The sequence below is a fragment of the Phoenix dactylifera genome, chromosome 8 (genome assembly GCF_009389715.1).
Source record: "Phoenix dactylifera cultivar Barhee BC4 chromosome 8, palm_55x_up_171113_PBpolish2nd_filt_p, whole genome shotgun sequence".
Lineage (NCBI taxonomy): Eukaryota > Viridiplantae > Streptophyta > Magnoliopsida > Arecales > Arecaceae > Phoenix > Phoenix dactylifera.
Genome location: NC_052399.1, coordinates 11,767,509 through 11,839,597, shown reverse-complemented (window position 1 = coordinate 11,839,597; position 72,089 = coordinate 11,767,509). Strand labels below are relative to the sequence as shown.

General features: G+C 41.0%; 1 protein-coding gene and 1 long non-coding RNA gene across 2 annotated transcripts; both read left to right on the top strand.

The window, feature by feature from the left end:
- The first annotated feature begins 23,936 nt into the window (after positions 1-23,936).
- On the top strand, positions 23,937-27,743 carry LOC103718028 (pentatricopeptide repeat-containing protein At3g62890-like). Its single transcript, XM_008806661.4, has one exon. It carries the CDS (start codon positions 24,079-24,081, stop codon positions 26,311-26,313), a length of 2,235 nt encoding a protein of 744 aa, XP_008804883.2. The 5' UTR covers positions 23,937-24,078; the 3' UTR covers positions 26,314-27,743.
- Positions 27,744-34,039: 6,296 nt separating this feature from the next.
- On the top strand, positions 34,040-56,337 carry LOC103718027. The gene is made up of 2 exons (XR_003387685.2): positions 34,040-34,346; positions 54,535-56,337. It is a non-coding gene; the product is annotated as an uncharacterized LOC103718027 (long non-coding RNA).
- Positions 56,338-72,089: the final 15,752 nt, after the last annotated feature.

Sequence of the window (72,089 nt, the reverse complement as noted above, 5' to 3'; positions counted from 1 at the left end):
CGATCCAATGGTATAGGAGAGGGTGAGATCAGAATAGTAGTGGTAGTAACAAAGTTAGGGTGGGAAACATGGGAGGTTGCTTGGGACAAGGGAGGAGAGAAAGAGGGAACGGAAGGCTTCTAGATTATTTAATAATTTCAAATATTACTTAACTCTTCTGAATGGAAATAATAGTATATATTCAAGAGCACTACTAGCTAAATCCTTGTATAGGACAAATTAATGGGATAGCTTAGGTGGAGTCATGAGCTGGATGTCTAATTTTATAAAAAAATAAGTCTTTGATCTTCTTCAACACACACATACACTTACTTGTAAATGATTTTGTTCTCCTACAGTCTCTTCTCCAACTTGTCATCCAAGCACATTGCATCACAAATCTTCTCTTCCCCCAATCTAGTAGCTTCTTCACCCTCACCCTCCAATCTCATGCTAGCTTGTGGATATCTTTGTTGATGACATCCACCCCTTCATCTCAACCATAGGCCTTCTCCTCAAATAGGCCATCAGAGTGATATTGTCATCTTTGGAGATGTTTTGTCCCATCCATGCCGCACCATAGTAGAAGAGACCATGGAAGAGTTTGTTTTTATACATATTTTGAAATCTTCAATAGTTTAAAACATGTTAGATAGAGGATGGCTACAAGGGTAAAAATTGTTTGGTGATGAAAAACAGAGGATTGTTGATTTTTTTCCTTATCTTTTGCCTAAGTTTTAAGAGAAATTTTGATTAAAAATTTTTGTTTTCCTTTACAATGTTTTTGGAAGGATTTCTTTTCTTGAGAGACATTTTTGAATGGAAAATTCTTATTTCCTCTCACAATAGTTTTGACATTTTTAATGGCATTGAAAACTTTTTGTTTTTCTTATCAAACTGGAGAGAAAAAGGAAGAAGAGAAACATATGGAGTTTGTATTATTTATGATTTCTTATTATGATGCAAAATTAAGGAGAAAGAGACTTGTTGCACGGAGAAAAGGGAGAAAGGGACTTGTGGCAAATTGCAGAAGCATTCATGGTTCAACCCAGTAATAATCAATATTTTTAAAACAGGACCATAATGGTCGGTTCATCCAGTTTAGCCGGGAGCAAGTTGCTTGTCTAATCAAGTTTAAAGGATATTTTAAGAGTGGTCAAAACCTGGTCAAATCTAAAAAAATAGATAAAATTGGTCACGGTCTGGTCCCGTTTGACCTTTTTTTTCATTAAATTTTTTTAAAATTTTTGAAATTAGTTTGGTCGGGTTAGGAAGGACCTTTTTTTTCTTGAGCTAAAATCCTAAGTGGTTATGGTTGGAGGGTGCCAGGGTGGTATCTCTCCAAAACTCTCCTCCTTCCTTTAGCATGAGAGAGTGAAGCCTTAGGAAAACAAATACAGGAAGCCGTAACTCTCTCTCGCTCTCTCCATAATTGTTTCTATTCTTAATTTCCATTATTTCATCCCTCTAACCGTAACCACAATCCCGATCTCTCTATTCTCCTCAGAGACCACCACCACTATCATGAGCTCTTTCCTCTCGAACAAGTCTACCAAGGTCTTCGTCGCCAGCCACCATGGGCTCGTTGGCTTTATCGGCCACAGTGGATTTGTTGGCTCTACTATCCATTAAAAGTTGGTTTCTCCGGGCTTCACCAACCTCCTGCTTCGCACCCATGCAGAGCTGGACCTCACCAACTAGTCCACCATTGAGCCCTTCATTGTCGAGTAGCTTCGATGTGTGATTCTTGTTGCTACTAAGGTCAGCGGCATCTACGCCATCTCCACCTTTCCTGCCAACTTCGTCACTGCCAACTTCCAAAACCAGATCAACATCATCAATATTGTCCTCTAATGTAACTCTATCCGCAAGCTCCTCTTCTTGGTCTTCTCTTGCATTTCCCCCAAGCTCGCCCCTCAACCCATTTCTAAGTCCACCCTCCTCTCCTTCCCCTCGAGTCCATTAATGGAATCCTAACCACCCTCTAATTGTAGGTCCTCCCTTCTTCTCCTCCTCCCCTTTACCTATTTTTTTTAGAATTTTTTGAAAAATAAAAATATATTATGATGTCTTGTTAATGTCATGGTCAAACCTGCTAGTCGGACTATTTGACCTGAAAACCAAATAGCTTACTGGTTCGCTGTTCGGTATAGTTTTAAAAATATTGATAATAATAAAAAGGTGGACAAATCTTCTATCATTTCTAAAGATTTTACATTGATCGATAATGGGGTTAGCTCCAACATAACTTTAGAAAGGGGGCTAACTCAAGAGAGGCGATCACAGTTGTCGGCTCTATTGATCAGAGAGGAAGATGAAGGGTGACTCTTTGTTTTCTATGGAAATTAGCTAAGGGAGGTCTATCGACTGCTTCCCTACTTGTAACTCGAATCCCTTCAATCTAACCTGCATGTGCTTGATGTAATTTTGAGATAGAAATGGTAGACCACATATTCTTCTTATGTCAGAGATCCGGACCGGTGCAGGAGCTGCTGATAACACTCTCATCAATCACTTCGACTCAATCCAGCATGCAGTTGATTTTCTTTTGTCCAAGCAGCAATCCAGGGATGCGACAAATGCTTAAACCTTCTTGATTTATATCATGTGGACACTTTGTAAAGGGAGGAATGAAGGGGTTTTTCAACACAAGACCCGAACCCTGTAAATGTCCTTCGGCAAGCTTGTTATATGACCCATGAGTACCTTCAATCCTGCCAGTTTACCTTCAGATAAGATTCTGGCACTTGGGGCTACCCTTGGCATACCATTGAAGCGTTTTCTCATCCAATATTAGTTTGATATCAGCCCCCACAGCCAAGATTCATTAGAATCAATTTTGATGGATTTGTTCGTTCAAATGCTGCTACAACCAATTTTGTACTATGCAACTATCAAGAAAGAATAATAGTTGCTGCAGGTATTCCATTTCCACTTAGGCGGCATCAATTGTGGAACAAGTGTATACTTGGTTGGCTTCAGAACGACGATTAACTATATCCAGGACAACAATATTATCATGGAAGGGGTGTCAGTGATTGTTATCTCATGGTTAAATAATCCGGACAGCTCCTTGTACCCTCTTTTGATTATGTTTTGAATGCTGTCTGCACTCATGTGTCTCGTGAAGCTAACCAAGCAGTATATTAATTATCTTGCCAATTTGGCCATGTCACTTCACCAACAGGTCACATGGAGTGAAGCCTTTCCCTACTTTGCTGGCTCAAATTCTTGATGCTGATGCACTGTAAAAATCAGACCAGAGTTTCAGAATGTAAAGTTTCAGGAGGAGAAGAGTTTCAGTGAGAGGGAAGAATAGTTTCAGGAAAAAAAGCAGAGTTTCAGTGAAAGAAGTATTGTTATTTATTCCTTCCAACAGTAAAGGATATATATAGGTTACATATGATACATGATTCAAATAAGATGAGGAAAACTAAATTTGTTACTCAATTTGTTAGGTAACTGAGTGTTGGGGGAATACAGTTTTCCCCCAGCAATATAGTAACCCCACCTCCAAAAGGCCGCATAGCCACCGAGCTTGGACGACTGAGGTCGGCGTCCGACCTCTGAACGTCCGACCTCAGAACGTCCGACCTCGAAACGTCCGACCTGGAGAATTCCCGACCCCAAAGGTTTGTCCTTGTCGACCACCTACTACGGCCGAACCCCTCCAAAGTCCGGCCGAGGGCCATATCCTGCCACTGCCCCAGCATTTATTGCGCATGACCTCTGCAAACCCCCAGTTTACTCAACAATTAATGCGACTCTCCGGCCTACTCAACTATTAATGCACACCTCCGGCTTACTCAATAATTAATACGCATGGCTCCTATTATCTACGGACCTACGGCTCTCCATGGCAAATCAGCTCAGCGGAGTCCAATCAACTGTGATAAGCCTCTGATCTCGGCCTCACCTCCGACACCAATGCAATGATTCACCCGATCGTTTGTCAGTCCAAGCAACATGCCGAGCCGTACGACGGCCTCGCCCCGTCACATCACAGGTAAACCGATCCCCCTATAAAAGGGAACCCTTGCTTCTCAAAAGGGGGGAGGGACAGAAAAACTCAAAAAATACTGTTCTCCTCTTTCTCCTTTGAACACAGATAGCCCCCTTCTGACTTAAGCATCGGAGGGCCGGCGCCGGAAAACCCGGCCACCGGCTTTTCTGCAGGCACCCCGACGGAGGACGCCGCCCGCCGACGGACCGCCACTCTCCTGTGTCCACCGCCGCTCCCCCTCCTCGACCGACGATCGCCCCCGGGTCCAATTTCCAGCAACAGTTGGCGCTAGAGGAAGGGCCCGAGTCGCGATCATGAAGTTGAGAAGTAAGGGAGCCTCCAATATCTCCCGGCGTCCCCCACAGAGTCCTAGACACTCCGTCCAGAATTCGCCTACTCCGGCTGACCCGGATCTCCGGGTCCAGCCGGAGCAATTCAATGCTCTCGTGCAGCAAGTTCAGGCCCTGGCCGCTGCCGTTCAAGGCCTGCGGCGCGAGGAGGCCTTACCAACGCTTCCCCCGCAGGCCCAGGTCTTGCCGGAGTTTCCTCCCAATGGCCCGATTCTCCCAGGCCAGAATCTTCACGGCTCCTCCAGGGCCAACAATGTAGGGCGGGCCTCCCCCCAGGGAGAGCTGCCGGGGGAAGGTCTCAACAGAAGACCCCAACCCTCTGAAGCCGAATCAGCCCCTGACCACCGTGAGCCGGAGCAAACCACGGTGGCAATTCCACGGGTTGGGGAGCTCGACAGGAAAGTCGAACACTTGGAGCGCCAGATCGAAGCGCTCCACAACAAGAAGGCAAGACAAGAGGGGGATTTTGAATTCACCACCAAGTCCCCCTTCTCCCGCCAGATCGAGGATGAGCCGGTCCCCGCGAGGTTTAAGATGCCTCAAGTGGAGCCCTACAGCGGAATTACCAACCCCCTCGACCACTTGGAGAGTTACCGAGCTCTCATGGCCCTACAAGGATCCTCAGAGGCTGTACTTTGTAAGGCCTTCCCGGCGACTCTCTGAGGGACGGCTCGGCTTTGGTTCTCTGGGCTAAAGCCGAACACGGTATCTTCCTTCGAGCAACTCGGCAGGCAGTTTGCCACTAATTTTGCTGCCAGCCGACGCCAACGGCGGACGTCGGATTCCCTCCTGGATGTCAAGCAGAAGGAGGGGAAATCCCTCAAGGAGTATCTAGACCAGTTTTGTCACGACCCCCGCCCCGTTCCCGGCGGGCCGCCGCGACGGTCCTAGGGTGCGGGTAGGCATAAGGCCACCAGCCACCACGTAGAACCCTACTACCTATCAATCATCAATAAATTCTGAAAATTTTGGCATGATGCATGCACAAAATGATCACCTTTCCTATGGTGACCTGTCAGGATTATCTCATTACATACAACAACACTACATGTCAGAGCAGCAATCACATAATCTGTCACATAACGAACCTGGACAATATATATCAATACATCATCACAGGTATATAACTCAATTGTATAAAAATCTGGTTCTCATTCCATCCATGGTCAAACCCATATCCACAACAGGATCTATGACTGTAACTATACACTAAATACAACAGAAGGTTTATAATACACCAAAAGGGAATAAACCTCTATCTACATTATACTATACTACACTATGGAGCGGCACAGCTAGCAGGCAATCTCTAACCCTGCTCTTCTCTATACAATACCTGCCCTGCAATCAAAAACACCAAACTGGGGAGTGAGTATATAAATACTCAGTGAGTGGAGTAGAGAGTACTATGCACATGAGACCAGATATAATCATGGCTCGAGGTGAAATCTCAAGATCAATAACAAGATGAATATGATCTCAACATAGAGAATATGGAGTAAGTCATCAATATCACCACAATCAATATCAACTCATCTGAAGCATATATGGAATAATCAAGTCAACATATATGCTACTCATGAATATGCTCAACAGGTCATAGTACTGAATCATATAAATCAGGTGTCAATAGGCTGAATCATCAACAAGACAGCTATCGGGAGGTGGGTTTTACGCCCCAGGCGAACCAGCAACAACTCCCTACTGCCATATGCATACATCGAATATGACACCACACCAATATGTAAATCACCACTAGACAGCTGTCGGGAGGTGGGTTTTACGCCCCAGGCGAATCAGCAACAACTCTCTACTGTCACATGCATATGCAGGATAAGACACCATACTAATAATGTAAATGCTAGACAGCTGTCGGGAGGTGGGTTTTACGTCCCAGGCGAACCAGCAACAACTCCCCACTGTCACATTCATATGCAGAATAAGACACCACACTAATCATGTAAATACCGGCCAGTATCCAGAACAGAAATCTATCTCACATCTACATACTAAACGGCACCTCGCGGGAATTCTACATCCGCGGAAAGCCATACTGCACCTCGCGGGGTCTTACTATGCCCGGCGGCAAGCAGAATATAAGTCGTAGGACCGGCCGATCCTACGCCTAGGGCCGTGTCCCCCCTAGGAAGGGACTGGGCTCCGCCCATCCAGAAGGCTACTATGTGCACAAAGGCCGATGTTCAACCCCATCGACTATAGGTGTCCTGTAGATACTGCCAAGCCATGCATAAATGCCATAATGCACCCTCCCAATACTCTACTAAAAAGGAGCATAATCAAGACTACCACTCACTCGATCATGACCCAATCATAAACTAACATCAGGGTTAGGAGTGAGGGTCAAGAAAGTGCAACACAACTCAATATACCACTAAAAAGGCTCTACAAATCTTTGAAATAGAGGAAATGAAATCAATTTACAAAAGAAATCATTTCACAATTCGGAATCAATTTGATTACTCATCAACCCCTCGTAATTCCTCTCAATGTTCCCTCAAATGCATGTACAGAATAATCAAGCATGGAGAATCAAGATTATAGAGGAATCTACTACAACAATTAATCAATAAGCTCAGATGGAATCAAGTCACACTTGGCAACATTCATGAAAATGAATAAGGAATGTGCTCATGGTGCAAAGTACAAACTCCCACTCACCTGTCAATCTGGCACAGCCCTGATACGCCTCCAAAAATCTACAGCTGGCAGTGGGAAACTTCTTCCTCTTGTTCCCTAGCTTCTTGCCCAACTGATACATGCATTTACAATATATTTAGTTTTGTATCAAGGGCTATAATCTACGTGCCAATTATAATATAGGGAACTTTAATTGATTCAACTCCCCTGTTCCCTAAATCTTTTCTTTTCTTTCTTCTTTTTCTTTTTAATTAATTAACTCACCATTTATGTGTATTAGGGACTCCCTTGCATGAGTACAAGGTCCCCTTAGCTTAATCTAGGCTTAATACCCTATTATGGCATGAAATCCCCTATTTTCCCACTCGGATGAACAGTAACCCGGACCGACAGCCGGTTACTTCATCCTAGGTTTGATCCACTTTCCAAACTCCAAATTTGATGAAATTTTTACCTAACATTCTACACTCATAGGGGTTCCAAAGAGGTAACATGCATTGCTATCGGAGGTCGTTTGGCCCCCTAAATAATTCGCCGAAGTTGGGACTTCGACACAGTTTTTCCGTAGTGCCGGAAAAATTTGTCAAAATCCGATTCTTCCTCTTTTAACCGCCTCTACAACCCATATCCGACCCCTCTAGACTATATCCACCCTTTGTATAGCCTAATGTCATCAAAAGACTAGATAGGGACGGATATTTACCTTTTTCTTTTTGGAAATCGAGGTCCTTGCGTAGAGGGAAAGGAGATCTACGTTTTTCCCTTCAGCTGGCAGCGCAACCGGGATCTCCTTCCTTTTCTTTTTCTTCTTCTTCTTCCTCTTCCTTTCTTCCTTTCCTTTCCTCTCCTTCTTTTTCTTCCTCTCTGTTGCCGTCTGAGAACCCCCTCCCTCTTTCTTTCTCTGCTTCATTCCGTGAGCCAGCTCAAACCCTCCAATTAAGTCACATCAAAACACTATTTACCCTTTGTTTAATATTATTAAATTTCCATTTTGCCCCTAACACTTCAACATATCTACTGTTATGCCATTAACTTTTGATTCCTTTCCAATTTTACCCATACCACTTCAACGCATCTACAACTATGCCATTATCTTTTGATTCCTTCCAATTTTACCCCTTATATCAATTTTAAAGGACTCTTCTATCCCTTTTGATAAAAAATTTTTTTTTTTTTTTGGGGTTATTACATCCTCCCTCCTTATATAAAATTCGTCCTCGAATTTAAAAGAGTAAATTACCTGATTACTCAAAGGGGTGAGTGTATCGCTCTTCATATTCTGCTCGGTGTGGTATTGGGAATCAAATAAATTGGAAATGTTTTACCTTCTATCTCTACCACATAGGTAGGATATACATACTTCGCTTCTATACTATCCTCTACAGATGTACTAATAGCTAAGGGAATATGCATTAATATCTTATCCTTAGCTAACATTTTAGCAAAATAAGGGGACACAAATGAATGGGTAGCTCCAGAATTAAATAACACTCTAGCTTTAATCTTATCAATGAGGAGCATACCTGTCACAGCTACATTTAATGCCTGTGCCTCTTGTGGATTTACCGTGAACACCCTTCCTTGCCCTCTACCTACTGGAGCTGATGGCTGAGATGGTCCAACACTCTGCTGTGATGCTGGTGTCTGACCTCTGCCTCTGCCTACAGGCCTCCTACTACTAGGCCTGTCCATCTGCACAGAAGGGTAGGATGCCAAAGGCACAAACTGCTGGGTGGCACCCTGCAGGCATTCTCTGGCAAAATGACCCGGCTGTCCACATCTGTAGCACACTCCCTGACCCATTCTGCATCTGCCAGGGTGCTGCTTCCCACATATGCCACACACTGGCCATGATTGGAACCCAGATTCAGTTCTGGCTATAGTGACTGGAGGACGAGGTACTGATGGTAGAAAAGTATCTTGTGATTGACCTCTTTCCCTCCATTTCCTCTTACGTGGGGTAGGTGGAGCTGAGCGTACAGACTGCTCCGTCGGGCCCTCCGAGAGATCTACTCCCTCAGATCTATCTTTACTGCTTTGCTCCTTCCCCACACTCATTTTTCTCTGTTCTCTTTCAGCTCTTTCTTCTTTGTTTCTGGTCTCCCACTGTTTTGCTTTATCAATCAGCCTAGACAAGGTGGGGACCTCTACTGCCAGTACTGCATTATAAAGCGGGGAAATCAGACCTCGTCTGAACCTTTCTATCCTGGCAACTTCAGTGGGGATGATGTAAGGAGCATACTTCCCCAATCTAGTGAACTCACGAGCGTACTCAGATACGCTCATTCCGGGCATCTGCTTCAGCCTCTCAAACTGAAGAGCCCGATTCTGCCTCTCAGCCGGAGACAAAAACTCATCCATCACTGCTTGCCTGAACTCTTCCCAGGTTGGAGGATTCCTACTGTACAATTTGTCCTCCACGTGCCTCTGGTACCAGCCCCAGGCATCTTCTTTCATTGTGAGCCCTACAAGTTCTATTGCCCTTGCATCAGAACAGGGCAGTCTCCGTATCATCTTTTCAGTCTCCTCCAGGAATCTCTGAGGATCTTCACCTTCTTCCCCCTTAAACTTCGGGGTTCTGAGCCTCAGAAACTCCTGTACAGTAATCCCCTCATCATCTAGAGCCCGCCTGGCCAAACTTCTTGGCACAGGTACAAGAGGTGGGATAGATACTACTGACGGGGCAGGAGGTTTCCCCCGAGCAATCTGCTCCCTCAGAGCCTGATTCTCCGCCAGTAACTGTTCCATCAATGCATCTCTATTTCCTACCTCCCCTTGATCATCAACTCTCCGCCTGTCTGCGGTTGGTCACCAACTTGACCTTTACGACTTGCGGAGACCGGGTCGCTGCAGGAGGAGATTTTTCTCTTTGGGGCTCGATATGTGTGGAACCCGCATCCAATGCTATATCTGGCTCCATCCTCCTTCCAGGACGAGCAGATCCTCTCCTTGGAGGTATTCTTTATATGTCTCTAAAAGAGTTAAAAAGAAAGGACGGTCGTTACACACTGAGTCATAATATATTTTACTGAATTGTAAATGACTCATAAATTAATATACAGAAAAATCCTATGCTCCATAGTATAATCCTATACTTAATCCTGACTCACCTTATTGCTATGACAGAACTCTTCTTAACCTTTGCTCTGATACCAAGCTTTGTCACGACCCCCGCCCCGTTTCCGGCGGGCCGCCGCGACGGTCCTAGGGTGCGGGTAGGCATAAGGCCACCAGCCACCACGTAGAACCCTACTACCTATCAATCATCAATAAATTCTGAAAATTTTGGCATGATGCATGCACAAAATGATCACCTTTCCTATGGTGACCTGTTAGGATTATCTCATTACATACAACAACACTACATGTCAGAGCAGCAATCACATAATCTGTCACATAACGAACCTGGACAATATATATCAATACATCATCACAGGTATATAACTCAATTGTATAAAAATCTGGTTCTCATTCCATCCATGGTCAAACCCATATCCACAACAGGATCTATGACTGTAACTATACACTAAATACAACAGAAGGTTTATAATACACCAAAAGGGAATAAACCTCTATCTACATTATACTATACTACACTATGGAGCGGCACAGCTAGCAGGCAATCTCTAACCCTGCTCTTCTCTATACAATACCTGCCCTGCAATCAAAAACACCAAACTGGGGAGTGAGTATATAAATACTCAGTGAGTGGAGTAGAGAGTACTATGCACATGAGACCAGATATAATCATGGCTCGAGGTGAAATCTCAAGATCAATAACAAGATGAATATGATCTCAACATAGAGAATATGGAGTAAGTCATCAAAATCACCACAATCAATATCAACTCATCTGAAGCATATATGGAATAATCAAGTCAACATATATGCTACTCCAGGAATCTCTGAGGATCTTCACCTTCTTCCCCCTTAAACTTCGGGGTTCTGAGCCTCAGAAACTCCTGTACAGTAATCCCCTCATCATCTAGAGCCCTCCTGGCCAAACTTCTTGGCACAGGTACAAGAGGTGGGATAGATACTACTGACGGGGCAGGAGGTTTCCCCCGAGCAATCTGCTCCCTCAGAGCCTGATTCTCCGCCAGTAACTGTTCCATCAATGCATCTCTATTTCCTACCTCCCCTTGATCATCAACTCTCCGCCTGTCTGCGGTTGGTCACCAACTTGACCTTTACGACTTGCGGAGACCGGGTCGCTGCAGGAGGAGATTTTTCTCTTTGGGGCTCGATATGTGTGGAACCCGCATCCAATGCTATATCTGGCTCCATCCTCCTTCCAGGACGAGCAGATCCTCTCCTTGGAGGTATTCTTTATATGTCTCTAAAAGAGTTAAAAAGAAAGGACGGTCGTTACACACTGAGTCATAATATATTTTACTGAATTGTAAATGACTCATAAATTAATATACAGAAAAATCCTATGCTCCATAGTATAATCCTATACTTAATCCTGACTCACCTTATTGCTATGACAGAACTCTTCTTAACCTTTGCTCTGATACCAAGCTTTGTCACGACCCCCGCCCCGTTCCCGGCGGGCCGCCGCGACGGTCCTAGGGTGCGGGTAGGCATAAGGCCACCAGCCACCACGTAGAACCCTACTACCTATCAATCATCAATAAATTCTGAAAATTTTGGCATGATGCATGCACAAAATGATCACCTTTCCTATGGTGACCTGTTAGGATTATCTCATTACATACAACAACACTACATGTCAGAGCAGCAATCACATAATCTGTCACATAACGAACCTGGACAATATATATCAATACATCATCACAGGCATATAACTCAATTGTATAAAAATCTGGTTCTCATTCCATCCATGGTCAAACCCATATCCACAACAGGATCTATGACTGTAACTATACACTAAATACAACAGAAGGTTTATAATACACCAAAAGGGAATAAACCTCTATCTACATTATACTATACTACACTATGGAGCGGCACAGCTAGCAGGCAATCTCTAACCCTGCTCTTCTCTATACAATACCTGCCCTGCAATCAAAAACACCAAACTGGGGAGTGAGTATATAAATACTCAGTGAGTGGAGTAGAGAGTACTATGCACATGAGACCAGATATAATCATGGCTCGAGGTGAAATCTCAAGATCAATAACAAGATGAATATGATCTCAACATAGAGAATATGGAGTAAGTCATCAAAATCACCACAATCAATATCAACTCATCTGAAGCATATATGGAATAATCAAGTCAACATATATGCTACTCATGAATATGCTCAACAGGTCATAGTACTGAATCATATAAATTAGGTGTCAATAGGCTGAATCATCAACAAGACAGCTATCGGGAGGTGGGTTTTACGCCCCAGGCGAACCAGCAACAACTCCCTACTGCCATATGCATACATCGAATATGACACCACACCAATATGTAAATCACCACTAGACAGCTGTCGGGAGGTGGGTTTTACGCCCCAGGCGAACCAGCAACAACTCCCTACTGTCACATGCATATGCAGGATAAGACACCATACTAATAATGTAAATGCTAGACAGCTGTCGGGAGGTGGGTTTTACGCCCCAGGCGAACCAGCAACAACTCCCCACTGTCACATTCATATGCAGAATAAGACACCACACTAATCATGTAAATACCGGCCAGTATCCAGAACAGAAATCCATCTCACATCTACATACTAAACGGCACCTCGCGGGAATTCTACATCTGCGGAAAGCCATACTGCACCTCGCGGGGTCTTACTATGCCCGGCGGCAAGCAGAATATAAGTCGTAGGACCGGCCGATCCTACGCCTAGGGCCGTGTCCCCCCTAGGAAGGGACTGGGCTCCGCCCACCCAGAAGGCTACTATGTGCACAAAGGCCGATGTTCAACCCCATCGACTATAGGTGTCATGTAGATACTGCCAAACCATGCATAAATGCCATAATGCACCCTCCCAATACTCTACTAAAAAGGAGCATAATCAAGACTACCACTCACTCGATCATGACCCAATCATAAACTAACATCAGGGTTAGGAGTGAGGGTCAAGAAAGTGCAACACAACTCAATATACCACTAAAAAGGCTCTACAAATCTTTGAAATAGAGGAAATAAAATCAATTTACAAAAGAAATCATTTCACAATTCGGAATCAATTTGATTACTCATCAACCCCTCATAATTCCTCTCAATGTTCCCTCAAATGCATGTACAGAATAATCAAGCATGGAGAATCAAGATTATAGAGAAATCTACTACAACAATTAATCAATAAGCTCAGATGGAATCAAGTCACACTTGGCAACATTCATGAAAATGAATAAGGAATGTGCTCATGGTGCAAAGTACAAACTCCCACTCACCTGTCAATCTGGCACAGCCCTGATACGCCTCCAAAAATCTACAGCTGGCAGTGGGAAACTTCTTCCTCTTGTTCCCTAGCTTCTTGCCCAACTGATACATGCATTTACAATATATTTAGTTTTGTATCAAGGGCTATAATCTACGTGCCAATTATAATATAGGGAACTTTAATTGATTCAACTCCCCTGTTTCCTAAATCTTTTCTTTTCTTTTTTCTTTTTCTTTTTAATTAATTAACTCACCATTTATGTGTATTAGGGACTCTCTTGCATGAGTACAAGGTCTCCTTAGCTTAATCTAGGCTTAATACCCTATTATGGCATGAAATCCCCTATTTTCCCACTCGGATAAACAGTAACCCGGACCGACAGCCGGTTACTTCATCCTAGGTTTGATCCACTTTCCAAAGTCCAAATTTGATGAAATTTTTACCTAACATTCTACACTCATAGGGGGTTCCAAAGAGGTAATATGCATTGCTATCGGAGGTCGTTTGACCCCCTAAATAATTCGCCGAAGTTGGGACTTCGTCACAGTTTTTCCGTAGTGCCGGAAAAATTTGTCAAAATCCGATTCTTCCTCTTTTAACCGCCTCTACAACCCATATCCGACCCCTCTAGACTATATCCACCCTTTGTATAGCCTAATGTCATCAAAAGACTAGATAGGGACGGATATTTACCTTTTTCTTTTTGGAAATCGAGGTCCTTGCGTAGAGGGGAAGGAGATCTACGTTTTTCCCTTCAGCTGGCAGCGCAACCGGGATCTCCTTCCTTTTCTTTTTCTTCTTCTTCTTCCTCTTCCTTTCTTCCTTTCCTTTCCTCTCCTTCTTTTTCTTCCTCTCTGTTGCCGTCTGAGAACCCCCTCCCTCTTTCTTTCTCTGCTTCATTCCGTGAGCCAGCTCAAACCCTCCAATTAAGTCACATCAAAACACTATTTACCCTTTGTTTAATATTATTAAATTTCCATTTTGCCCCTAACACTTCAACATATCTACTGTTATGCCATTAACTTTTGATTCCTTTCCAATTTTACCCATACCACTTCAACGCATCTACAACTATGCCATTATCTTTTGATTCCTTCCAATTTTACTCCTTATATCAATTTTAAAGGACTCTTCTATCCCTTTTGATAAAAAAAAAATTTTTTTTTTTTTGGGGGTTATTACAAGTTTACCGCCGCCACGTGGAAAGTTCGCGAGCTGGACCAGTCAATAGCCATGTCGGCTCTAAAGACTGGGGTTCGCTCTTATCGATTCCTCTTCTCTATCGAGAAGAGCTTCCCCGCCGACTTCACCGAGATGCTGGCCCGAGCTCGGAAGTATGCAAAGGCCGAGGAGGCAATCGCCTCCAGGCGGGGTGCGGTCGAGCCCGCCTCAAGGAAGCAGAAGAAACGCCGCGAGGAGCGCGGCCGACAAAGAAGCCGATCCCCCCGAGAGAAGAACCTCCTCTGACTGAGGAGCCCGCCTCGGCAGCGGGGACAACCGCAACGGAGGACCCCACCTCGACCAAGGTCCCCACCACGGCCTCGGACGTACCCAGGGAGGTACGAGAATTACACACCTGTCAATGCTCCCTGGGCCGAGATTTTGATGGAAATCGAAGGTCGGGATTTTTTCCGACCTCCGCCTCCTATGCGGGATACAGGAGTTCCCCGCAATCCCAGGAAGTACTGCCGCTTCCACCGAGATCGCGGGCACGACACGGAGGATTGCTTTTAGCTCCAAGACGAGATAGAGGCGCTTATCCGCCGTGGAGTACTCAATCGGTTCGTAAGGAACCGACGTGAGGAAAGGAGGCCAGCGGAAAATGCCACACCGCCCGAAAATCCGGACGACAACAGGCCTATCGCCGGCACCATCAATGTAATTGGAGGAGCCTCGGCAGGAAGGTCAGCCCAAGGAGTCTCCCCGAAGCGCCCGCGTACTGCTGAAGTCATTTCGTTCTCGGACGAGGACTTGGAAGGGGTTGAAACCCCCCACGATGACGCTGTGGTCATCTCCATGATTGTAAATAAGTTTGATGTAAAACGTGTCCTAGTTGACAATGGAAGTTCAGCCAATATTTTGTACTACCACGCCTACCAAAAAATGGGGTTGCCAAAAGGACATCTCCGGAAAATTGGTACCCCACTAGTCGGGTTCACCAGAGACTCGGTCCCAGTCGAGGGTGAGGTCAGCTTCCTTGTCACGGTCGGCCTCGCTCCCCAGGAAAGCACTGTGAGGACGGACTTCCTTGTGGTCCGTCTATCCTCAGCCTACAACGCCATCCTTGGGCGACCGGGGCTAAATGCCCTCCGAGCCGTGGTCTCAACCCGCCACCTACTCATGCGATTCCCCACCGGCCAAGGAGTAGGCGAGGTCCGCGGGGATCAGCTGGTCGCCAAGCAGTGCTACATGGCGGCTCACAGAGTGAAGCAACCAACCGAGGCGCCGACTCAGGCAACGGGCCCCTCGCTACCCATAGAAACTCGGACGCAAGGGACGACCTCTGGAAGAAGCAAGTAGTAGAGCCCGGTGAGCTCCTCGTTCAAGTTCCTCTACGAAAAAATTTTCTCGAGCTAACTGTGCAGGTCGGCTCCGGCCTTGGCGTCCGCGAGAGGGATCACCTCATCAGCTTCCTGCGGGATAATGCTGATGTCTTCGCCTGGTCACCCGCCGACGTACCAGGAATTGACCCTGAGGTCATGGTCCATCGACTACTTCACCAAATGGGTTGAAGCTGAACCTGTAGCCCGGATCACCGAGCAAAAGATGCGGGACTTCGTGTGGAAGTCCATAATCTGCAGATTCGGACTCCCCCGAATCCTTATATCTGACAATGGACAACAATTCGACAACGTCCACTTCAGAGAATTTTGCTCCGAGCTCGGCATCGATCACCGCTTCACCTCGGTCGCCCATCCCCAGACAAACGGAGAAACGGAGGTAACTAACCGTACCATTTTGCAGGGACTCAAGGCTAGGCTTGATCGATCCAAAGGACAGTGGGTCGAGGACTTGTACAACGTCCTCTGGGCATACCGGACTACGTTCCGATTGCCCACAGGAGAGACCCCCTTCAACCTATCATATGGCACTTGTCATCCCGCTGGAAATCGGCCTCCCTTCTTTAAGGGTGGAGCACTACGACCCCGACTCCAACTCTTCCCGACTCAGGGATAATCTGGATCTCGTTGAAGAGACACGAGAGGTCGCCCGGGTCCGTATGGCAAGATACCAACAGAAAACGGCCCAATACTACAACTCCAGAGCTAAGCCCAAGCTCTTCAAAGTAGGGGACCTCGTCCTCAGGAGAGCCGAGGCTTCTCAGCCAACTGAGCAGGGAAAGCTCGCCCCAAATTGGGAAGGGCCATATCAAATCGCCCGAGTACAACGACCCGGAGCATACAAGTTGAAATCCCTCGAAGGGACTCCAATTCCGCGAAGCTGGAACTCCGAGAATCTACGAATGTACTACCAATGAAACTCCTAGGGGTTCAAGACAATCAGGAACACGGACTCAGTCTCCTTTTTACAAATGATTCGTCCATTCCAATAATTATGATTATTTCTTCTAACGTCGGGTCGTTTGTGATCCTCAGATTCTCCGATTAAGATCGGGATGCCTCGAGGCCCGACCATAGAGTCCCAAACTCCTACGACCTCGGGAAGTATCGCAGGACGATAAAGTATCGACTTGACGCAAGATTCCCCTCTAAGGTCGGGATGCCCCGAGGGTCGACCGTAGAGTCCCAAACTCCCTCGACTTCGGGAAGCGTCGCAGGTCGATAGAGCGTTCCCAGACCCATCGACCTGACGTACGATTCCTCGACTAAGGTCGGGATGCCCCGAGGGTCGACCGTAGAGTCCCAAACTCCCTCGACCTCGGGAAGCGTCGCAGGTCGATAGAGCGTTCCCAGACCCATCGACCTGACGTACGGTTCCTCGACTAAGGTCTGGATGCCCCGAGGGTCGACCGTAGAGTCCCAAACTCCCTCGACCTCGGGAAGCGTCGCAGGTCGATAGAGCGTTCCCAGACCCATCGACCTGACGTACGATTCCTCGACTAAGGTCGGGATGCCCCGAGGGTCGACCGTAGAGTCCCAAACTCCCTCGACCTCGGGAAGCATCGCAGGTCGATAGAGCGTTTCCAGACCCATCGACCTGACGTACGGTTCCTCGACTAAGGTCGGAATGCCCCGAGGGTCGACCGTAGAGTCCCAAACTCCCTCGACCTCGAGAAGCGTCGCAGGTCGATAGAGCGTTCCCAGACCCATCGACCTGAAGTACGATTCCTCGACCAAGGTCGGGATGCCCCAAGGGTCGACCGTAGAGTCCCAAACTCCCTCGACCTCGGGAAGAATCGCAGATTAATGGAGCATTCCCAAACCCCTTCAACCTCGACGGGCGCCATCAGGCCCATGAAAAGCCCAAGTTCTCCAAAAGTCAAAGAATTACTCCGAAAGTCGGCAAGAAAATAAGGCCGCCCACTCCGCTACGAGGAGCGCAATTTTGGAAATACAAAAGGTACACCCTACTTGATGTTTGCCTTGTTATATTTATCTACATATTGCCAGCCACATCCCGATTAAAATCGGGACCTTATTCTGGCCAAGGTCGCATTGCTCCTGCGAGTCGGTTTAGTCTACTGACCTCATGCATGCTCCGTCTACCGATAACCTCCTCGACAACTTATGTGAACCCACAGGCACCAGGGCCCAATTCGGCCCTCATACGCAGAAACCCCAATGTCGACCTATGAAGATGACCTCGACCGCGGGCATACTGATCGAGCTCGAGAAGGTCGAGGTATCCTCTACAGATTCCGGTCCCGCTCGCTGAAGCCTCGGCGGGGTCCGAGGGCGATAGCTAACCTTTTTATTGACCTACGGTCCGAGAGCCGAGCCCGAAAGCTCGGCTAGGCCCCCTGATAGCGACCTATGCGAGTCTGACAAGGCCCCTCTCGGGGTCCGGGGCCCGAGCTTGGTGCCTCAAGAATCCGAAAACCAAACCCGGCAACCTTTGCGAGCTCTAAATCCGGGCTCCAAAACTTGTCGGACGCTCAAATCCGAGCTCCAAGACTTGGTGAAATTTGTTGGAAAACAAGTTAAGGGAAAGAAAAGCAAAATACAGCTGAGAAACGTGTATTCATTGATGAGCCGCCCAAAGGCTAGGATACAAAGTCGAGGATCGGTAAAATAATAAGTTGAAGTACCGGCCTCGCTCACAACTGAAGAAAGTAAAAGAAAAGAATAGGCACAGAATCGCGAAAGGAAATCTTTTCATTAATAAAGCGCCGGAAGGCTAAGTACAAAATTAGAGGTCGGCCGATCAACAATTTTGAAGGCCGACCTCATTTACAGTAAAGGGAAGAAAAAAGTCTACGTCCTAAGAGGCGGCAGCAGCGTCGGCGTCGCCCTCGGGGTCATCTATGGCGATGACCTGGGGGCCTTCGGCGGACACGGGCTTGGGGTCTGCGGCGGGGACCTCGGCGGGCACCTCAGGAGCGTCCTCGGTAATTCTGCGAGGGGGAGCCTCCGTCACCGCCAGCGCGGCTGTGTCCGCCTCAACCTCGGTAGACTCCTCCTCGGGAGCGAGGGCATCAGGAACGTCGTCGTCGGAGTCCCAGCCCAACCTCATCCTCGGACGAATCGTGGAGAGATCGAGCTGGGGGCAGAACCGAGCCATCTGCCTCCGGAAGTTCTCGAAGCCGCGGAGGAACCCATCCACGGTTTCCTCCTCTAGCATGTCGCGGAATTCGTCCGAGTCCTTGAAGAAGTCCACGGCATGCTCGGCTCGCTCGAGCGCCCTCCTCTCTCGGGCCTCAAGCTGCTCGACCTTCAGGCGCAAGACCCCGCCCTCGTATTTGAGGCCTGCAACCTCGGACTGAGCCTCCGCCAGACGCGCCTCTAAAGCGCGCAGGGCCGACTTGGCGAGAGAATGAGCGGCCCTTTCCTCCTCGAGCTCTTCGACGACAGCCAGCCGCCCAGCCTCCGTCGCTTCCCTCCGCGCTTCGGCCTCGGCCAGCGCGGCCTCTAGCTCGGCGACCCTCTTCTTGGCCGGCTCCAACTGCCGGCTGAGTCGCCGAGTCTCCTCCTGACACCCTTGGGCAATAAACACCAGGGCGTCGACTTCATGAATATGCTGCAAGAGGAAAAAGAGGAAGCGATTATAAGTAAAAAACAGGCAATATGTATATACGCTAGTAGCCAAAGGAAAATTGAGATAATGGCTCACCCGAACAGTATTGCGGTAAGTACTGTCGACGATCTCTTCCAGCGACGAGCTTCGGAACTCGCTCGGTCCGCTGGAAGCATGGCATGCCGAAACACCGCGCGCGCGACGTCGGCATCGTGGAAGGCCGAGCTCCCCTCGAGGAGCGGGGACCCTGGCTCGGCTGTCTCCCCCCTTTGGCCCCTTGAGGAGCTCGGCTCATCCGAGCTGGGGACCTCGGGGCCCCTGCTCGGCTCGGGCCCCGAACGCTGCAGTCGGATCACTGTCGGCCCTCCCCGTTGGGCGACAGGAGCCAGACAAGATGGTGCCGCCGAGCCCGCATCGCCGGCAGCTGATGCTCGCCCTCGAACGGTTCCAGAGACCCCCGCCTCTGGGCCTCCCGTCGCGGCCGAGGTAGAAGTGGCGGCCGACCTGGACTTCTTCCGAGGCTGGGGAATACCCCCCCCGGCCTCGGCCTCCCGCCTCTTCAGTCGAGAGAAGAGGGACGTGCTGCTGGTCGGCATATGGGGGATGTCTGAAACCAAAAATTTTCTTAAGTGTCAGACCAATGTTAGTAAAAAGAGAAAACAGATAAAAACAAAGCGATGCGACTACTCTTACCCTCGGGGCGCGCCGAACTAAAGCCCACGCTCGCCAAGGCCTCCTCCCGTAGGAGCTCGATTAGGTTGAACCCCTTCCCGAGGGCCCGTAGGGAGTCCAAGACCCTCAGCTCCCTCCCCGAGGGCTCGGAGAGCCTGTTGAGAGCTTTCAACCGAGGGTGCCCCCACCTCGGGTTGAACCCCCACGGCGCCTCGGACGCAAGAAAGAAAAATTTTATCTTTCAATCATGAATAGAGGAAGGGGCACCCTGAAAGAGTGGCATACCACCCCGAAAGGCGAAGTATAGCCACCCCGCATCCGCCGGATTTTTCTTTAATAAAAAACAACGGCGGAAAATACTCACCGAGATCGGGATCCCGTGTGCAAGACACAAGGACAAGAACCCGATTATAGTCCTCCACGAGTTCGGAGCAAGCTGTGCTGGAACGAGTTGATACTCTACCAGCAAGTTATTCACGAACTCGTGAACAGGGAACCGCAGACCGGCCCAGAGCGTTTCGCGATGGATCGCGATCCGACCTTGGGGCAGCCGCGTCACCCTATCCTCCGGCCCCGCGGTTTCGAGACGAAACCTGGGCTGGAAGAAGAACCGGGAGCGGATTAATTCCAACTCCTCCCCCGACAAACTCGACCCTACTTCCTCTGGACCGAGACCCATTTTTACAGAGAAATGAAATAAACTAAAGGTAAAGGGAGTAAAGAGGAGGAGGAAGGGGAACCCTATCTAATTAAGGCTGCAAATGGGTCGGGTCGACCCGTGACCCGACCCGACCCGACCCGCGTAGACCCGACCCGACCCGAATTTTAGGACCCGCGGGTCCGGGTCGGGTCCTAAAATTGGACCCGAATCATTTTCCGGGTCGGGTCTGGGTTTACCAAACGGACCCGACCCGACCCGAATGGACCCGGAGAGACAGAGGAAAAGCAAAATGATTTAAAACATACTACATTAATACAATTTTAAAAAAATATTTGATATAAAGTTCGCAGGTGGCACACATACTGAAATGATGATAGGAAGCAACCTTTAACTGAAAAGATTAGTCCAACCTTGCAACTGCAATAATTACGTATGAGCAACAGACATCATTCATAGGGAAAATTTTGTCAATTCTCTAACTCATTATGGAACATGACAACTGGTCATGTGTTTTCATCAATATGTCAAGAAATTAAGCAAGAATAAAATCACATATAGATGGGAAGCATATGGATAAAGGGAATTAATTGAAGTAATTCTTTTTCTGCAAGAAAACTGCTAGAGTTAAATTTGTATGCGTACAACTTTACAATAAGTATCCAGGAACGATATAATCCTGGTATGCGATACATTTGTGGTAGCGCAGAGCACATGGATGAGTATAATTTGATCAAACTGGGGTGACCCAGACTGAAAATTAAATTGTCAGAAAGAAGAGAAGAAACACTGAAACAGTAGGAGAAAAGCAAACCAAAACTTGAACTGGTTACTTCCTCTTTCTTATGATTTACACTTTCTGTATAATCCTAATCTCTACACTCTAGGTGGATCCCCAAGATAGAACGCTGAAGTGTCCCCACGCTTAATTATGGTATGACCAAATTAGATTTGTCCAAATTTTTTCCCAAAAGCACAAAAAAAATTGGACCCGATCGGACCCGAACCCGACCCGAATCAGACCCGGACCCGACCCGAACCCGACTCGGACCCGACCCGACCCAACCCGATCTTCAACCGGGTCGGGTCCGGGTCCAAAATTGGGACCCGAACAAAAAACCGGGTCGGATCGGGGTCACCTAGGACCCGACCCGACCCGACCCATTTGCACCCCTATATCTAATATAGGGTGGAAACCTACGGAAAAGTCGCCGGAAATCGCTCCGGGCACCGCCTGCAAGATTTGGTCGAAAGGTAGGATGAAGGAGGAAACGGCAAAATGAAAGGCAACCAAATGGAACTCTGAGGGCATATTCATGGGGTTTATATAGACCCCCCTGACGGCCCAGATCGGCGGGTTCGGTTCCCACCCCCCGTCTGGATTGCGCCACGTGTCGCCCTCGGAAGCCGAAGCACCGCATTCACTCCAGATCAATAAGTCGGGTACAAAATTGAAGCGCCGTCCCATCGGATCTCACGGCCTCATCATGGGTCCGCAAAACCGGACCACCTTGAAAGACGAGCGGACGTCACCCCCGCTCCCTCCATTTAATAAGCCTCAGGGACACGTGGAGCGCCGATGTAGCCTCAGCCTCCCCAGATCACTATCCTGCCAATACGAGATCAGAAACATCCGACCTCGGATCACGCCGCGTGTCCGTTTTGAGGCGCGAAGCGGCGTACCTATTTAAAAGGGAGGCCTCGACCACGGGATCGAGGCGCCGCCCCATTGGGCCCAGGGACCCTCATCATGAGTTCGCCGCACAAAGCGATCTCGGAGATCCAAAGGGTGCTGTCCCCGTTGTAGCTGCTTCGGGATGTGCAAGGACGCAGACCCCGGTATAAGTTCGCCATGTAGAGCGACCTCGAAGAGCCAAAAGGCGTAGACTCCGTTTTAAAAGTTTCGAGGTACATAAGGGTGCAAACATGCCCCCCTTCGGCCTCAATAGCCATAATGACAACCTCTACTTCCCACGTCCGAGCTGGCAAGCCGCTCGAACTCGGAAGTCGGGGGTAGTGTTGGGGGAATACAGTTTTCCCCCAGCAATATAGTAACCCCACCTCCAAAAGGCCGCATAGCCACCGAGCTTGGACGACTGAGGTCGGCGTCCGACCTCTGAACGTCCGACCTCAGAACGTCCGACCTCGAAACGTCCGACCTGGAGAATTTCCGACCCCAAAGGTCTGTCCTTGTCGACCACTTACTACGGCCGAACCCCTCCAAAGTCCGGCCGAGGGCCATATCCTGCCACTGCCCCAGCATTTATTGCGCATGACCTCTGCAAACCCCCAGTTTACTCAACAATTAATGCGACTCTCCGGCCTACTCAACTATTAATGCGCACCTCCGGCTTACTCAACAATTAATACGCATGGCTCCTATTATCTACGGACCTACGGCTCTCCATGGCAAATCAGCTCAGCGGAGTCCAATCAACTGTGATAAGCCTCTGATCTCGGCCTCACCTCCGACACCAATGCAATGATTCACCCGATCATTTGTCAGCCTAAGCAACATGCCGAGCCGTACGACGGCCTCGCCCCGTCACATCACAGGTAAACCGATCCCCCTATAAAAGGGAACCCTTGCTTCTCAAAAGGGGGGAGGGACAGAAAAACTCAAAAAATACCGTTCTCCTCTTTCTCCTTTGAACACAGATAGCCCCCTTCTGACTTAAGCATCGGAGGGCCGGCGCCGGAAAACCCGGCCACCGGCTTTTCTGCAGGCACCCCGACGGAGGACGCCGCCCGCCGACGGACCGCCACTCTCCTGTGTCCACCGCCGCTCCCCCTCCTCGACCGACGATCGCCTCCGGGTCCAATTTCCAGCAACACTGAGTTTGTTTCGGTTTGAATTTGAGATTGTTGGCGCGCCAATGTGGTTGATGAACCTGTAGCTTCAATACACCCCCGCAAACTCAACAGGAGGGGCTGAACGTTGAGTTTGGAATTGTGGCGATTTATTTAACATTTGCTTGTATTGCAAAATAATATGGGTAATACATTTCGAAGCCGCATTCTAATATATAAAAGAATACAGGTAAGTTAATTTTTTTATCTTAGTGTTATCTAAGTAATATTTATAAAGAAAAATATGGACTTTTGAGTAGGTTTCGTGGCTCCTAAATTCTAAATGCTCTGGGCGCGCTAGAGAAGGCAAGGCCACGCCCGGCGACCATTCAAAAAAAACCAAAAATAACCAACCTGAGCCATTCGTAAAAACAACCAGAGAAAGGAAGAAGAGAAAAGAAACATTCCCTGCTCCCTTGAATGCTTTTAACGCAATCCCTTCCCAAGCTTCTCCTCCAATGGCCAACTCCTTCATCCCTGAAGCAATCCACCCAACTCCACGCCCAAATGGTCGTCTCCGGAGCCATCTACAATCCTTTGTCACTATCCCATCTCCTCAAATCCATCACAAACTGCTCCGAGGCCGGCTGTCTCTCCTACGCTCTCAACTTGTTCGCTCGAATCCCCAGTCCATCCACCTTTATGTGGAACACCATCATCCGAGCCTGCTCTCGGAACCATTTCCCGAGGGAGTCCATCCATTTTTTCCGACGAATGCGGCACCAGGGAGTGCCTCCTGATTCCTATACTTTCCAATTCTTTTTCAAGTCCTGCGGCCTCTCGTCGTCGTTTCTTGAAGGGCGGATGGCGCATGGAGTGTTCATCAGACTGTTTCCTGAATCCGATTCACTTGTCGCGAATTCTTTGATTCATATGTATCTGGAATTCGGGTGGGTTGATGATGCAGGACGAGCCTTCGGTGGGATTGACAGGAAGGATGTCGTCTCTTGGACCACATTCATTGGTGGGCTTGTGAAATCTAGATCCTTGGATGAGGCCCGGAGGCTGTTCGATCAAATGCCTGAGAGGAACGTGGTTTCGTGGACCAGCATGATAGCAGGGCATTCTCAGGCAGGACGGGCTGAGGAAGCTGTCCAGTTTTTCAAGAGGATGGTGTCGGATAGTATCGTGCCTGATGCTGTCGCAATGATTTCAGTGCTATCGGCTTGTGCACAGCTGCGGGATTTGGAATTGGGCAGATGGGTTCATCAGTTTGTTGAGAAGGAGAGCATTGCTTTTAATAGCAATCTCATCGTTGCTCTGATTGATATGTACTCAAAATGTGGAGATATTTGCTCGGCTTGTCAGGTTTTCAATTCAATAGGTAGGAAGGTTCTACAAGCATGGAATGCCATTATTGATGGGTATTGCAAGATGGGCGAAGTGGACATAGCTCGATCCCTTTTTGATCAGATGGATGCCTGTGATATCATCTCACTTAATTCGATGATCACCGGGTACATCCAGAACAGTAGGCTTAAGGATGCATTGCTCTTGTTTGGAAAGCTACGAACATCTGGCTTGCGACCCGATAAATATACGGTGGTGGGCTTGCTAACAGCTTGTGCAAGCTTAGGTGCACTAGGCCAAGGAAAGCTCTTGCATGCTTATATTGAAGTGGGCTCAGTTGAGTGGGATGTTTACCTTGGGACTGCATTATTGGATATGTATGCGAAATGTGGGAAGTTGGAACAAGCGATGCTAGTCTTTCAGAGGATGGATGAAAGGGATTTGCAGACTTGGACCGCAATCATTTCAGGCCTCGCAATGAATGGAATGGGGGAGCTTGCACTCGAGCATTTCTCTTTGATGAAGAAAGAGGGGATTAGACCCAACGCAGTTGCCTACGTTGGTGTTTTGACCGCATGTAGTCATTCAGGTCTTATGGCAGAGGGTCGTAAGTATTTTGAAGAGATGAAGGCTTTGTACAACATAGAGCCAGAGATTGAGCACTATGGTTGCATGGTAGATTTGCTCGGTCGTGCTGATCATTTGAAAGAGGCAGTAGAGCTTATCCAAAGCATGCCAGTGGAGCCAAATGCTGTTATATGGGGCTCCATCTTAAGTGCCTGCAGAGTATATAAGGACTTAGATTTAGCTGAAAAGGCAGCGAAGCATCTTCTTGAGTTAGAGCCTCATGAGGATGCTGTGTACGTTCAATTATACAACATATATGTGGATTCAAAAAGGTGGGCAGATGCTTCCAAGATCAGGAGCTTAATGGAAACGAAGGGGGTTAGAAAGACGGCAGGTTATAGCTCAATCACAGTTGGTGGGCAGGTGCACAGGTTCATTGCTGGTGATCAATCTCACCCAGAAATAATGGAAATCCTAGTGATGATGAGTGAGATGGCCAAGAAACTGAAGCTTGCAGGCTATATGCCTATCACATCACAAATAGCTGTAGATGTGGATGAGGAGGAAAAGGAATTGGCATTATTTGCTCACAGCGAGAAGATGGCAATTGCTTTTGGCTTACTGAGATTAGGAGTTAATATGCCAATTCATGTCATCAAGAACCTGCGGATCTGTGAGGATTGCCACTTGGCAATCAAGTTGATCTCCAAGATCTGGAGTCGGGATATTGTGGTTAGAGACCGCAGTCGTTTCCACCATTTTCGAGACGGGCAGTGTTCTTGCAGTGACTTTTGGTGAAGATATCTACTAAATGATGAATCATTGGCTTCATACCTGTCAATTTGTATGAAGCCTTCTCCTCCTTCCGAACGTATGCTATACTGGCCCCACTGACTTGATCATTTCCAAACCAAATAGAATGAGATCCGGAAACAACAAAAGTGTTGTGATAAAAGCCTTGTGGCATCAGATTAGGATACAAAATTCTCACAAAGTCTATGCTAAATCAGATGTCCAGAATTCTTCAGAGAGCAAATGGGCCGAAGCAGTCAGACTTCTGAGAGTATGATAGAAACCAGAATACAATTTTAGTGGAATAAAGGATAATTGCATTGTATCGGAAGTCTTTACAAGGCATCAGCTAACAATATTAACTAGGATTTCATCAGAACACTTTGCTTCAGTGATTGTTCATTTGTTTTGGAGCTTGTGTTGTACTCGCAAATGAGACACCTTCACCTTCACTCAAATCAGCAGATTTGGTGTCTGACGAGATGATCTGCTCAGGCCATTCATTCCTCTTTGGTGAAGACATCCAAGAACCTCTAGGATTCGACAACCTACGCGTGCTGGAGATTCTTCTCACAAATTGCTAGTGAGCCTTGTTCCTTTACCAAGTGTGTGGTGAGATGCATAATGCCCAAAGAATTAGTGACGATCTTATACATTATATATGAAGAGAACTCTGGTAAGTCCATGGTTAATCTTTGATGTCGTCACACAAGAGAAAGAAACAGAAGTCGCTTATTATTCTTATAAGAGTCAGCAATCAGAAAAGAAAATAGTGACACTGAATACAGAATGAATCTCTTCTAAACATGATACATCATGTGATCTTTTCTTCTCAAAAACTTTTGGAAGGCTCGAATTTGAATTTTAATCCAGAAGAAGAATTTGAATGGTCCCTTGGTCAGCTCATACAGCTTGTTCGCACAGCTTCATGGATCAAAAGACAACCAAGGACTATTGGTTGTCATGGGACGGCTGCTGTGGTGCAGTCGAGATGCTTGCATCCTTCAAAACAAGCAATCTACCACTGAACAACTACTGCAGAAAAGCACAGCGCTGGCATTGCAGTTTATTGGTTCCAAGCCTCCCAAGTGCAGTCAGGAGATCCAGACACGATTATATCTTGGATTAATGGCTTGTCTTCAAACTTCCTTAAGCATAACCTTTCATTCAAAGATACTTGGCACATGAAGAGAGCTGCGACTACTTTCATGGGGGATGTAGTTCATTTACTGAGCAGCACATGCTTCCTCCTGTTCTCTCTTTGGGTGTTCCCATCAAAAAAAAAAAAAAAAAACCTTCTGTTGTCTCTTATTTGATTGCTGCTGTTGCTTGTTCCTTATCCTCTTTCTGTTTGTCACTCGGAAACTTCCATTGTGCCATTCTACATTTACAGTATTTATTGGAATGAGCAAATAAGATAATATATCAGCAAGCTACATCATGCATTATATGGCTTGTTTCCAATAATATGAAGGAGAAAATTGAAATTATGGATTTTTCTGAATGGGCTGAGTGTTGTAGACAGAGTAGCACGGAGCTAGCATCCGTAGTTTCATTGAACCTTCCTCGATGATCAGAGTGCTGTAAGCCCACCTGGATTGATCTGGAGTCATAAACTTTGCAGAGTAGCTATGGATGCTGTTACTTAGTCGCACTTGAGTTGGATGAACCTGGTTTTAGAACAATCCATGGATATGAATATGTTGACATGACCAACTTTAACCAAGTTGTCTAAAGCTTGCTTGGGAACTTTTCTAGGTTGCTCATCCAGATCCCTGTTTGGCATTTCTCTTAAAAAATTGATTTGCATTTCAGATGAATGCTACTGTAGAACAATCTCAATATCCATCTAAAACGCAATCATCTCTTATGTTTACCACCAAATTCACCAGCAAATGCAGCGCTATATGATTACCACCAAATGCACAAGCAAATGGAGTAGCTTATTAGTGCAGTATTTTACACATCCAAATTAAGCCAGAAAAATATAGACTGAGCCTTGTTTTCTAAATTTGAAGAACTTTCTACGGATAAAGATCTGTGTTAGCCAAATTGTGCCCCACAAACTCAGCATTCCGGTATGTCATGGTTCCTTTGTAGTTTGTCTGTGAGTGCTTCACCATAACAGGTCTAGGCTCTTCTATTTTCAACTAGGAAAGGATTTCTTGTGTGCATTGCTACTAATTCTTGTTGTCTGTTTGAAGCAGATGTGCCTGTACCTTGTTTGAAAAATAGTTCTCGAGCCTTTGTGGGCAAAAAGAAAGATAAAAACCAAATTAGAATTCTGTTGTGAATGAAGTACAACATCGTGCAACGATTGACAAGTTTCAATAATGAAAATGAAGGATTTTGACATAATCTGTGCACCTTGTTGCGCATTTATATTAGATAGTTTCAGGGGAGTTGTAGGTCCAAGAATTTGCAAGCTCTCTCTTAACATCAGCAACAAACATCTTGAAAGTAACATAATACTGTTCTGACTCTAGTCTCTTTGACATAGTCCTCAAATCTGCAAGACAAGATGTACATCAAAATCAGATCTATTAATTAAATAAAAAACTCTAACGAAGCTCTACCTACACCGTTTTCTACTGATTTTTCTAGTTTTGATGTTAGAAGGAAATGAATGTGGAAACTTCATGGTATACAAACACTCAAACAATAAACCACATGCTAGCAAATAATAATTGGTCTACCACCATGAAGGGTGTAAACCACTATTTAACACTCAAGTTATTCTTGAATCTTACTACATATAAAAGTCTATGGTCTAACAAATGTCAAAATTCCATCCATATCCTTTTCTTGCTGTTCTTTGGCCTATATATATGACTGTTGTTTACTAAAGTTTTGCAAAAAGTTCCAATTTACCTCTTTTACTCCTCTTTGAGAGTCACACGATCCTTTTTCTTATTTTATTCCTTTCTTTCTCTCTTCTTTTCTTTTCTTCTCCCTTATCTCTATTTTTATTTAACTCCTCCCTTTCCCCAAGGCTTCAACAACATTATCCATTAAAATAGACCTTATTGAAATAGCTATTGCATGTCCGATAAAAATGGTCGTTGTTTGTCCCAACTATGCAATTTAAAACTACTTATCATTAAACTAATGATCACAATAGCATTATATTACAATATTATATTATTATGCTATACTATACAATAATATATTAGACTATATTTATAAAAATATTATATTATGTTATAATCTTATATCACATTATACAAAATTATAATAATATTATACAATATAATAATATGTAATATTACATTATATTGTACTATACTATAAACCACTATGCAAATATCTTTTATTGTCATTTTGTTACCAAACAGATATTAAAATTCTACAGCACTTTAAAAATATAGTTACCAAATAGCATAGATTTTCATAAAAACTCTACTAGCAAAAGCTTTACTTCCTACAAGCTCTACTTTCAAAAACTTTACTACCAACGGCAATCCCAAATAGGCCTAAGTCCACATACCAATAAACCAATACAAATACTATTCCGTTTCGTTAGCACAACATATACTCGAATCCCAAATAGGGCCTAAGTTTATGCTACTTCCACTAGGGGTGTGCGTTTCTAAGAATAAGTTAACACCCATTAGGGGCAAGTAACTATATATTTATGCTGTATATGCATTTGTATATCTGTATGTATAAATCTGTGCATGTGTATGTATGGCAAGTGTTCTTTAACCTTTTGTTTGGTATGTTTGCAAAATCGATGATGCTCATCCATATTGCCTGAATTAATTAGTGAAAGAAAAGAATACAAACAACAATGGAACAAGAATTAGATTTTTCTAAAAAGGGTAAAAACCTAAAGATAAAATAGTAATAGGGCATGAATGCCATATTCAAATTCTTAATAAATCATGTATAGAGACACAATTCTTATTGATCTCCACCAAATAAAAGACACAGGCTTATGGAAATGAATAAACAGAACTTCAGGTGATCAGCCATTCTTAAACTCAAGTAAAGCAAGCAATATATTAGTTATTACTCTACAAAGTTATCCCTGAAAAAATTTCTATCTGTTTACCTATCCATCACAAGATGGACAATGTATTCCTTAGGCATGTTAGGAAGTTGTCTTGCAAATATTTTCTGCAATCCTATCAACCTGAAGTAAGGAATGAAAGGGAAAACCAGATAATAACTTCTAGATCTACATGTAGATTGTAAGAACTTAATGCCATTAAAGTTAACATTGGGATAAAAATAATGTGTTACATACTATGCAGGTAATTATCCAGAAGGAAAATAGAAGATGAAAGCAAACACATACCAGATCATGTGTTCTTCGATCCTGTCATTTGCATAACACAAGAATTTGAGTCTTCCAGCATCTTCCTATAAAGAAAACTGGATGGTTGGCTCTATATAAAATTAAATGGGAATAATAAGTAATAAAACAAGTTTGATAACTCCAATTTTACCAAATGTCTCCAAGTTGACATGCATATAATTTGGGTTATCACTTATGGGTGATTTGTTATAATCACTCATGAACTGTTTGGACATCAGAGTTAATTAATGGATTTGTGCAACATTAAACATGTAACATCTCAGTTATAAATATAATTGAAAGATGAGACACAGTAGATCCAAGAAAAGCATACAAAAATTTGGGGATCTATTGCACCTGTTTTGTAGTGTTGGCAATGGATGAGGCTGGTCAGGTTAGAGAAGGGCCAAACTAGGATCATGTCAAATATCTCTCAACCCATACCAAACTCATCTTTGATTAGGTTGAGAAAAGTAAAACCATGACCGAACCATGTATTTTATATGGACAACCATAACTTAACTATGTATTTTTTATGAATCTGCACACAAACACTAACATAAGTTAAACTTCTCTTGTCAGCATTAAAACATAAATATGAAATAATTAAAACAAGAGGGAATCTAGGGTTGGGCATTGAAATAAAAAGAGAGGAGAGGAAAATAAAGTGGAGAGTAAAATATGATAGATCCTGAAGCATTGTCTGTTCCATGTTCCAATATTTTGGTTCTCTCTCAACCCTTAACCAGGTAACAATCTGGTACAGCAAAGGCCCACCAAAAGGGCTACTATGGCCGTAATTTTGAGCTTTGAGTCGTATTTTGGTTCATATTTCGTTATGTTATTTTCATATTGCAACAGAATCATATCCTTTTTCCAGGTTTTTAAGACTTGCATTGAGATGTAATGGACTCTGAAATAACTAAGAATTGGGGTCCAGAAGGAAGCTTAGCTTTCTTTCAGGAGTCCAGACTCGAAGGGGGCGTTTGGTGACCCAAATGGAATAACTATGGCGATCTAAGATCACTGGTGATCCTCATCCTGAGGTAATCTAATCCCAATGATCTAAGGTCGCTACGTTTGATATGCTATGTTTCAGTGATTAAAGATCCCCGGTATTCACAAGTAACCTATTTAGTATGCCATGGGAATCCAAGATCACAAATCATGTACTACAAAGAATACCCTTGATATATTCCACAACTCATATTTATAGCGTCCTGATTTTTATTGCAAAATTTGGCCTAAGTCCGAGCATGTGTTTGGTGTTCTGGTCTTAAGACATGACAAAGAACACATGCATAACTAAGCTCAACTACAACAAGAAATTGATCCTATCAGACATAACCTAAGTATAATCAAATTGTTGTTGAGCAATTGATCATATGAAGATGGCAATAAAATCCAATAAACAAACCATGCCAAGCTGCTTGATAGCTATGTTTACTAGCACATGGATTATGATATTAAATTAACATTTATCAAATACCACCTTAGAAGCATATAAGAAATACCATTTATGCCAGGAGGATTTTATGTATTCTCAATTCTCATAAATTAAGAATGTATGAAAATATGTTGATTCTTGTTCAGAGTTGTCACAAGAAATTGGTTTGTATTTGGTCCTGTCACAAAATTGTGTAAAATTAGATACCGTAACAAAGAACACAAACCAAGGATGCTGATTCCTGTTCAGAGTTGTTTGACAACCTCATTTAATAAATCCTATCATATATGTTATCTTTGGATAATATAATGTAATCTAATGAGATGAGAAGCTGGGGGCATCCCAAATAAAACTACACATGGAATATGACTTTACTGGATCAAGGATTCAAAATGTCTCTGAATCTCTGGTCCCATCCAAAGTTTTTCCCAAAAAATAGAAAACAATTAGACTACAAGCCTAATTTCTTTCATTAAGTGAATGAAAGGTGAAACATTTCTAGCAATACAAACAGAAACTGGTCATGGCAAAAGCTTAAAAGCCATTGAAGGTAAATTCTGACATAAACTTGGTTTAACCAGTGGGCCAAAGCCTCCTACTGCTAATTGGAAACATAAGCATGATATCTAGGATTTCTACTGTGGCTTTGGGCATTTAGGGTTTCAATTGCCAACCTTTTTGACACAATTAGAAAAAGGAAACTTTATAAGCCCGAAAAGGCAACAAGACATATGCCTCAGTAGTAGTTCAGAACACAAAATTAAGCCCAAAACTATTAGATGGCACCTGTTGGTCACGATCAAAGTCATGTTTTAAGCAGATGATCAAATCCAAGTAAATTTTTTACAGACCCTGTTTCTTGAAGTTAAAGATACCAAAACTATTAAGTATGCAGCAGAAGCACAAATTTGGTACGCTTAAAATTCAAAACAGTTTACATTCAGATTCAAATAAATATCATTCAGAATCACATAAGGTCCCATCTCTTGATGAAACCGCTAATATAAAGAACCATCAGGTCTACTCCATAGTCTGATAAAATGGCCGTCTTTGCAGCTTGTGATGGATATCATTTTACATAATTAGATGCAGGGAATCATAAGGAGGAGCTGTGAGCACATAATTACATCCATAAATCATTAAATAGCAGGCCTCGCCAGGTATCCATACATGGACAGAGAAGGAATCAGCCGAAGAGATTGAATCAAAAACCTTCCTTCAAATGGCATAAATTCTATCGACCACAGATTCAGAAAGAATAATTGTCATGCAGAATCCTAGATAGTTGAATTAAGCTTTCAATAATTTTATTACTGACATAAAGGAACAATTGGCACACCATAACAAATAACATTCTCTAATTGCAGAATTTGACAGTGAAAATATCATTAAAACATCAGGAAAAGCTCGATCATGCCGAAACTTGCCAAAGCTCGATCAAATTTCAAGTTGACTTGCTCAATTTTCACTTGCATATGTAGCCTACAAATGCCACATGATAAAGAAAGGGAGGCAACTTGTGAACACGGAGGCGCAAGGGAAGACAAGGTGGTGCGAGTGCTAGAGCCTAGAGTTAAATAAATAGAGCCTAGAGTTAAATAATCTCGATTTAGTGATGCTGCATGGCTCTTCTAATATGTATACAAATGATTCTCTTGCTATGTAGTAAGAGAAGATTGGTGAAACTCATGGATTTGCTACTGTAACACAGTGGATTGGTTGTTGATGAAATTGCGGTTGTGAGCTCGCAGAACCTTTTGGGTGTTTATATTCACTCCAATGCATCTTTCATCTCTATTTGCTTTCTCTTCTGCTGAAAAATAACAATCATGGACGACTCAAAAGCTGACGTGCCAACAGGAGGGTTTTCTCGCTATATAGATATCAGATAAATCATTGCCATTTATATTTAAAAATAATATTTTTTAAAAATCCATAAAAATATGAAGGTGGTGAGCGAGTGGTTTCAGCTTGGGTCACCACAACTCGATTCCACCCCGAAAATTATTGGATGTCATCCTGCACGTGTCCTCCACTTCGCTCGGACGCGAAAGAACCCCTCAAACCCTCTTATGCCGCACGCTTCCACGCCGCCCGGCAAACCCCTCTCCCGCCAAAGATCCCCCGCCTCTGCCGTCCCTCACCACTCCTGGAACTCAAACTTCCACCTTGAAACCAGGCGGAGAGACCCGAGACCACTGCCTTCGATATCCAGAAGCGGCAGAGGCCTGTGCTCCATTTTTCAGATTTTTGGCTGATTTTTCTTGCATTCATTGGAGACTTTTGGAGCGGGTATGAGTTTCTCTCTCTCGTTATTATTTTAATAAGTAATGGAGATAGAGAAGCCAAGAACTAGGCCTTTCGTGAGGAAGTTCTGCATTAAAATTTCTAATCTATTTCACTTCAATATATACTTTTTTGTGAAGTAGGTCTATTTATGTTGGAAGAGTTGATTCAAACCCACGTTGGATATGTTGAACTCCTCTATTTGCTTTCAATGCTTGTTTCTGGTGACACGTATCATTTCCGGTTTTTCTTTGACACCAAAACTTTCATTTTTCAACTATACCAATCATATCATAGCTGAATATCAGATTTTGCTTGGAAATTCATTTTGAGCATCGGTTGTAAATGGTGATTTTCAATCAAAATTTGAAAATTGATGGCAAAAATTTGGCCAAGAAGATGTTGGATCCCGTTTAATTAAGACTTGATCTCGTCTAATTAGAGCCCATATTTGACAAGTGTCCCTTGTTAATTATGATGATCTTAAGGGCATTAAAGTAGTTTCGCAGTAATGAAGGGTTACCTTGATGGGGGGTGACTCTTCATGGGTGTAACCACCCGCAGTGTTTGGTCCCTGGAGAAAGCTATAAACAGCCTGTTAGACCCCTTCTCTAAATCATGCATTAAGAGCTCTCTCTCCAAAAAATCCTTTTGCTAATCTCTGTTTAGATCAGAGTTATTTGATGTTGATCGCGGTTAAGGATCAAGCTGCTTCACAGATCTTAAAGTTTGAAATGGATTTAGGAGTCAAGGTATGATCTCATTTATTAAAGTTTAATTATTCCATCAATGGTATCGAGTAGATTCTAAAATAAATCATACCCTTATAGTCTGGAAGACACAACAATTTGACAACACATGTTATTTAAACATGTGAAGTATTTTTGGCTGGCCGATGTGGGACTAAACTCCTAACTTGAGATGATGTCTCCTTGCCCATGTTACTTAAAGAAGTGAAATTGTTCTCATTTGGGCGATGTGGGACTAAAACCTTCACATCTTTTCCCCTCCTTCCACCCTTGTTTGAGAAAAGGAGGAAGGGAGAGCCGCTGCCATGGCCGCCACTCGGTCACGGCCCTCCCCGTCCTAATTGGTGGCTAACAGGGCCATCATCCTATGACCCACCGTGGCCGCCATTGTCACGCCCCGAGCCCGGAGCGCAGCAAACGCCGCACGCCCGCACGGCGAACCGCACAGGCGTGCAAGGCACCGGAACACATTAAAACAATCACAGATGTTTAAAGATGACATAATTATTTAAGTTGGTCAAAAGCAGTCTTACAAAATTTCAAAATAGCATATGCCAACATAATTCAAATATCCAAGCTAATCTAACTAAAATGCCAATAACTGAAGGAATCATCGAAAAATCTAATGCACTCCCCCAATCCCATACGATCAAGTCTCCGGATCTGAAAAACAGAGAAAACAGAATAATGAGCTACACTAGCCCAGTAAGCAACAAAATATCCCAGAGTGGGGTCAAAGTATATCATATCAAAATACAAAATAATGACTCGGAATAAATCACAAATAACATTATTTTTCTCTTTTCAAAACTTATTATCATTTTTACAAAAAAAACTCTGATACCAGAATCTCAACATAATAGGCTACGGCCACGTAACCCAGCGGCATGGGTTGCATAAAGTACCAAAAACCACTATTGGTAATCACCGATGGCAACGGTGTCCAAAAACCACTATTCTAATCATCGGTGGCACGGTGTTGAAACCGGTTCCTCACAGATTACAAGTCGACAGGTCCAACGTATAATTTCCATTGGCGGGGCCAGAACAGAACAGAACATGTCATAGCCATGCTGAGAATGCATATATACAAAAATAGATTTCATAAATTATCCAATTATATTTTACGGATTTCAGAGCATATAACATAATTTTCAAATAAAATTTAACATGCCTGACCCATTTTACTGAATACAAAATATATGTCAAAATTTAATCAATTATCAAATACTTTGGAAATCACACTTGAAGTATTAAGTTACTTACCTCTTCTTGCTTAACTTCTACTTCAGGTAGGCGGATCAGGTTCACCTATTTAAATTTAATTAATTTCTTTGTTAATTTCAGAGCTAAGCAAAAATTAAAAATAATACTATTGGACACGGCCTAACAGGGCCCAGAGTTGGCCCATAATGGGCATGACCCGGTAGGGCCCGCAACGGATACGGCCCAATGGGCCTATGTAGACCTGGTCCAATAGGGCCCCCAAAGTTGGTCTTTAATGAATTATTTATGCAATAAAATTCATTGCAGAGACTAATACTTAATTATAGAATATTGTTCTACAATAAAACTTGAGTAAAAGGACCAAATAAATATATTTGAGGACCTTTATGTAATAATCTTTCTTATAAGGATCAAACAGAAATTGCAGAAAGCTCTTTTGTGAAATAATATACTGTTAAGGGCTTAACTGTAAAATTTTATTTATTGGCCAAATGGGTTCGGGTTTCGGGTTCCAGGTTTGGGTTTCAGGTTCCGGGTTTGGGTTTTGGGTCTGAAATGGGTTTCGGATTTCGGATTTCGGGTTTCGAATTTTTGGATTTTTGGGCTTTCGGGCGTTCGGGTTTTCGGATTTTCGATTGGGCCCAAGTTAGGCCTACGGTGAACAGGGCCCAAAACACTGTTCACGGCCCATCATGGCAACAAGGGGTCTTTTCCTCCCAACTGAATCAAGATAGGGAGGAAGGAGAAGGGGGAAGGGAGATCCGGCGGGGTGGTCGACTTAGGTGGTCGGGGCCGTTGCTCGGTCAACGGCCAGCCGGCTACAGTGGCAGCTGGCGGCCGTTGTGGTGGCCGGGGTCGAGAACAACTAAGCATGGTCTCGGTTTATGGGGCTGAAATAGGGGAAGAATGCAAGGATATATGGCAACGGAACGAAAAGCCAAAGAAGGGGCTTACCGGCGGTTGACGGAGGCGGTGGATCTCGGCCGCAGGTGGCTCAGTCCGGCGGTCAAGCGGCGGCAACGGGGGTGGGGCTTTCCGACGGCCAAAATAGATCGAAAAACAGGGGACTCGGGTGGTGATGGTGGTTGGCCGAGGCGGCACGCCGACCACTTGGGAAGCAAGAGCAGAGGGAGGAGAAGAAGGGAGGAGAGGAAGAGGAGGAGACGGAGGAGAGGGAGGAGGGCTCGGGTGATCTTCGGAGGAGGAACGGGGGTTTTATTGCCCCATTTCAATAGCTCTCCGCCGCGATTTTTGCGGTGGTGGGGCGAAATCAGAGGCCACTCGTGCGGCCGCGGGGTGGACGCGGGACGACCGCGGTGCAGCTGCGGGATGCCCACGACGTCTCTGCGCTCGGAGAAGACGGAGGGGATCGTGTTTGCGATCCCCTGCTCTGGCCCCTTCCAAAAGGGGTGTATCTCACATTCTCTCCCCCTTATAAAAATTTCGTCCTCGAAATTTAAGAGATCTAGGCCTTTCATATGCTCAGCCCATTGAGTAATATAAATCCAAGATCTTATTCTTCTCGATCAAAATTAGTGTGATAGATAACTTTGAATCAATTATCAAAAATTTCATATAAACTCGCAAGATTAGCACTAGGTAAGTGACTAATTGAAATCTCAGATTGAAATTATCATCTTGATGCATGTTCACTCGAGATCGGATTAGGATCGATTCACAATAGGATTGATTAAAATTAGTTGTGTTTGGGATAGAACTTGAAATGAAATAGATCTCATACACTTATCATGGTAGTGTGCTGATCCCTCAAAGGATAATGACCAACCTTAGAGTCAAATCATTAAATGGCTAGAAATGTAATTCACAAAATAAACATATACTGATGATCATTAGATAGCAACGGTCTATCACAAAAATGATTTGCATCAAATCACAAGAGCAGGTCTGAGAAGGCAAAGTATTGATACCATAATTCAATATGCTACAAAGCTTTTAACTTAAACTTATAAATCATAAGATGGGTGCAAATAATGCATGGTTTATTCAGATACTTAACAAATTAGACCATATTTGGTCAACAATCAACTAACCTGAGTCATGATACGCTCAAATTATTATTATTATTATTTTCTTCTTAGCATACCCAAAAATAGCAAAGTCTATCCAAGAGATAATAACATAATCATATCATGATTGACCGCTGAGAATCAATAGTAATCACCTTCCCTTATTAACAAAATCTTTCATTATTGAACAACATAGTTTTCATCATAACATGTTACCAAAACACAGTCACTATTTTTATCTAATTCAAAATAACTCAGTCCACCATGCTTTCGTTGTGCAACTCTGATCAATATTTTCCAAAATTTCTTAATGATCCCAGATCATCAACATTTTTTTTAATAATATCCAAGCAAAATTTTATCCTTGCTTCCTAAGTACACTATGTCATGATTAACCCCTGAGATAGTTGCCGTATTTGTACCATCATATGATCAAGTAATCATATTCTAGATCCAAATTTGAACTAAGCCAATTCTAGTTTCCCTTGACAATTCCATTATACAAGTTCATATTCATTCTAAGCTTCGATAATTAAAAGATTCTAGATTAGCTTACTCAGGAGCCTAGTCAATCATCCCGAATCTTTTCTTTTAGGCTAAACTTATTTGGGCCTCTTATGAAATCCCACTTGCATTTCTCATATGGTGAGACAAAATCCATAATCAACTCATGGCCTTGATTTATAAATATTTAATTCACAAGAATCTAATATTCTAGTTTAAAGATTTACAAAAAAATTCCATCAAGATATAAGCTCTATGATTTTACATTGAAATCAATTCCTCAAATAAGTAAAATATTTTTATTTGCAATACTGCAAATATTTCGAGATCTTGTAAATCTACTAGACTTAGAGAATCTACTAATAACACAATGATATCCATATTGATCAAAATAAAAAATACTATACTTTCCAATGACTTTTTTTTTTTTAAAACAAGGAAAAGCATCAAGAACTTTTCCAAATCAAACAAATCCTATTTTCGACCAACCCAAAAACATTTTAATCTACCAATATTCTCAAGATTTACCAATTGACTTTCCATCAAAATATCAATCTTAATTGTTTCAAGTCTTAAGTAGAGCCAAATAAGAATTCTTAAGTCTCATCCCAAACATATTTTTCTTATATATAATAGTTTCATATATGATCCATATATAGATTTTAACCTCAAAAAAATATTTTAATAAATATAATAAAATCTTTCCAAATTTAAATATTAACAACTTTTTATGAACGAACCTTAACTTCTCACCAAAATAGTTGACTTCAAGCTAGAAGTAACATCACAGTACCTGATATAAAGTTGAACTTCCAAATTCACTTTTTAGTAAATAAGCTAATAATTTACAATGCACAATAATATTCCATGGTTAATAATCCTTCACTTAATTTTATCAAAATCTTATTTAATCATAACTTGAAATACAAATTACTCCATCAAGAAAACTATCTCAAAATAGTTTATTCACACTTTAGCTACTAGCATAGTTAGCTAACATTCTGCTTTTAATAAGCATGTCAAATAAAATTCAAATAAAATAACACAAATTTACCAATATCAAAGCAAACAAAATTTGTGTCTCATTGCCTAATTCCTACTTATTTCTCAACCTTTCTGATGAATCTTAGGAATCCTAAAACCTAAGCTCCATACAACTATTTCAAACAGAATCCCTAATAATCTTAAACCTAAGCTCTGATACCACCAAATCTGTCACGCCCCGAGCCCGGAGCGCGGCAGACGCCGCACGCCCGCACGGCAAACCGCACAAGCGTGCAAGGCACCGGAACACATTAAAGCAATCATAGATATTTAAAGATGACATAATTATTTAAGTTGGTCAAAAGCAGTCTTACAAAATTTCAAAATAGCATATGCCAACATATTTCAAATATCCAAGCTAATCTAACTAAAATGCCAATAACTGAAGGAATCATCGAAAAATCTAACGCACTTTTCTAATTCCGTACGATCAAGTCTCTGGATCTGAAAAACAGAAAAAACAGAGTAATGAGCTACACTAGCCCAGTAAGCAACAAAATACCCCAGAGTGGGGTCAAAGTATATCAGATCAAAATACAAAATAATGACTGCGAATAAATTACAAATAACATCATTTTTCTCTTTTCAAAACTTATTATCATTTTTACAAAAAAACTCTGATACCAGAATCTCAACATAATAGGCTACGGTCACGTAACCCAGTGGCATGGGTTGCACAAAGTGCCAAAAATCACTATTGTTAGTCACCGGTGGCAACGGTGTCCAAAAATCACTATTCTAATCACCGGTCCAAACCAGTTCCTCACAGATTACAAGTCGACAGGTCCAATGTATAATTTTCATTGGCGGGGCCAGAACAGAACAGAACAGGTCATAGCCATGCTGAGAATGCATATATACAAAAATAGATTTCATAAATTGTCCAATCATATTTTACGGATTTCAGAGCATATAACATAATTTTCAAATAAAATTTAACATGCCTGACCCATTTTACTGAATACAAAATATATGTCAAAATTTAATCAAAATAATACTATTGGACACGGCCCAACAAGGTCCAGAGTTGGCCTATAATGGGCATGACCCGGTAGGGCCCACAACGGATACGGCCCAATGGGCCTATGTAGACGTGGTCCAATAGGGCCCCTAAAGTTGGTCTTTAATAAATTATTTATGCAATAAAATTCATTACAGGGATTAATACTTAATTATAGAATACTGTTCTACAATAAAACTTGAATAAAAGGACCAAATAAATATATTTGAGGACCTTTATGTAATAATCTTTCTTATAAGGTCAAACATAAATTGCAGAAAGCTCTTTTGTGAAATAATATGTTGTTAAGGGCTTAACTGCAAAATTCCATTTATTAGCCAAACGGGTTCGGGGTTCGAGCTCCGGGTTCCGGATTTCGGGTTCCGGGTTTTGGGTTTCGGGTTCGGGTTTCGGGTCTGAACTGGGTTTCGGGTTTTGGGTTTCGGATTTCGGATTTCGGATTTCGGATTTTTGGGTTTTCGGGCTTTCGGATTTTCGGATTTTTGACTGGGCTCAAGTTGGGCCCGCGGTGAACAGTGTCGGATTACTCTCGCATGCGTTGCGACGATCGCAGCGGAAAGACATGCGCGAGGTTGTTCATCTCATGAACGTTCTAGGGAACGTAGATTTCAAAATTTTTTTAGAGTTCTCTAACTCAAATTTATGAAATCTAAAGGAAAGATTAAAATTAAAAGACTAGATTAATTTCCGATCTACTACAATTCCTAATTGTATAGAATTTATAAAGATCTAATCTTTACCTTTGAGCGGGTAGAACTTCACCGCTATCTGATGATCGTAGGATTTCTAGTTCTCTTGAAGCCGCACAAGCGTCCGGCCTCTACAGGTATCCACACGAGGTACAGATCGCTCCAAGATCTCACCGGGGTGCTAACTCCCTTGCAGAGATCATCTTTGATGGCTGAATTTCTCTCCTTCAATCAACTCCTTGATTACTTTGAGAAGAAGAAGGAAGACGACGAACGTCGAAAGGGAGGAAGAAGAAGACGGCGGCTCTTTTTCTTTTTCTCTTGCTCACGCCAAAGGGAAGGAGGGAGAGGGTGGCAGTTGAATGAAGGCTCCAATGCATACTATGTCCCACGCCAGGCTTCCTTTTATAGGCATCTAATGCCCATTCAAATCAGGAATAATTTCAACAATCAATCACTCCTTGATTCATCCCCTTAAAATTAGCCACACCCTACTTAATTCTATCACAACCCTTACTTAAAAGTGATTGGAGAGAATCCAAGGGATGTGCTCATGCCATGTGGCAATCCGCATGAACCAAGAGGAGGAGATCCACCCCTCCACATGGCGTGGAGACCATGAAAGGAAAGGAGGGGCGGACGCCCCTCCTTTCTTGGTGCGTGTGAGGAGGGGCGGACGCCCCTCCCTCTTTCCTTCTTTGCTCCACACGCATGGAGGGAGGGTTCCCTCTCTTCCTTCCATGCATGGGTCTCCTAATTAAATTAAGATTTACATGGTCCCACATGACCAATTGAATTCTAATCCAATTAGAACCTAATATGTTCTCCAAATTGATTTATATGAATCCTAATCTAATGAGGACATGAATTGGACTTCATGAATCAAGTTCCTTATCTAATAAAGAGTTCTAATTAATTAGGCCTTCCCATCCTTATCCAATAAGGTTAAGCTTAATTTAATTAGGTCCAATTAAATCAATTAAATTGCAATCCAATTACGATTCCTTCTTCTTTAACTCACTAACTCTTAGCGGGTTAAATCAAATTGACAATCAATTTTAATTTCAATTCTAAATCGCTATCCAACCGTCGGAACGATCAAAACCTCTAATGTGTGTGACCCCATAGGTTCTATTCTGACTGGTAGTGAGATATATTATGATCTCTATCATAATATCATCGAAACTCTTTTCAATGGATTGAAACAATTTCAACTCTACTCTTAGGGTTCACTGATCACCAAGTGAATGCCTTCGAGTCTCACAATCCACTAGTGACACCTAGCAACATATGGTGACAACCCAGCAGAACGAAAGGGATGAACCTCTAGGTGCAGTTAGCGTATGATACAGTACCTCTATCATGGATCCCGACATGACGGAGGTTATGGATAACTCGTCAAACCCCATCGTTTGTCTTATATCAGATTTATTTGACTCAAGTTTGAGATTGAAAAACTCTTTTTTCAAAACTGTCCTGGCCAAGATCTTTCGAACTTAGTCTCATAAATCACATAGGATCACTCCTAGTCTATCAAGGTCGATAGATCCCATTTAGATGCAATCCTAATCCAACAGTAAAACTACTGTAGCCAATCTGCACCACAAGGATCCTTAGGGTCCATGTTTATGTGCTCGTCAAACTACAGCAACCTCACCGTGATTAGCTGAGGCATCGCAGGTCTAAGTACTAGTCATACAACTGCAACATCAAGTAAGTCACTGACGAGTGGATAGACATCCAAGTGACTTCTTGCTTTGATCACGCTCAGTACCTTTGTTCTTTAACAAACACTTGCACAATCACCCCAGTGTCCCTATACTATGGACTGAAGACTCGTCCATCAAAGAAAGTGATTTGTGCACTAATCTTATTGGATCGATCACCATCCTTCGTGATGATCCATCGATCAGGAGCTATTCAAAAATTAACTATTAATTACACATGCCTTAAATTCTCAACTCTTGAGAATATGTATTATTATTTTATTAATCCGTAGGACGATTCATGGACACATAATAACATGAATAAAGAAAATGCCTGATTTTATTAATTAATAAAAGATCAAATATAAATTTCATGCCTCCAGAATAATTACAATGCATCTGCCAAATTGGCTTCTAGGGCATACTTCTAACAAACAGGGCCTAAAACACTGTTCACGGCCCATCATGGCCACAAGGGGTCTTTTCCTCCCAACCGACTCAAGATAGGGAGGAAGGAGAAGGGGGAAGGGAGATCCTGCAGGGTGGCCGGCCTAGGCTGTCGGGGTCGTTGCTCGGTCGACGGCCAGCCGGTTGCAGTGGGGGTTGGCGGCCGTTGCGGTGGCCGGGGTCGAGAACAACCGAGCATGGTCTCGGTTTATGGGGCTGAACAGGGGAAGAATGCAAGGATATATGGCAACAGAATGAAGAGCCAAAGAAGGGGCTTACCGGCGGTCGACGGAGGCAGTGGATCTCGGCCGCGGGTGGCTCAGTCTGGCAGTCAAGTGGTAGCAACGACGGTGGGGCTTTCTGACGGCCAAAATAGATCGAAAAATAGGGGACTCGGGTGGTGATGGTGGTTGGCCGAGGCGGCACGCCGACCACTTGGGAAGCAAGAGCAGAGGGAGGAGAAGAAGGGAGGAGAGGAAGAGGAGGAGACGGAGGAGAGGGAGGAGGGCTCGGGTGATCTCCGGAGGAGGAACGGGGGTTTTATTGCCCTATTTCAACGGCTCTCCGCCGTGATTTTTGCGGTGGTGGGGCGAAATCAGAGGCCGCTCATGCGGCCGCGGGGTGGACACGGGACGATCGCGGTGCAGCCGCGGGATGCCCACGGCATCTCTGCGCCCGGAGAAGATGGAGGGGATCGCGTTTGCGATCCCCTGCTCTGGCCCCTTCCAAAAGGGGCGTTATCTCACAGCCAAGGCCACCGCGGGTGGAGGAAAGAACAAAAAACAAAAAAAAGGAAGGGGAAGGAGGACACGGCCGCCATGGCCATGGCGGCCGACATCCCTGCGGCCCGCCGCTCAACGGCCTCGGCGCCAGCTATGCCTCCCACGTTGCCCGCAGCGGCGCGTGCGGCCGCGACCGCGACCGCGGCCTGTGGCCAACACACCGGCGGCCTCTGTGGCCGCCCCCCCGGCCTGCGGCCGGCGGCGGCGGTTGCGCCCGCTGCCGTTTAGGGAAGAGGGGTCACTGGTTGCCTTTTCTCCTCCTTTCGGTTGGGGAAGAAGATGAAGCATTAACGGGCTTCGGGTTTTCGGGTTGAAACCCAAAACCCCAAATCCAAAACCCAAATCCGTTGGCCAATAAATGGAAAAAAATTCAAATAAGCCCCGGAGAAGTATATTATTTCCCAAAAAGGGTCTTCCATAATTTATATGTGGTCCCTATAAGAAAGTATTATTACAAAATGTCCTAAAATATATTTATTTGGTCCCTTTGTTAAAGTTTTATTACATAACAGTAATTTGATAATTATGTATTACTCCATGTAATGAATTTATTGCATAAATAATCAATTTAGATGCTTTCTTATGATGAAACATGATTGTTTAAATTATTCATATTTTTTATGATAAAATGGTGATATATGCATGAGACGAGCCAAAGCATCTTATGTAGGAAAAGACATAAAAATGATTAAATTTTTTGCATATTTGTGGTGACGAGCCAAAGCATCCCATAAATCTTAGAATGCTTTAATTTAATCAATAAAGAGTCTTTTATCACCATCTCATAAAATTGAATACTTGCATCATATATAATGAACCGGCCCCAAAGGAAAGTCATTATACAAGATTAATGATGGGATGAAATAATGTTATTAGTATGATATTTATGATCAAATCTTGTTGCCCAAAGGCCTTGAATTCTTCATTAATATTGAACGATATCTAGTGAAATTATCCATTGAATAACGGTGTCTAAGAAAAGCTTGTCAAAAGGGCTATGTGCCTAAAAAAGGCTGGTACTTAAATGAGCCTAGTGCTCCACCACTGATCTGGAACTGATCTGGCTGTTATTCTTTGGATTTTTCAACTGGACATCTAGAATTCATTAATTATCATACTTAATGCATTAGTTTTATCATAAAGGGTAAATCATGTAAAGTTAATTTTGATTTACTCACTAAATTGCTAATATGGGTTAGTAATTTAGATAAGATTTTAGCATAATTATAGGACGCATATTAATAGTAAGCATATGTTTTGCAGTTTTTTTTTCGAAAGTTTTTTCTAAATCCACATCATGCATCCCAATACTTAATGGTTAAATTTTTTGAAATTAAAAAAAAGACTGACATTCACTTTAGGGTGCATGGATATTGATTTGGCACTTTGTGAGGACATGCCACCTGTCCCTACAGAGAAAACTATGTTGGAGCAGAAAAAGTTGTATGAGAGGTGGGAGTGGTTAAACCGCTTAAGTCTTTTACCCATACAAAATCATATTTCCAGAAAGATAACGGGCTCAATTTCTGATCGTAAAACTGCAAAAGAATTCTTAACAGCAGTAGAGGAGCAATTTATGAGTTCAAAGAAAGCCCTTGCCAGCATCTTAATTTCAAGGTTTGTTTTCTTAAAGTATACTGATAATGGTGGTATACGTGAGCATATTATGGAATTATGTGACATCGCTGCCCAATTAAAATTATTAGAAGTAGATATGCCAGAGACTTTTCTTGAACATTTTGTTCTTAATTCTCTGCCTATGGAATATGCACCATTTAAGATCTCATACAACACACATACAGAAAAATAGACTATGAATCAACTTCTAACCATGTGTGTTGATGAGCAGCAGAGAATAAAGCAAGAGAGGCAAGAGAGTGTTTATCTCACCTCTTATAAGAAAAAAGGACATAAGGAGATCGGTGGTACCAGTCATTATATTCCTTGTCAAGAAGAAGAAAATGAAAGTGTCAGACAAAATGACTAACAAAAAGCAAATAAAGTGCTTCTTTTGTAGGAAATAGGGACATTTGAAAAAGACTGCACCAAGTACAAGAAATGGCTCGAGAAGAAAGGTACTTTTCTTTTCTTAGTGTGTTATTAATCAAATTTTGTTGATGTACCTCATAACACATGGTGGATTGACTCTGGTGCTACTATCCATATATGTAAAACTTTGCAGGGATTGCTGAACAAAAGAATTCTAATGGAAAGTGAACAGAGCATCATTATGGAGAATAAGATGCGTTCACATGTGGAAACTGTTGAAACGTTCAAATTGACCCTAAAGACTGGCCACAACTTGTACCTTGAAAATACCTTTTATATACCTAAATTTTCTAGAAAACTGATATCCGTTTCTAAGCTTGTTTCTTTTGGACATACTGTTTCATTTGGACCGTCATTTGTAAATCTTTCCTTGAATAATATTATTGTTGGTAATTGCTTGTTAGAGGATGATTTATTCAAATTAGACCTTGATACATCTTTTGAATTATCCCTTTTATCCTTACAAAATAAAGAACATTATGAATTAAAGCGTAGCATGATAAACAAAAATTTTTCTATGTTATGGCACCGAAGATTAGGTCATATCTCCATAAAACGAATCAAGAGATTAATAAATGATGGAATTTTACCAATTTTTGACTATGATGACTATAAAACTTGTTTAGACTGCATCAAGGGAAAGCAGACTAACAAGTTTAAGAAAGGTGCTAAGAAGCATAAGTTCATTGAATCTTATACATACAGATATATGTAGGCCCTTTTCGACCCTATGTTTTACAGGTCATAAATATTTTATCACCTTTATTGATGATTACTCACGCTATGGGTATCTCTACTTATTGTATGACAAGGCTGAGGCATTAAATGCCTTTAAGCTTTTCAAAATAGAGGTAGAGTTACAACTTGGTAAAAAGATTAAAATTGTGAGATCAGATAGAGGCAATGAATACTATGGTAGGTATACTGAAACTGGATAACATTTAGGTCCATTTGCTCGATTTCTTCAAGAGCAAGGTATAGTTGCTCAATACACTATGCCTGGTACTCCTAATCAAAATGGAGTTGCAGAAAGAAGAAACCAAACATTAATGGAGATGGTAAGGAGTATGATTAGTCACTCAACTCTTCCAATTACTCAGTGGGGTGATGTCTTAAAAACTGCTGCGTATATTCTAAATAGGGTTCTTACTAAAGCTGTCCCAAAAATACCCTATGAAGTTTGGACAGGTAGGAAACTTAGTTTAATACATCTACACATTTGGGGGTGTCAAGCTGAGGCTAGGGTATACAACCCACAAGAGAAAAAGTTGGACTTTAGAACCATTAGTGGTTATTTTATTGGTTATCCAGAAAAGTCCAAGGGATACAGATTTTATTGTCCTAATCATTATTTGAGGATTGTAGAGACAAGAAATGCTAGATTCCTTAAAAATGACCAAATCAGTGAGAGTATAAAACCTCAAGAAATTAATTTTGAGGAAAAACAAACTCCGTATAGTATGCAAAATTCAAATAGTCTGGCAATGATTCCTCCACCTATCATTGATAATGATTTAGAGGAGGATGAATCTACTATTAATGTTCCACTTGAATTTGTGCCAGTTGTCACTGAGAATGTTGCTCCAACTATAGAACCGGTGGATCAAGAAACGACTTTAAGAAAGTCATCAAGGATAAGAAAATCTCCAATTCCATCAGATTATATAGTATACCTTCAAGAATGTGATTATGACATCAGAAATGTCGATGATCCAATAAATTTCTCAGTAGCCATGAATTCTGTAAATTTCTCCAAATGGCTAGATGCCATGAAAGATGAGATAGATTCCATAGCTAAAAATAATGTTTGGAATCTAGTTGAACTACCTCCTGGGGCTACTGCAGTATACTGCAAATGAGTTTTTAAAATCAAAAAAGACTCCAAGGAAAAGGTAGAGCGACATAAGGCCAGACTTGTTACCAAAGGATTTACTCAAAAGGAGGGTATTGATTATCATGAGATCTTCTCTCCAGTTTCAAAAAATGACTCTTTAAGGATAATTATGGCTTTGGTGACTCATTTTGATTTAGAGCTGCACCAAATGAATGTGAGAATTGCTTTTCTTAATGGAGATTTAGAGGATGAAGTTTACATAAAACAACTTGAAGGTTTTGTTTCAGAAGCCAGAGTCATAAGGTTTGCAAGCTAAATAAGTTTATATATGGACTCAAGCAATCATCCCGACAGTGGTATCTTAAGTTCAATAATATCATTTCTATATTTGGTTTTGTAGAAAATGTTGTTGATAGATGCATATATCTTAAGATCAGTGGGAGTCGATTTATTTTTCTAGTTCTATATGTAGATGATATTTTGCTTGCTAGTAGCGAGTTGGCATTGCTTAGGAAAACTAAGCATTTTTTCTCCAACAATTTTGATATGAAGGATATGGGTGAAGCCTCATATGTCATCGGCATTGAGGTTCATAGAGATAGATCTAGAGAAAAACTTTGTCTATCTCAAAAGGCCTACATTAAGAAAATGTTGGAGAGATTTTGTATGGAAAATTCCAAACCAAGCCCAGTGTCTATTACTAAAGGCGAAAAGTTGAGCAAATCACAATCTCCGAGAAATAAAATTGAAAGGGAGCATATGAAAGCATTTCCATATGCTTCATTGATTGGAATTTTAATGTATGCTCAAGACTGTACCAGACCTGATATAGCATATGTTGTGGGATTACTGGAGAGATTTTAAGCTAATCCGGCATGGAACATTGGAGAGCTGCTAAGAAAGTATTGAGATATCTTCAAGGGACTCAAGATCATATGCTTACATACAACAAATCTGATCTCTTGGAGATTGTTGGATACTCAGACTCAGACTTTGTGGGATGTCCAGATATTAGAAAGTCAACATCATGTTATATCTTTCTACTAGCTGGTGGTGCAGTCTCGTGAAAAAGTTCGAAGCAAAAGATGACAACTGCTTCAACAATGGAGGCTGAGTTATTCACAAGATCAAGTTCATTAGGCATTAGCAATTTGACATGACCTCTTTCAAGTTGTTCCACCACTAGAGAAACATTCTCTCCTTATACCTTACTGTGTATGGCAGCATTTGGTTTGACTAGAAACCCATGCAGATGGGTACACATGCAATCAAAGTCAACTTGTGTGGACACTCTGCACTTCATTGATGGGTAATAAGTGGCTATAATCTCACCTTGTCATAAGTCACAATAATGGACAAGTTAATTAACAACTGGAGCATGAATGTTAGATTATTCTCACTAATGCAATTCACATCCTGTTACAGTTGTTGATTATTTTTAGTATTTTTTTGATTCTGTTTCCTAGTTTAGTAATGAAAAAGACTAAGGGGGACTTAAGCTGATCTATTTTTCTTAAATACTATTGTATCTTGTTCTGTAATTTACTAACACACTTATCATTTTCGAATTATGTTTAAATGCATGAACTTTTATTAAAAAGATCATAAAGATATGGAGCTCATACAACTTATAGTTTCTCAATGGTTGAGGGTTAATCCATTACCAATTAATGAATGATACCTGGATCATTGGGGCATACAATGTCTATTGTCAGACATGTAAAGTGATTTGTCTTTGTACTGGGTCTTATCTCTACCATTTAGTGACAGTGTCTCCATTTCAGGAATCAAGTTGATTGTTATTGATTGCATATATCACTGGTGAAGTGAAGTATAATCGTCATAACTAATTAACTTTATAATCATATAAGATGCTTGATAATATAAACCATCTCTACATATGATAATCAGGCAGGTCTGAATAAGACATTCGGTCACAGATAACCTTATTATTACTTATATCATTACTTAGTAAAATAGCCATAACTTAATTAAACTTTATAATTGTATAATATGCTTGATATTTTAAAACATCTCTACACATGATAAATAGGTGATGCTAAATTAGACATTCCATCACAGAAATACTTATTGTACCAATATCATTACTTGCAATAATAAGTCTGGTAGAGTTCATACTGTAAAATACGAACATTAAACTCATTAACAATTTTAGCATTTTTCTCTTAAAATTTATACATCAGAATTTGCCTTGTAGTGTTTACAAGCTGATGCTGCATCAGCTTCATCTCTGACCACTGCAGCTTCTACTTGGCGTCGTAAGAATTCTTCAGTCATACCATTGTCAAAGAGCACCTGAGTACGAAAAAAGTTAATAACTGAAAGCCACTTCAACTTACAAACTAGCATGAACAAAGGTAGGATGTAACAATTGAATGAACAAAAGACTTCTATGGATTAACTGTGAGCCAGTTTGGCACCATACCTGTCTTTCCTTTTTTTTCCCCTTTATGAAATATCACATGAAGATTGATTTTGACGATAGCATTTGCATCGCTATCTTGCTAGTCTTTGCTTTCTTTCCACTTTTTTTTGGACACCAAAAAAGTTTTATTACAAAAGGGTTCTATAAAATTTTGTAGAGAACATATATAAACAAAGGGTGTTCCGTTTAATCTTGTTTTCTTATTTGGGCTTTGAAAAGATACAAGAAATAAGAGGTAAATCAACCTAAGTAAAAAACAGAAACAACAATTACTTGGTGATTATTAGTGATAGAAAATTTGGAACACAATTAAAAGAAGATTCTTTTTTAAACATTGAATCGAGGAATTGAAATATGTCAATCTACATTGCATTACTATAGCAGTACAAGAGACTTATTAGCAATATGAAGGCTAATGATGGTTGATGGCAGTGTTTATACTTGCTAATATTTCAAGTTTGACTACATGAAGTAACCCGCTTTTCTTTATTTTCTTCAAAATGAAGTAGTATCTTATTTTCAATTTTTTGCTCCAAGCAATGCTTTCTTTCATGGAAACAGAGATTAAAGAATGCAAACCTCATACGATCTCTTGAAGCTAGCCACAGTTCCATAGCATTGAACACCATTCATTAACATCATCACCCTTTTCCCAATCATATTGTCGTTTCTTGGATTTCCTATTTCCTTCTTTTGGTTTGATTTATCTGGATTGCTATATTTACTCCTCAAATTTTTCATTCCATCAGGATGCTTGGTTTGCATTTCTTGTGCTTCTGTTGCAGTAAAATTCTTCATTCCAGTTCCAGGTGATAGGTGGGATTTATCCTTGATAATCTGTGACTCAGAAGTCTTCTTGCTTGCTTGCTGCATGAATTTTTCCTTTGATATAATCTGACAGTCATCACTTTCCAGAACATATTTTGTATCCCTCTTTGCATTTTTGCGATTTGATGTTGTGCTATTGAAGATTTCAGACTCTTCACCTTTTTGTGTTTCTTTGAAATCCAACTCAGCAGATAAATCATAAATCTCATTTGTAATTTTTCTTTCATATTTCAGACTGATAAGGGAAGTTGCTGCCTCCCTGTTTGAATAAAAGACCAACAAATAAATTAGATAGTTACTACAAAAAAAAAAGACATATATAATATTCAAGAATGTAAAACTTTTACAGTATGGACATGCTTAGATGTTAGAAACTTAGAAAAATAAGTATAACTTATATGCAAGAGTCAAGAATATGTTCATATATTGTTACAATCAACAGAAGATAGTTTTCTTTACTACTTTACATGTCATAATAGTTATTTGCATTATCATAAAGATCATTACATAGTATAATTACCTTGCTGCTTTATCCTCCATAGCTACTTGATAAAAGATTTGTTATAGGAACTTTGGCGGATTGCTGAACCTTCCTCTCTGTGAAAAGATCAAAATATCCGGTCAAATCACACATATACCAGTGATTTATATAACTAAGATTCATCTGTAATATAACCAAACAACCTAGCAAGGCAGAACATCAACATTTTACTAAAAGGCATTCCTATCTATTATTTGAAAATCTTCACTTGTGATGAGTAAGATATGGTCCATACTCCATAGTCCATACTATGTAGAAAATTTCTAATATTGAATATTATATATGTTTCTTTTTTCTCCCTAGTAACTATTTAATAGATTTGCTGGTATTTTATTCAATTGGGGAGGTTTCAACTTCTCTTGTGAGTTTTAAATATGATAGAAAATTTATAAATGATATTTAAATTGGTGGGCTTTGTCCCTCCATTTCACTCAAAAACATGATGAGTTTGCTATGATGGTTAGTGATTCCAAATAATGTTTATCCAGCTCAAGTAGTAATTGTTGTAATATACTAAGGTAGACATTTGTATCTTTTGTATTCTTACACTTTGTTTTATGGCTATGATTCAAAATGGTGTTACCCGATGCATTATCACCTCGTAATTTTGGTTTTCTGGAACCTTAGCATGGATCAATAATCAACTTCATTGCATTGTGTCTTACTAGCCAAAATTGATGTATAGAGTGGTCATGCATGACTTTTTAGAGGTATTGGGCTTCTAAGAATGCATGGTTTTGCTGCAAAAGTTGCATGAGAATGAGAGAATATTGTGTGAGAATGATGGAATCACAACTTTTAGCATCTCATTGAAGGTTGAAGAGCTGAGATATAATTCTTCTAAATTTAAGGTGATGGGGCTGAGACAATAGGTTATTTGAACTTTTGAAGTAATCTAACTTGGCTTATCATTAATTGATAAATGATTTGTAAAGTGATGGCCTGTATTATTCATCTCATGGAAAAGCATGAGAATGCCATCCTTCCAAACCTTGATGTAGAGAAGCATTCTTCTAAACCAACATAACTTTAGTAGGAATTTGTCTGCTAACTAAGACATTTCAAGAGATTGTAAATAAAGAAAAATTAAAAATGTCAGTCCGTTTTGATGCAATTTCATATCAGTTACACCCAATCAACTTTATTAGCCCTTAGAATACTCATGATATTAAGGAATGTGGAACCATCCTAAACAGCCTGGTTTTGGGCGTACTGAGCCGTGCTGCGGTAGACTGGGATGGTTCCAGTATTCAAAACAGTAAACCGATAGGAGAGGGAGAGGGTGAAGGAAAGAGAGGAAGAGAGAGAGAGAGAGAGAGAGAGAGAGGCAAAGGAAGGGAGAGGGAGAGGGAGGGATGCCGAAGGCCTTCGGAGGGCGCCATAGGGCTGGAGCAAGGGCTCCGCCCTCTGGACCCCTATTTTGTTCGAAACAGGAGTCCATCTGCTGACTTCACTTAAAATTTTCAAAATAAAAAAGGGGCCCTAATTTTAAGTGAAGTTCGCAAACCTCTTGCTGACTTCATTTAAAATTTTCAAAATAAAAAAAGGACCCTGACAGACCCCTTGCTCCAGCCCTCTAGCGCCCTTTGAAAGCCTCCGGCGGCCCTCCCTCTCTCTCCCTTTCTCCCCCCTCTCTTTTCCTCTTTCTCGTTCTCCTTCCCTCTCTCCTGTCTTCTCTACTGTGTCGGTACGAGCCTGGCACAGAACGACACGGGGGCATATCAAACCGTGCCGCCGGCCGACCGATATGGGCTCTAGTTCCGGCACAATGAACCTTGCATGATATGTTTGATATCTTAATGCATCCCTTTTATGGTAGAAGAATGCATCCTAAAGGACAGAGTTAGCAATTGTTGTTCATTAAACATAAAATCATTCCTATTATACAATTATAGGTTAATTTTAATTTTTTATGTTCATTAAACATAAAATCTTCACATGTATATTGACTTTTAACTATAAATCCAACACCTCTCTACCCTACGTTAACGCTTCATATAGAAACTGGAACAAGATGCTCAATAGTGTAAATCTATTGCTATATCTGAATGCGTAAGCAATATTTTTAACTTAGCAAGTGCACACTGGCAGTAAAATCTTCTACAAAATGCAAAAACTTTACTAGTGATTTGTTCTTTAAATAAATTTAGATCATCATATTGTTGCTAGTTAAAGTAATCATTCATCACTTATAGAGAAAGCTGTTAATATAATCATTAAGTAATCAGGCTCTATAACAGAATCACACTTGGGATATTGTTCCCTATCCTTCTGATGTTGAATCCATTGGCTGTAAATAGGTGGATTCTGTGAAACTACGTCCTGATGGGACTATGGAAAGATAAATGGCTCGGTTGGTTGCTCTTGGTAATAGGTAGGAATATGAAGTGGATTATGATGAGACTTTTGCTCCGGTGGCTAAGATGACTACAGTACGAACAGTTCTTGCCATTGCTGCTTCTAAAGGTTGGCCCCTATGTCAAATGGACGTTAAGAATGCTTTTCTGCATGGTGATCTCAAGGAGGAGATTTTTATGACACCTTCGCTAGGTTTATTCACTACCCCATCTTCTGATGTGTGCATGCTGAAGCGCTCTCTCTATGGCTTGAAGCAGGCTCCTCGTGCTTGGTTTGATAAGTTCCGCTCCACATTACTTGGTTTTTCCTTTGTCCAAAGTTCAAGTATGACTCTTACTTGTTTCTCCGTAAGGCGGAGAGTGGTATTGTTCTCCTGGTTTATGTCGATGATATAGTTATCACAGGGACAGATTCTATGTTGATTTAGCAGCTTCAACAGCACCTACAAGCTTCATTTCACATGAAGGATCTTGGTTCTCTTCAATATTTCTTGGGCCTTGAGGTGAAGTCTGGACCTGTGGGTACTTTCTTGCATCAACATAAGTATACGTAGGATTTGATTGCTTTGCCTGGACTTCAGGATGCTTCTTCTATTGACACACCTTTGGAGGTAAATGTGAAGTATTGTCGTGAGGAGGGCGAGCTTCTTTCTGATCCTTCGCTGTATCGACAGTTGGTTGGGAGTCTGAACTATTTGACCATAACTCGGCCTGATATTTTCTTTGTTTTTCAGCAAGTTAGTTAGTTTATGCAGACTCCTTGGCACCTGCATTTGACTGCAGTCCACCGTATTTGAGAGGCACTCCAGATCGCGGCTTATTCTTTCATGTTGGTTCACCTATTCAGTTGAGTGCATACAGTGATGCTGATTGGGCTGGCTGCCCAGATACGCGTCGCTCATTTACGGGCTGGTGGATGTTTCTTGGCAATGCACTCATTTCATGGAAAAGTAAGAAATAGGACCGTATTTCTAAGTCTTCAACGGAGTTTGATATCGAGACATGTCCTCTGCATGTTCTAAGATTATTTGGCTTCGTGGATTGTTGGCTGGCTTGGGTTCCCTCAACTTGAGCCCACTTCTCTTCATGCGGATAACACTAGTGTGATTCATATTGCAGCTAATCCTATCTTTCATGAGCGAACCAAGCATATTGAGGTGGATTGTCACTCCATTCGTGAGGCTTATGACCAACGTGTTATCACTCTACAACAGTTGCTCTTTAGCAAGAAGCACTATTAAATCAAGTAGGCTAGTTTGAAGCAAGAAAGGAAAAGCTAATCTTTTGCAGGTCCTTTCGAACCAGATATTGAATGACCTGCAAAAGAACTAGAATGAACACCATCTGTTTCCCTCATATCACCACGGATTTTTAGATTGCTGATGTATTTACCAAGGCTATGACTCGTCAACGTCATTAGTTTCTAGTTGGCAAATTGATGCTTCTTGATCAGCTAGCATCAATTTGAGGGGGGATGTTAATAGGGTCGGCAGATCCTATTTCTTTATGGTTTCCATAGCAAATCTAATTACCTTTATTATTTCTGCAATCTACTCATTTTCTTTGTTATTTCTATTAACTCTGTACAGCTTAGTTTTCCTAATTTAGGTAGCAGAACTAATTGGCAGATTTACTGTGTATAGCTGTCTATAGCTAGTTGCCATGTATAGTTGTCTATAGCTAATTTTCCTGTACAGTTTTTCTATTTAATGGGATTCTCACAAAGATGAGAGATCATTCAGTCAATTTGACACTTTTAAACTAAAGCCTATCAGCCTGAAGGAATCTGGAAGGAGAATTATTTTATTGAGTTGGCCAATGCACCATGTGCAAAATTCTAAGCAAGGAACCAAAATTAAAGATATCTGACAAACTTGAAAGAAAGTAGTTACAAATCGAATTTGGATGATGGAGCTCAATTGGGCGTTTGTGTGGAGTGTCGAGCAGAGACTTCCTTATTTTGCATTAGCAATTAAACTGAATGGAAGGTTTTTTTGCATACACATATTTTGTAGCAGAAACACAGTCCCAAATTCTAAAATGGTCAGAATGGTAGCACATGACAAGGTTCAACAGAGTTTGAGAACATTTGTGGCCTATTCATCAGTCTAAGAAAGTTCATGTTGGAATACCTCCATTGGCAACCAACATAGTAACCTACTGATTGGCATGAGCTTGTGGTAGAAAATGTAAATCTTTAGTAGAAGTGAGATGAATGGAACAATCTAAGGACCACAATGACAAAAAGATTGTTAACTAATAAGGTGTTCAGACAAATTGGCTAGAAGGTTAAGCTAATTATGGTGCCTTAATCTTATCAGAGATTTCTTTGGATTTTCCTAAATTAGCACGAGTTATGCAATTATTCATATGTTATTTGATTTGAAAATATTATTTAAGTTTGATTTGTTTTTTTTGTAAGTGCTCCTATAGCACTCGTGCATAATCAGTTGGTCTGTTTGCCAAGCCTAAATAATGGAACATGATAAATTGATATCCTCTTACATTGACAGAAGCTGAAAAGGATTAAAACGAACTATGAATATATATACAAGAGACTGCAGAGAACTGCTTTAATCATATTCAACTTACATTCGAGTTGTTGACTAGTGGAATGTGTAAATATACTTCTGTGGAGAAATTATATTTTTTATTCTCTTGGTTCCATATCATTCTCTTTGTTAACAGGACCCAAGCTGTCTAACTCAAATAGGGTCAAGCTACTAGCACAACTCTGATGCATCTCTTTAACTGTCGTGGATTCCTCCATTCGATGATCCAAGGCAAGCATCTAATTAAGCATTCATCCAAGATTCACAATCTTGGTACTAGACCCTATGCCATGCTGGTATAGTGTTGGTATGTCCGGTATAGGGATTGGTTTGGTGTACCAAGGCTTAGTACGCCCTCTATACCAAATCTCAGTTTGGTACTGGTATGGTACGGTACGTCCAGTATGGAGCAATATGCTTCGGTACAGCGAACCGTGCATTCAACAAACTTTCTAGTTGCCACTAACTTCATTGTCCAAGAAAATATAGTTTAAACATAATAGTCTACTAAAGATTTTGAGTGTATAAATTTAAGTTCTAGGAAGAGCCTATGGATATTATTTTATTTATTCATTTTTTTTGTAGTTTTCTTTTGGTCAATAGCTTTTGTTGCCTTATCCTTTTATCCAAGGTCTACTAAAGCTGCCTTGTCAGGCATATGTGATGGTGGCCTTGCCATTAAGTGTTACCAGAAATCGAATCTAGAACTCTAAATTGCATTTGGCGACATAACATGTCTTTTGTTTTTGAGTCTGTAGATACTGAGGAAAGACAAAATCACAAAATCATCATCTTCAATTGCTGGTGTATGTGGAAATTATGGACCAAATTTGTGGTAGATTGGGACTATTAGTCTAGGGATCAGGGCCCTGCATTGAAATATCATGTATGAGTAAAATATGAGGAGGAAGGATGCTGAAGTAGATATGGAGATAACTAACATATAGACTCAAAAATCGCAACCTAGTGAATTGGAAAATCAGGCATGAGAAAACTTGAGTCCCATTTAAATTAAAATGAATAAGAATTGATAGATCACGTGTGAGACCAAGTCATGGAAGCAAGTATGAAGAGGCATGAGAAGATATAATGAAGGATATGGTGAAGCTACAATTTCTAATGGCGACAAGTGCAGCAAATCAAACAATTTGACTTGATTTTTTTTAGGTGAAATATTTAGAATCAAAACTAATCAGGTAGATAACTGAAACTTAAGAAAATGGAGGTAATTTGTATGAAGAATTAATGTTGATCTTTTTCCTTTCTAACATTGAGCAAATGATGGTCAATTCGATTTAAAATCAGTTAGTAATATGAATAGCCTATATTTCATTTCCTAAAAAGATTGGGGATATTTGATTTAAAGAGACAAGATAATCAGGAGAAAATTGAAGGATCTATTGAGGGAAAAAAGAGATATAAAAAGAAAACTATGAAGAGCATTAACAGAGCTGAAATATGTTTCCAGAAGATTTGAAATTGCAGAAAGCTAGATAAAGGTGTTTCATTGATTCAAATTATGCAAGCCAATAAATGAATCTGTAGAAATAGTATTTATGATTGTTAATCTTAAATATTCAATTATATAAAGAAAGTAAAATTAAGAGCATCAACATAAGGAGGTGTTGCTCATGACTACAAATCTTTCTACTGTAATTACCATATGCAGAAAAAGGCAATCTAAAAGCCTCAATATTAATTTCAACCATGGTCTTCGGCCCGGTACGGTCCGTTGCGGCCTGGAACCGGTACCTGGACAGCGTGAAAACCAGTTCCAGCTATTTTCAAGGCAATGTCGACTGATACGCATGCGTACCGGCCGTGTACCGGCTGGTACTGGTGCGAACCGACCGTGTATTGACTAGTACCGGTGAGAACCGATTGGTTCTCATCGGTACGATTTTTTTTTTCTTTGCGGTGGGAAAGCACACCCGCGCAGGGGCGGGGTTGCGCGCGAGCGCGCGATTCCCGGCCTCGCGCAGTTCCGTGCACTGGGAAACCACGCGCGCACGCTGTTTTCCATGCTGTGAAACGCCGCATGGGCGATCCCCAGCCCGCGCGGTTCCCCAGCCAGCGCCAGGCAGTGCGCCCGCACGCCCACACGGGCTCATTAATGCCACAGAGGCATTTATCCCGCGCAGACGTGAAAACCAGAAAAAAAACATGCTTATCGGTTCGTATCCGACCGGTTCGGTACGAACCGAACCGTACCAGTTCGGTACGAACCGAACCGTACCAGTTCGGTAGGCGACTGGTATGCCTACCGGTACCGGTATGGCAGACCTTGATTTCAACCATGAAACTAGAGATTGTTCGCTGTTTTTGGACTTTGAGAGACAAATTGATGTCATTGTAACTGCAAACTCCATACACGCCGTTGGAAAGAGAAGGAACACTTAGGAAGAGAAGGAAGCAGTAAGGGCTATAACTAAACCTTAAAACCAAGCAAGTCAACCTAATTTAATTGCAAATGATTGGGTTGATTTAATAACTGAACCCAAGATCCGCAATCTTGGTACCGGGTACCGATCGGTACCTTGTCGGTTCGGTACGGTACGGTATGCACTCTATACCGAACTAGCTCTCTAACTATTTTTCTTAATTTTTATATCGGTATGCCTCAATATAGGTCTGTATGCTTCGGTATGGGTTGGTATGCACCTCGGTATAGGTTGATATGCCTCTGTACAGGTGGTACGGGGCGGTACGGTAGACCATGATTGAACCTACTAAATAATTGACTTAAGTTTAATAAGGCAAGACTAATGTTTGCCATACCGGTCGGTACCAGTGCGTATTGATTGGTATACATACCAATACTCGGTATACGGAACTGGATATTGTACTGAGCGTACTGACACTATAATAGGATGATACTGGTACGAGGTCTGGTGCTGGTATCGAGATGGCGAATCTTGTGCAAGACCCTCTTAAGAAGTTAGGTTTTAAATAGATTTATGATTCATAAGCTTATACATCAAATTATAAGCTAATTAATTCATATATTATGTTTTCTAAGATTCATAACATATATGACAATCTGGATAATATATTTGGACTGTATTTAATATTATCCTTATGATTAGTGGCAGCCGCTGGATTACCCATTTGTATAAAATCCATCAGATTTCAAACATGGTCTTTACAAATGAACATGCTCCTATATTTCCTAGTACCTTCTATATTTTCCTAATACTGAGAAAGTAACAGAAATACTTGAAAGATGAAACATATTAGGTGAATTGGTCACTGGATTCTGGTGAACAGCCATACATTTGCCATTCATAAATGCATAGAGATTGATGCAAACAAATCTATCAACCTTGGCATACAATTCCGGGTGCCAGCTATTGTCAGATGAACATTTTCGCATAGAAAATCTTGTGGTTGGCTACAGAGACAAGATTCAAATATCCAAGAACATATAAAATACTTGCATGACATTTTAAGTATGGAAATCTTACGTCACAAACTTATATATTTCAGGGAAAATGATCCAGCAAATAGCCATTCAAGTGGTCTATGGGTAACATTGTATAAGACTTCATAATAACTATACCATGCGTTGGGCAATAAAATATGCTTGAGTTTGGCTTTTAATCTTGGATTTTTTATGGGTTTATATCTTATAGATAGGTTTTATTCTCCTTGCTAGGTTTGAATTAATGAAATTGCATAATGAACGCCAATTAAATCATTTACTATTTTGATTTCATTCTGCTTATTAATTATTGATTGCTTTCAAAATTTATGGGAGGGAAACTCGGGAAATTTATTAATTGACAAAATTTTAAAGAAATTCATTAATTGTCACAAAATTTTAATTTCTTTGCATTCTAAGTGGTGATAAAGTGGAGATTTTTTCTTCTAACTTCCTCTTCCTTTCCTTTTCTTTTATATAGTGGTGATAAAGTGGTGATAAAGGGGCTGTGAAGCAAGATTGTTGTATGGAATCAGAAATACTCGGCAGTAGGATAAGAGACGGTAAAGCTCAGGAGGAGAGGAACCTAGGGATGTAGACAGAAGGATGAGAGATGAAGCAGCCCTCAGCTGGATTATGTGCTTAAATGTGAGGAAACTGTGTGGGAAAAGGTTTAGAGCCTTGTGGCCATGTGAAGGTGATAGGAATACAGCCTACTTCCACCAAGTGGCAAACGGTAGAACACGGTCCAATGCAATTCAGATGTTGGCCAGATAGTTGAGAACCCCAAGCAATTTCAAAACATTGTATATATCATTTTACACAGTTCTTTGGGGAAACTACGATCTGGAAGCTTCATGTTGATTGGGACTACTTTGAATCAAGATGAATTCAGGCTTTAAAAGCTTTAAGATTTGGAATGACTCTTATCCTCAGATGAGGTTTAGGCAAGCTGTTTTTCAATTAAGCATCGAGAAGGCACTAGGGCTTGATTGTTTTTCTTGCTATTTTTGCAAAGATACCTGGATAGTTTAGAACGTGACCTGTTCAAATTGGTTGTAGACCTTTGGGAGGATAGTTCTATAGTAGATTGATTAAACTTTGCCACTGCTATCCTTAATCTTTGTTTTCATCTTTGCATATGTATTTTATGTCTTTCATTCTTTTGCTAAAGTGGTGGTTGTCAATATTGGATGCTATTTGCATGATTTTCTCCTGTGAGGTGTTGATGTCAAGGTGACACATGGTTAGATTAGTTAGCTAGGGACAGGTGTATAAAGATGGTGCTCAGAGTGGTCTTAGGATTATTAACCTTCATGATTTTAATTAGGAGAGGTTTTTATGAAGGGTAGTTTAGTGTCATGGACTCACAGTCCAAAAAGCTTAAGATATTGGGTAAAGGACTGTTTCAAGCTTATAAACCCATGTGGCACCTTTTTATTAGTCGATGAGGACTATAACAATCTCCCTCACCCAATCTCGTGATGCCCTCGTCATTGATTGGTTCCTACTTAATAGGGAGAGGCCCACCCATGGCCTGGGTCCTACTCGACCCTACTTGGACTTACTCGACCTTCGTATCCTCTTGGTAAGGAGCCCACATGATACACATTGGATCTAGCTTTGATACTAGAGCTGATCATGGCTCATGCTTGGGCATAAAAAATATCAAATTTTAAATCAAGGTATGTCTACCAGCCAAACTGGGCGGTACGGGACGTACCATACCATACTGGTTCGGTACCGGTATCCGGTACGGATGGCGTACTGACGTTTAGTACGCTAAAAAAATTCCATATCATACTGACATTGTGCTAGTCTGACACCGTTACGGATTCCGGTACCGAGACAATGAACCTTGTTTTAAATAGTCTTGTTCCGAAACCTAATTAAAAATGAATATAGTTTAGGCCTGAGACTCGGCTTATTTTCAGCTATATTTGATACCACTTGTCACATACTTATATTCTAAAATGTTTAAGCTGTTGGCTTGAGGACAAGGCCTAGGCTTATAAACCCATGTGGCACTCCTTTATTAGCCGATATGGGACTATAACATTAGGCCTGTCTAGTCAAAGGAGCATACTATAATTGAACATGACCTTGGGACTTATGTTGCCATGCTTTGCTAGAATTTCAGCTTTCTGTCATGAGGTTCTTAAGGTCGCCCTAGCCATCCAGGTTGGTTGCCCTAGATGGGCAGGAAACTTTACCATTACAGACTCACTCTTAATATTATTTTAGTTGGTTTGGCATCGAGGAGCCTGAGTTGAATTCTATGAGATCTTTGAATGCTATGGACAACAATATTTAATTGTATTTTGTCCTTGGATAAACAGCGAGAGGTGTTATAGCTATTAAACCTTCTTTAAAAGACAACATAATCTCCTTAAATTATGGCATGTTTGGAAGTTTGGTTCCTTTATTGTCTTTTTTGTTTGTTGTTTTTTTAGATTTCTTAATCATGGTGGTATTTTTACCCAATTGCAAGTCATTTATGGAAGGATTTGACACCATTAAAAGTCAATATCTTTATGTGGCTCCTCGTCAAAAAATAAGGTTATAGCAATGGAACATTATAAGTGTAAAGGATGGTTTGATGGTCAAGATGTGTTACTCTATTGATAGACATTGGAGAGTCATCTCTCTTATGCCCATTTTTTTGAACTCTATGGATGAATCCTAAGCTTTGGTTCAGAATTAAGGGTTGGCCTAGGTCAACTAAATTAAGGGCATGTTTGGTTGTGAAAGTGGAACCCTAAGAGTCACTTTGAGGCCTAAAGAGACTCCAGCCATTTTGAACTAAAATGAACAAAAGTGACCGTTGAAGCATAGTTGGTAGGGGGTGGGTTCGAGTTATATCACTATTGATAAATATTATATTATAATAATAATTACTAGTAATGTTTTTAGAACAATATATTATTATAATAAAATATAATAATATTATTATTATTATATCATATTACTTTTGGCTATAATAATTAATAGTTATTTTTATTAAATAATTATTAATTATGCTATCAATATTTATTTTTATTTTAACTTTTATTACATTATAATAATAATGATTGATGATATTATTATATTATATTATACTATTATTTTATAATTATTAAATTATTTTTAATTATTATACTATTATTAATCAAGATTAACTATTTTTATTGATTATATTATTAATAATTATTTTATTTTAGTATTATTCATAGTTGATCATGAGCTGGGTTTGTGCACAAAAAAATATCAAATTTTACATAGGCCCGGCCCGAAGCCTGATTAAAAATGAATAGAGTTTAGGCCCGAGGCCCGACTATGATCAGCTCTAGTATTATTTACTATTAGAATTTTGAAATATTACTAATAACTTTTCTTCTCTATGTATATTTATTTTGTTGATGATTTATCTGCTATTTGCTAATTTAATTAAATATATCCTACATTTCCCAAAATTTATTTGTTTCTCAGAAATTCATCATTCTAGAGGTCAAGGAGGGACTAGAAGAAGTTTAGAAATCATACAAAATTCGATATTTAACAAAATGATTAAGAATGATGCTACAATGCAATTTGGGACTGAATCATCCCTTATCCTAGTATCTTATGGGTATAATGAGAAAGTCATCAAGCCCTTTACTTCAAATGAGATTTAGGATTCCCTCTTGCCTATGATGAACAACGATCTAGATAATTTAGCTAGTTTTCTTCAAAGATTTTGGTATAACTAGTCTTGTCCATTTAAGACAAGTCATTTAACTACAAGTTGCCTAAAAAAGATTGTGTCGTTTATTGTAGGGTGGGTTGGGGGGGAATATATCTTATTGAATCCTTGCAAATATTTCCTTGTAGGTTTGATTGATCATAAACAAGTTGGTAGGGTTTTGAATATTGCATAAGTTGCCAAGCTAGCTCAGTAGAATTCATTGTTCAATCAATGTAAAAAAGAGTAAAATTATGAAGAACTTATTACTTGCCTAAATTGATCTAGAGAAAGCATAAGAAAGGTTTACCTTGGATGTTATAGAATTCACTATTATCAAAATGAACTCTCTAGGGATTCCTTGGGACCATGTCTTTAGTCCAAGGTTTGCTATACCAATCGGTATTGTACCGTACCAAGCATACTGTACCGGTATTGAATTAGTGTGCAGTCTAGTACCTTTTGACACTCGGTACACCTTGTCGTCTTGTATTGTACTGTGTACCTATACTGTAATAGGATGGTACCAGTACAGGGTCCGGTATCGAGATAGCGAACGTACTCTAGTCTGTATGCCCGCTTGCTTTTTGTCTATATAGCCATGCACCATCTAACACATGGACATGTTTGCAGATCCTAAAGTAGTGACCTAATTCCATGATCCGTCATGCTCTTTTCATTTGTGATTACATAAGAGTATAAAGATCCAAAAATTGCAAAACTTTATAGAAATGTAGGTTCAAGGGAGCAAGAAAGCAAGTAGCATTATGATGCATGGTAGTGTTGAGCATGACAAAGCAAGGTAAGTGGGGCATAACTATGAGGCTGTGCAAGTGCAAGGGTAAAGTGACTAAGAGATGAAAGAGGAAACAATGGGAGAAAGAGAGAATTGGTACTGGATTCAACTTTTCTTCGAGGCATCTCTTTGCCAATTTCTTAGGGCATTTTTGTGCAGCTTTTCTGAAGTCTAGTAGTGCTTGGAAGAAGATTTTGATTGTTGATTGTGGATCACTTTCTTCCCCATGGGTGTAGCGTAACTTTGGATAAACCATGTAAAATCTTGTTCTTATCATTATTTCTTCCTTGTAACTTGATTTGTAACTCGAGAGATTATGGCTCGCAAAATCATAGGAATCCCTAACTAGTGGTATCGGAGTTCTGGAATGGCAAGTGTTAATGGAAAGTATCCTTGATAACCACCAACCGGTTTGAGTTAGGGAAGTAGAGCAAAATTGGAAAGGCAATCGTAAGTGGAGTTATGATGACTTATGTAGTAGCCTAGAGATTGGATTCTCAATAAAGTGTTGTTGCAAACACCATAATTTTAGTTTTGCAAATATTTAAAGGAGCTTCCAAATATGAAAATCATTAGGAGCAAGGTAGGTTGTATTGGTACCGGGACCTGTACTAGCCAGCTATCAGTTTGGTACTGTACTGAGTACTACTGACACATGGTACACTTGGGCATGCTGGTCATCAAATTAGCATGCTATTTTTTTTTTTTTTTTATCTCTTTTCTTTTTCGATTTCGTTGAGTGGTTTTAACCATAATTTAATTTTTTTTGTCTTTCGATGTTTTTTGATGTATGATTTGTTTTTCTAATGCTTCTTGATCCTAAATTGATCATAATTTTATTATAAATACAACTAGACCAATCAGTATATCTATAAAGAAAATGAGTGAAATACAAGACGTAGAGTCGATTTATAGTACATTTTAAGTACAACATATGTATGGCCATCTAAAATCTGGTGGATTGTCAATTTCTCTCGTAGATGTCAGGATCATTTTCATATCCATGAGGTGCATTACACCAATTCTCCAACTATATGGCATCTTAGTCCTGTATACTCATCCCATAAGGTATGCATCCTGAAAAACTGCTCTATGTACTATGGCTTTGTCTTTAGGAAGAGTCATATGTGCAATACTGCAATTGTGGGGTAACCCATCTAAATTGCTAGCATGAAAATTTGATTCATTAGGTGCTTTAGGTGGCGTAGGATAGTATCTACTGGAAGATAATGCCTCAGACGCACCATATCCATATGTATCATAAGCTGCTTGTGGGTAATAGGATCCAATATACGATTCAGAACTAATACATCCAAGGATCCTACTCTACATGCAATCTCATCTGCAACAATATCGTATCTTGAACGATCTCATCTGCATGTAATGGTATTCTCGTAGGTTTTAGGTTATGCATTGTGGTCCCTATCCTATGTGGCATGGGCGAATTTAAACTCTCCGATGAATCAAGGACCATCCTAAGATCGTGAGCTTTAAATGGTGGTCTCATGTCCTCCGATCCCTTCCTGGCCATCAGATACATAATCACTAGAATTGTTATCGCTGTTGTCATATGATGATCTAGGAAACCGATAATTTGAAGGCTCACTTGAATATGAGTGAATGGACTCCGCCACTCTCTTCAATAGGCTACAATTGCCTTTCCTTTTTCTTTCAAGCTAAGCCAAATAGGTGTCTTTTTTCCGTTCATTCCTCTCTCTACTTGGCTCTGCTAGGAGGATCGATCATGCCCACCTGACTGAGTAGAGAGGGTAGCATGGTGGTCTCGTCTAAGCATCTCTCGATCAAATCTCTAGGAGGATGTCTAGGATATAAAGTCCTATGAGGTCAGCTCCTCACTGACCTCTTTGGCTAATCGGTTGGATGTGAGCATGGAATTACATTCTCATTGCTTTGCATCCATCCTAGCCTCCTTGGCTATGAAACTGGCCGATCATGAAGGTGATTCTGGCTCGTCGAGCTATGGTTGCTGCTATTGGCTTTCGAGCCAATCAATCATGGATCCTCTTCATCTTGCATAAAGTTATTGTGGAGCAAATCATTGTAGTTCAGCTCTATTTTCTTCTTAATGCATTTCAGTCTCAACCACAGATTGTAGTAGATATATACAAGATCATTGAGGCATGCATACCCCAGAACATGCTTCTAATTTTACAATAATTTTTTGACTATTATTTTATTTTTTATTTTTTAAATTTGAAAATATATTTTTAATTTAAAAAATAATAAATTTAAGATTTTAATGGCATTGTGTAGATCATCCATAGATTTATAGCATATCATGAAATAATCTCAAAATTGAAAAAATAGGCATAATGTTCCCTTATTTTTTCATTTTATTGCCGATTTTTTGTCTCAAAACAAGAAAACTGATGAAATGAATTGGAGGAGAGGCACATAACTTGATTTTAGCTTGGATCTAGTGTGAAATTATCGAAATCTAGCCTCTTTTTGCGATTTTTATAGTTTTTTATAAAAAAAATAAGAGGGAGAGGGGCTGAAAAGGCATGGAAGGCTTTCTCAGTGTGCTTCTCAATTATTTGGGGGGGGAACTGAAGCTGGACCACCCGATCCAGCGAACCAAGCTGTTCACATTGGTACTGATCCAAACCACTTGGTTTGGAGAGGTTTGGGGGTTTTTCAAACCGATGGCCTGAACCAATCCAATGCCTCCTTGGTACGGTTCAGTATGTCCTGAACCAGGCTGTTCAGGATAGTACTGCCTCCATTAGGAGCATAATGAGCATACTCAAATGATACTCGAGTTTGTAACATGCACATTAAAAGCTAAGTCATCTAATACCCCAAGGGAGAGGAATTCTACTAATTCTCTTAGTTGGCTTTATAATTGAAGCCAAGGTAGTGATTGTTGGTGTTGGCTCTAATTGCAACACTGGAGTGAAGTTTAGGTAAAACTTATAGTAAACCCACATGAAAATAATAGAGAAGTTGGTGCTTTCCTAGACAGATACTCTTTTATAAAAGGAGGCAACAAATGAAATCATGGGAAATAGGGAAACATGGGCTAAGCAAGTCCTCCAGACATGGTGGTAAAGTTCATGAGCATGTGCTAGCATGGGAACCAGCATAAGGTGCAATAGTGGTAGTTAATGGGAGAGTGCAAGTTTAGGTGAACATGAGTGTAGCATGTGATAAAATGATGCAAAATAGAGAGGCATATAGGTGACCACAAAGCTGTGCATGCATGATGATTTAGCACAACAATAAGTGCAAGATGGGAGAGGAAAATTAGAGGACAGAAGTTTTGTTTTTTCGATAAGGCTTTGTTTTGGGACATCTCTTTGTCAACCTCTCTTAGAATATCCTTGTGACATCTCTTTCTAACAATTAATATTGATCTTTGTAAAGCCTTGTATTATTTGTTCATATGGTAGATCTCTTGCTCTCTCTGTGGATAGTCCAATTTTGGACAAACCATTAAAATTCTATACCTATTATTATTTGCTTTATGTTCTTGTAGTGAATTGTATATATGGAACTTGTCTATTTGTTACTTGATTTGAATGTCAAGAAATCTTGAGAATGGTATTTAAGCATGTAAAATCCTATAAAATCCTAATAAGACCTACACATCACTATGAATAAAACATATCTATAGTTTGAGCCCAAGACTGCATCTTGTTATAGGAGGTTGCCCAATGAACTTATAAGACCCACACATGACTATGTAGTTTAGAGGTTGTTTTCTTCTTAGAGGACTTTTTTTAGTAGGACAAGGGGGTCAGGGCCCACCAACTTAAAACCTTAAGCAATCTACTAAGGTATATTGCTCTGCATCTCTTGTCCTCCTGTTCATCAGTTGTCATGACAGCAAATAGATTAGCTACTTCATTTTCCTTTTAATAGATTTTTGAGCAATTGAACTAGATGGGGGTGCTTAGCAATGTATCATATTTTATAGAGGGAAGGAGGAGACCAATCTATAGGAAGAGATCCATGAGATAACCATGGAAGAAACTTCTTCTGACTAAGTCTTAGTAGCAAATAGCTGGGGGTAAATGACATGAATGCACCCCCATGCTCCTCTGGGTTCCACTATGGGCACAGAAACCTCATTAGCGGGTCTAGTTCCAGCTGCAAGCACCTTGTCAACATGATCATTGTCTACATATCCACTCCACGGTGCAAACATGCTTTCATGATTTTTTGCAAGATAATTTTTGTGTATTGCAGCACAATCATTATTCTGATTTGATTTTGTGCAAATCTGTGTACATATATGACATCCATATGAATCATAAAAAACTCATGAATCAGAGAAGGTTTCTTTCTTATATGGTATCAAAGCTCTGATCTCTCTTCTTCATGGTTGATAAGAGCAATGATGTCAAACATGAATTCATGCTCCTCCACATATCTAGCACCTCTTTTAACTTATTTTCCTCACTTTTGTGCATACTAATAGTGGGGTTGGCATGTGAAATGACTGTAGAAGACAATGTATGTGGAACTTGGCTTTGAGCGATGTTATGCCTCTCAGCATAAAATCAAAATTGTCTTTATTGATGGTTCTCTCTTTCCCTTCCATCTTCACCATGTCCTTTTTTCCTTATGGAATAGAGATAATGATCTAGTACAACTGATCAATGTTTTTCTCCATTCTGAATACATTCCTAATAATATAATCTATGTTGCATCTTGCCATGAATCCTGAAGACTCTTGCAGATCAACACTTTATCCATTTCTGAATTAAATCTAAAGCCATTGCAGAAGGTCCAATTGAAAATTTGTCTTCTTGTAAATTAACTTCATCCCTTTAATCTCTGATCATATCACAGTACCTTATTATTTTGTTAACCAATCAGAGAGAAGATTCAAAGAAAACTACCTCCTCTTAACTCTAGTTTCTCATGGTTGGGTTCATGGTATGCTGTACCGAACGTACCGTACCCGTACCGATGGGTACCGGTATCGGTACGTCAATGTCGATATGCCTGACGTACCGCATATCGTACCGTACCGACACTCGGTACGTCTATACTAGTGCGGCACCAATACGGGGTTCGGTACCGGTACGGCGAACCTTGGTTGGGTTGTTGTTCTTTTAGCCATCTCCAAGCCATGTCCAATATTGTTCTTTCACCTATTGGGTTCCTCCTTATCACCCCAACTCTCCTCATAGCTCTACTAACAGTATCAGAGAATCTTCACCCCTTCTAATATTACTTTACTGTCAAAGCTGTAAAATGAAAAGCAATTCAGTTTTTTGGCTTGTGCTATAGATTAAATAAAGCAGCTTTCATCTATGAAATATGAATATGGTGACTTTGCACACAGGGCGGTCCAATAGGTTGATGAAGTTTGTTTCTTCAAAATGTCATGTTGATCATTCTACTTCCATCCATCGATTCTTCCGACATTGACATCATAATTAGTATCCTCTGAATTTGCTTTTCTAGTAATAGATTGGTTTAGTCTTGGTCATGATCAATAATGAGTTACGTCAATTTATTGTTTTCGTTAACAATAGTAAATTGGGTAAATTTCCATCAATGGCTCAAGTAATGGGATGATATCATCCCCCATGCACCCAAAGTAGTAGTTACGAAGAGACATCCAGAAATAATCCATGTGACAATGCCAGACTTGGGGGCAACTAAAATAGTATAAGACAAAATTCATAAAGAAACATTATGAATTATCTATTTACATTAATGAGATAGAACAATGTATTCCTATTTTATAAATGCTTAAAAATAGTGTTTATTTTACATAATTTATTGAAATGTGATATTACTATAATCCATTAATGAAAAATATCCATGGAGTTACTATCCTATTAGGAAACAAAAGAGTTATAATTATTGTCACCATGGGATACCATACTGTACTAAATCGGACGATATGAGGCATATCGTACCATACTGATGGGTACCGGTAATACAATATGGGAGATGTACCGACACTTGGTACGCCGAATCAGCCACCATACCAGACATACCGACATAGTGATAGAGTGGTACCAATACAGGGCCTGGTATGGAGATGGTGTATTTTGATTGTCAGTCTAATATTCTAATTGAAAACACCGTGGTTCAAAGTTTGACAGATGAAGAACTAATTGAACAATTGAAAGGAATTCGAAATCAGCCTTTTGTTTATTTTTGCTCAAATTGCAAGAGTTTTAGGAAGAACTCTTCCTCTTGATAAGTTGATTATTAGTTGCAAGTACATTCACTTATACAAGTGTGGAAATAAAGCTTGCTATCTATGTATATTTAAGTTAAATATTTGATAACTCATGAATCAAGATACTAGAATATAATATTCAAATGCATACTCCTAAATACAGCTAAAGCAAAACTACATACATGTACTTGTCAAAGGTTTGAGTTATACTAGTATAGTTCAAAAACATAACTTTATAGTGGTCCCTTTCAAAAGAAAACCGCTAAATAAAATTAAGATTAAAAAAGCACGTTCACCTCTTGCGTGGTAAACGTTTCTTGAAACTTTTATTCTTTGATTTTGAAGTGTTAGAAGTTTTAATTTTTTGTAAAATATTATTATTATTTTAATTCAAATTTGCTTCTTGTGATTGTTGGCTTCTTAAGTTTCAAAATGATTCTATGATTACCATTTGACTTTCAAGTTTCAAATCTTCTAAACTTGCAACACTTATTTTTTTATGACATCTTGCACAATTATAATCAAAATTATTACATAAAGTGAAACTTTAAAATATTATTTTATTTTTTTATTTTAATATTTTATGATATTATTTAATTTATGGAAAATATTTTCAAAATGATGTTTTTAGGATGTAATGGATGAAATATTTGTTGGACATATTTATCCTCTATTTGCTAGATATTTTATTCTTTAGAGATTAATGAAGAAATATAGAGAAAAAGAGACAAGATCTTCATATAGTTTCTATTGATTTAGAGAAAGCATATGATAAAGTATCTAGAGAAATGTTATAGTAGATGTTAAAAAAGAAAGGAGTTGCCATTAGATGTATACTATGCTTAAGAATATATATAATG

What these genes read in the sequence shown, in the direction of transcription:
- LOC103718028 (XM_008806661.4), top strand. Translation starts at nt 24,079, where the DNA reads ATGCTTTTAACGCAATCCCTTCCCAAGCTTCTCCTCCAATGGCCAACT.